The sequence below is a fragment of the Benincasa hispida genome, chromosome 2 (assembly GCF_027475165.1).
Source record: "Benincasa hispida cultivar pf3 chromosome 2, pf3_genome.v1.1, whole genome shotgun sequence".
Lineage (NCBI taxonomy): Eukaryota > Viridiplantae > Streptophyta > Magnoliopsida > Cucurbitales > Cucurbitaceae > Benincasa > Benincasa hispida.
In genome coordinates this window covers 19,971,508-20,043,596 of record NC_143479.1, presented here as the reverse complement: position 1 = coordinate 20,043,596, position 72,089 = coordinate 19,971,508, and the positions used below count along the sequence as shown (strand labels likewise).

Genomic DNA, 72,089 nt, shown 5'->3' with positions numbered 1-72,089 from the left:
ACACTGCAACACATGAACACTCGAACACTATGACCGCAACACAGCACGATCAACAGCAAACCCGAACTTAAAGATCTTCAAGATCATGAACCCAACGAACGACCTCCAAAACCTCGAACTAAGTCGATTTGAGTATGACACCACTACAATGGCTACCTTGGTATTCTCGGTGTGAGAATCCAGAAGTGTGGGCTCTGTGTGGACTTGTTAGGGGAAGAGACTAGAGGAATAACAATCGTGTAAATGAATGAGCAAGTGGGAGATGAAAAAAGTCTATCGTATAAACGAATGCCCAATCATTTAGAAGATGACAAGCTATCGTATAGCAAAAGCCCCGAAATAGTTTAGAAGACGACCAGCTGAGTGAACTATCGTGTAGTGTCACTCCATGATCGTTTAATCTTGCTTTACCTATCGTTTAGTGAATCTAATTCATTTGACAACGATTTTGTGAGTTTTTCCAACAATAGAAACTCTCGCAACCACTACTAAATTTAGAATAACATTTTTCCTTTTATCTCACGGTTACCATGAAACTATTTCCTTTTATCTCACGGTTACCATGAAACTACCAATAACCTTCCACTCAATTGATTATTAGAGAAAAAGAGATAATTATCCAATAATTAACATTATTATAAATATATATGATAACCAACTTACCATACTATATTTATAACCTATAGTTTTAATATTTCATCTCATGAAACATATAAACCATAGTTCTTTTTCTATTTCATATTACTTAATGTAAATCTCATTTACATTAATCCTCCACTTGATGTATCTCATACATCACACCGATCATATCATATATAATCGAATTTCCTCTTGTCAATTTGAACATTTCAAATCAACACCAAGAACTGATTCTCAATTTGAATCCGTTGAGCTACCAAGGGGATCTTATGGACCTATAGTTTGAAGCTCCAACTGTACATGAATAACTGACTAAATTCTTTAGTCACGGGATCTACCATCCATTAATTGTCAGGCACTCCACTAAAGATCGACAGCTGCACTCTTCTTACTATAGATATATTTTGTGTCCATATCAACCAATCAACAGTACGATAACCCTTCACAGATCGTTCGTAAGTATAGTTGGGCCAATAACCGTTATGCCCCTATAGTTACATCTAACTCCTTAAGTACCATTGATCCCTCTAATGAACATAAGTCATAGTCCCACTATGACCGAGTCCTCTCTTCCAAAGAGAAGTTATGACCACTATGTTTAAGACCCAGAATGAGCCATTAAGGGAGAAATTTATCTACTTACCCCTGCTTTGGGGAAGGAGTGAATTCCATCTTGTGTAAATGAGTTCCCAGCTCCCAAATCAGACAAATCCCCAAAAAGGTAAGCATACTGAGTTGTCAATTTGGCCACTTTCATCCATACTACTCAAAGGATTGCCCTCAAAGGTAGGAGTTCCCAAAACACTCAGGATTGAGGTCATGTCACCTATGATCGTTTAGGTGAGATGTAAGTCTCAAGTATCAACGGCATTAATAAAGAGACTAGTCATCTCGTGGTCTGATCTTATACAAACTCTTTGTATAGGACACCCCCGCTCGTATGCCTCCACATGAATGGTCAGGATCTACCATCTGTAGTAGTTCATAAAACTTGCAAACCTCTACAAAGCGATCTGTATCTGTAGTGTCACTAAGATCAAGTACCCTTCTTAACCCTTATACTACAGACATTTTTAGGTTATCGTTTAAATCATGATCCACTTGTATATCTCATATACAAGCTTAAGTTTATATACAATAACCTTGGAACTTTGTTTATTGGATATGAGTAAATGCTAAATAAAATAACTCTTATTTTATTCATAACAATGTGTACAATTTATAAACTATGAGACTCCAGGAGAATTAAGACACCAATCCCAACAATCTCTCACTTGTTCTAATGCCTCGGGAGACTAAACAATAAAATAGGGCATACTTTATACCCCAGTATCATCTCCCACTTGCCTTAGACAAGATGTCTCATGTTCCGCAGACCCAGACTCTCCAAGTGACCCTCAAACACGTTAGCCGTGAGAGCCTTTGTAAATGAATCAGCAACGTTGTGCTTCGATGCGATCTTCGTGACTATTACATCACCGCGATGCACAATCTCCTTCGAATTTGCCACAGCCCCGCTGTTATCACAATAAAGAGTGATCAGCAAATCCATCTTTGGAACAACTTCCAAATCTGTAAGGAATTTCCTCAGCCAAATAGCCTCCTTAGCTGCTTCACAAGCGGCTATGTATTCAAATTCCATAGTGGAGTCCACGATGCATCCTTGCTTGATGCTTCGCCACACTATAGCCCCTCCATTCAGAGTGAACACTGACCCCGATGTCGATTTACGAGAATCTCTATCAGTCTGAAATTCAGAGTTTGTGTATCCTGTAAGGATCAAATCCTTATCTTCATACATGAGCATGTAGTCCCTCGTTCTTCAAAGATACTTGAGGATCGTCTTGACCGCTATCCAATGATCTAATCCTGGATAGGATTGATAATGACTGACAATCCTTACTGCATAGTAAATGTCGTGTCCGATACACAACATTGCATACATTAAGCTTCTTACAGCTGAAGCATAGGGAATCCATCTCTTCCTCAACCTCTTGAGGTGTCTTAGACCATTGATCCTTAGAAAAAACGATTCCATGCCTGAAGGGTAACAAACCCCTTTTGGAATCCTGCATTCTGTACATGATCAACATTTGATCAATGTATGATGCCTGAGATAAGGCTAACCTCTTGTTCTTACGATCCCGAATAATCTGGATCCCTAGAACATACTATGCCTCACCTAAATCTTTCATTTAGAACTGGGAAACTAGCCACTTCTTAATGTTAGGCAGAAACTCTATATCATTCCCAATGAGTAGGATATCATCCAGATACAGTACAAGGAAAGCTACTGAGCTATTGATGATCTTCTTGTAAACACAAGGCTCATCAACATACTGATCAAAGCCAAATGATTTGACCGTACTGTCAAATCTAATGTTCCATGATCTAGACGCTTGTTTCAACCCATAAATGGATCTATTAAGCTTGCAAACTCTTTGTTCTTGATCTAGAACTATGAACTCCTCTGGTTGAGCCATGTATATGGTCTCCTCAAGATTACCATTAAGAAAGGCATTCTTAACATCCATTTTTCATATCTCATAATCATAAAATGTGGTTATGGACAAGAGTATCCTAATAGACTTGAGCATGACAACAGGTGAGAAAGTTTCCTCATAGTCCACTCCCTCAACCTAGATATGACCCTTTGTCACGAGTCTAGCCTTAAAGGATTGCACCTTTCCATTTACACATCGCTTTTGCTTATAGATCCACTTACACCCTATAGGTTTTACCCCATCAGGCTGATCCACAAGCTCCCAGACGTTATTGAAGTATATAGACTCCATTTCCTGGTTCATGGCCTTAATCCATTCATCCTTGTCAACATCTTCCATTGCTTGCCTATAAGACAATGGATCCTCGACCCTATCATTAGAAATGACATTCTCAGCTTCAGTCAAACCCATGTAGCGATCCAGTGGGTTCATAACCTTTCTACTGCGTCGAGGCAATCTTAACTCTTGAGTTGGTTGACTAGATGTACCAACCTCAATAACTCATGTTGATCTATCAGTCTGTTCAACAACTCTTGTTGAACCCCCATTAGTCTCAATCTCACTTGAAATCTCACGTAAAACAAGCTTACTTCATGGTTTATGATCCCTAATGTGGTCTTCTTCCAAGAAGATAGCATTTGTAGAAACAAACACTTTGTTCTCACTCGGATCATAGAAGTATCTACCCCCCGTTTCCCTGGGGTAGCCTACAAAGAGGCAATCTTCCAAACACGGTTCCAACTTCTTCGGGTTAGTCACAAGCACGTGAGTCGGACACCCCCAAATCCTGAAGTGACGTGTGAAAGAGTTAAATAACATGCAGCAGAAGTATCAAGAATCTATAAGCATTCAAATTCACCAATTTTGGCAGAAACTAAAGCATGCTTTTCTAAAAAGGGTTTTAAGATAATGAACTCTCCAAGAAACCAAGTGTACAGCAGCAGTCTTCACTTGTTATCACCGTGAACCACCTCAAAGTCTTCCCTACTATGATCTTGGAGCTTTAGGTAGAGTTGTGGTACTCAAGAACAGCTTGAAGAAGTGAAGAACCGAGAAAAACTCATAGCAACCGAACAAAGAAGACGGTCTATTCTCACAGAAATTTTTCTCTCAAAAATTCTACATTCATCTTTTTTTTTCTCAAATGACTCCAATCTTCTTTATATCTAGTAGATGAACATGCAAAGAAGTGGAGTGCATGGCTTGCAGCTCATGCTTGGAGAATCAATGAAGAGAGGATAATGGCCTTTATGTGAGCATGAAGATGAAGGTAATGGAAAAAACTCATTTTCCATCTTGTACTACATGCAAAACGAATTTCCATTTTTCTTTTAAAACAAAAAATGATTTTAAAACCATTTTAATTGAAAATTGGTTTTCTTAAATTAATTTAATATCAAATATTAAATTAATTTTTGCATAATAATCATCTTCATGTATTTAAATCATATTTAAATATATATTTTCTTGTTTCGTTTAATTTGAACATTTCAAATTAATTTCTTAAGCTACCCTAAAGCTTATCCATTTACGTGCTAATAAGGGAACCTCCCAAACCAACAGATCATGGGCTCCAACGATTTGAGATTAATCGGCTAAACTAATTAGTCCAATCTAAACCTCATTCGTTAACTAATGGGACACTTCACTATAGCCCATAGTTGAACTCCCCTCACTGTAGATATATTATGTCCACTTAATAATCATAATCAGTAAGTTGATCCTTCACAGGTTGTTCGTAATCACAACTAGGTCAAAAATATCGTTTTACCCCTATGAATACATCTTTTTCCTTAAGTTTCTACTAATCCTCTAATGAACAATTCTGATTCATAATCTCTATGAATCATATCCTTTCTCTATCATGAGAAGGCAGGCCCCCGATTGTTCAAGACCTAAAGTCAGTACTTAAGAGAACAACCTATCTGCTAACCCTAAATAGGGTAGGAGTGAATTCCATCTTGCAAGGCTATGTCCCCAGCTATTCATCCGGTCTTATCCCCAAAATGGTAAGCTTATTGAGCAGTGTTGTTGGACTACTCTCACCGTTTGCAGATCAAAGAATAATCCTCAACAAACAAAGTTCATAGCTAGCTCAGGATTAAGATCGAGTTAACCTAGGTTATATAATAAATGAAATAGTCAGTTTTAACAGTAAACGGTCGTTATAAAGAAAAGTGATTATTTTCATGGTCTAGTCTATATGCAAACTCATTCCTAGGATGCCCTCACTCTCATGTCTCAACATGAACGATTTGTGGATCACATCGTTTATAGCACCTTACAACTTCTTGTAACAACTACAGAGTGGACCACATCCAATAGTGTTACCAGGATGAGATGTCCAATTTCATCCATATACTTATTAGACCATTTAGGCTATATACTGTCAACTTGATCCTGTTTATGTCACTACATAAAGTTACAACATTCAGACTATAGTCAATGATGCATTTATTGGATTTTCATATTAATGCAAAATCAACAAGTCATTATTATTGATAAAATAGAATGTTTAACACGAACTGCGAGTTCTAAGACATTCCCAACAATCTCCCACTTGGACTAAAACTCCAAGATCATGGACTTGTTACAAGATTTGTTTGAACGTCAGTTCTTACTTTTCGAGAACAAACGAATGGATGACAAAACCAGTAGTGTCAGTTCCCAAGTTAAACTCCAGGAAGAGGAAGCAAATGTTGCTAACCCTATTGAGGTTCATAGAAGAGAAATGTTCTCTGACATGAAACTATGAAATTATTTAGGTTCTGATACAGATTCCACTACTCTTCAAAAAAGGAGGATGTCTATAGACAGTAAATCTGATTTATTGGTCTTACATACGTGTTTGGTAGAGAATGAGGATTCTGCCTGCATCCTAGATTCGGGTGCTACCAACCATGTCAGTTCCTCTTACCAAGGATTCAGTTCTTGACAAACGTTGCCAGAGGGAGAGATGACTCTTTGAGTCGGTACTGGTAAAGTTGTTTCAGCTGTTGTTGTAGGCAGGCTGAAGTTATTTTGGACAAGAAACGTTATCTATTACTGGATAATGTTTTCGTAGTTCCTCATATCAAGAGGAACTTAATCTCAGTTTCTTGTTGAAGGAAATTAAACATGAGGATTTCCATAAGCAGTGGAATGATCGTTCTAAATTTCAATCGTATATGAACAACAACAATTATAGTACACAAATGGAAACTTACAGGCTATGCATACAACAAAATTACAGCATGCTTTTCCTAAGATCAAGGGATAGAACTCTACAAACCTTTCAAGACTCATCTTCAAGATCCCTCGATCACAAACGCTCGATCAAACAGAAACATAGCAATCACGAATGCTCGAACACTTCAACCGCTACACTACACGAACACAACGATCTCCAAGATCATGAACACCACGAACTACCTCCACTATGGCTACCTTGGTATTCTTGGTGAGAGAATCCAGAAGCGTAGGCTATGTATGGACTTGGTTGAAGGACAAGACTGGAGGAGGAACAATCGTGTAAACGACTGAGCAAGTGGGAGATGATAAGGTCTATCGTATAGATGATGCCCAATCGTTTAGAAGAAGCTCCGTGACCATTTAGCAAAAGTTGCACGATCGTTTAGCTAATCGGCCAGCTGAGTGACTATCGTATAGAAACACTCCATGATCGTCTAGTCTCTCTTCAGCTGTCGTTTAGTAAATCTAATTTTACTTGACAGTCACCGTGAGAACTTTACGAGAATAGAAATCTCAATTCAACAACTTTTGAAAATCTTTTTAAATTTAGGAAAACATTTTTCCTTTTATCTCACGGTTACCATGAAACCACCAATAACCTTCCACTCAATCAGTTATTAAAGAAAAAGAGATAATTATCCTATAATTAATATAATTATAAATATACATGATAACCAACTTACCATAGTATATTTATAACCTATAGTTTAAATATTTCATCTCATGAAACATATAAACCATAGCTCTTTTTCTATTTCATGGCACTTAATGTAAATCTCATTTACATTAGTCCTCCATTCAATGTATCTCATACATCACACCGATCATATTATATATAATCGAATTACCTCTTATCAATTTGAACATTTCAAATCAACATCAAGAACTGATCCTCAACTTGAATCCATTGAGCTACCAATGGGACCTTATGGACCTGTAGCTCGAAACTTCAACGGTACGCGAATAACTGAAAAAACTCTTTAGTCATGGGATCCACCATCCGTTAACTGCCATGCACTCCACTAAAGACCGACAGCTGAACTCTCCTTACTACAGATATATTATATGTCCATAACTCTTCACAAATCACTCATAAGTACAGCTGGGCTAATAATCGTTATGCCACTGTAGTTACATCTAACTCCTTAAGTACCATTGATCCCTCTAATGAACATAAGTCATAGTCCTACTATGACTAAGTCCTCTCTTCCAAAGAGAAGTTGCAGCCACTAAGTTCAAACCCCAAAATCAGTGCTTAAGGGAGCAATCTATCTATTTACCCCTACTTCGAGGAATGAGTGAATTTCATCTTGTGTAACTGAGTTCTCAGCTTCCAAATCAGACAAGTCCCCAAAAAGATAGGCATGTTGAGTTGGCAATCTGGTCACTCTCACCCATACTAATCAAAAGACCGCCTCAAAGCCAGGAGTTCTCAAATCACTCAGGATTGAGGTCATATCACCTATGGTCGTTTAGGTGAGATGTAAGTCTTCAGTATCAACGACGTTATATACAGAAACTAGTCATCTCGTGGCCTAGTCTTATACAAACTCTTTGTATAAGACACCCCTGCTCGCATGTCTTTACATGAATGGTTAAGATCTACCATCTGTAGTAGTTCACAACACTTGCAAACCTCTACAAAGCGGGTCGTATCCGTAGTGTCACCAGGATCAGGAATCCCTCCTTAATCCTTATACTACAAACCTATTTCGGTTATCACTTAAGGCATGATCCACTTGTATATCTCATATACATGCTTAAATTTACATACGATAACCATGAAGCATTGTTTATTAGATAAGAGTAAATTCCAGATAAAATAAATCTTATTTTATTCATAACAATGTGTATATATTACAAACTACGAGACTCTGGAGAATTAAGGCACCAATCCTAACACTTGTCTCATTGAACAAGGTTATATCGTCTCTTTTTCTGAGAATAAAGTGTTTATTTTCAAGAATGGAATGGGGATTGGTTTTGGTTCGATGGAAAGTAACCTATATATACTAAGGTCCTTAGTCATAAAATCCTTGTTTAATATTGAAATGTTCAGTACGGCAACAACAGCTAAAAGACCAAAGATTTCTTCTAAAGAAAACACCCATCTTTGGCATCTAAAGTTAATTCATATCAACCTCAATAGGATTGAGCAGTTGGTGAAATGTGGCCTTCTAAAGAGTTTAGAAAAAAACTCCTTGTCGGTGTGTGAATTAAGCATCGAAGGCAAGATGACCAAACGACCTTTTATTGGAAAAGGTTACAGAGCCAAGGAAACCTTGGAGCTTGTAGATTCTGATCTCTGCGGTCCGATGAGTGTTAGGGCTCAAGGTAGGCATGAATATTTCATCTCTTTCATAAATGATTATTTAAGGTACGAGTATCTATACCTAATGCAATGTAAGTTTGAAGCCCTTGACAAGTTCAAGGAGTATAAAGCTGAAGTTGAAAACTTATTAGGTAAAAAGATAAAAACATTACGATCTGATCGTGGTGGAGAGTATATGGACCTCCAATTCCAGAACTATATGATAGAACATGGGATTGCATCCTAACTCTCAGCCCCAGGTACACCTTAGCAAAATGGTGTATCGGAAAGGAGAAACAGAACCTTGTTGGACATGGTTCGGTCTATGATGAGTTATGCTCATCTTCTAGACTCATTTTGGGGTTTTGCAGTGGAGATTGCTTGCTACATTCTAAACAACGTTCCCTCAAAAAGTGTTTCTAAAACACCTTTTGAGTTATGGAGAGGCTGTAAAGGTAGTTTACGCCACTTCAGGATTTGGGGATGTCCGACACATGTGCTTGTGACTAACCCGAAGAAGTTAGAACCGCGTTCGAAAGTTTGCCTCTTTGTAGGCTACCCCAAGTAAACGAGGGGTGGATACTTCTATGATCCGAGTGAGAACAAAGTGTTTATTTCAACAAATGCTATCTTCTTGGAAGAAGACCACATAAGAGATCATAAGCAACAAAGTAAGGTTATTTTACGTGAGATTTCTAGTAAGACTGAGACTACTAAGGGTTCAACAAGAGTTGTTGAACAGGCCAACAGATCAACAAGAGTTGTTGAGGTCGGTGCATCTAGTCAACCAGCTCAAGAGTTGAGACTGCCTCGACATATTGGGAGGGTTATGAACCTACCGGATCGCTACATGGGTTTATCTAAAGCCCAGAACATCATTTCTAATGATGGAGTCAAGGATCCATTGTCTTTTAAGAAAGCAATGAAGGATGTTGACAAGGATGAATGGATTAAATCCATGAACCAGGAAATGGAGTCTATGTACTTCAATAACGTCTGGGAGCTTGTGGATCCACCTGATGGGATAAGACCTATAGGGTGTAACTGGATCTATAAACAAAAGAGAGGTGTAGATGGAAAGATGCAAACCTTTAAGGCTAGACTCGTGGCAAAGGGTTATACCTAGGTCGAGGGGGAGTTGACTATGAGGAAACTTTCTCACCTGTTGTCATGCTTAAGTCTATTAGGATACTCATGTCCATAGCCACATTTTATGATTATGAGATTTGGCAAATGGACGTCAAGACTACCTTTCTTAATGTTAATCTTGAGAAGACCATCTACATGGCTCAACCAGAGGGGTTCGTAGTTCCAGATCAAGAGCAAAAAGTTTGCAAGCTATGTTCATTTATGGGCTGAAACAAGCGTCTAAATCATGAAACATTAGATTTGATACTGCGGTCAAGTTGTTTGGCTTTGATCAGAACATTGATGAGCCTTGTGTTTACATGAAGATCATCAACATCTTAGTATCTTTCATGCTACTGTATGTGGACGATATCCTACTCATTGGGAATGATGTAGGGTATCTTACTGATATTAAGAAATGGCTAGTTGCCCAGTTTCAAATGAAAGATTTGGGTGAGGCACAGTATGTTCTAGGGATCCAGATCATTTGGGATTGTAAGAATAAGAGGTTAACCTTGTCTCAAGCATCATAGATCGATCAAATGTTGATTAGGTACATGATGCAGGATTCCAAGAGGGGTTTATTACCCTTCAGGCATTGAATCATTTTTTCTAAGGATCAATGTCCGAAGACACCTCACAAGGTTGAAAAGATGAGACAGATTCCCTATGCTTCAGCTGTTGGTAGCTTAATGTATGCAATGTTGTGTACCAGACCCGACATTTACTACACAGTAGGGATTGTCAGCCGGTACCAGTCTAATCCAGGATTTGATCACTGGACGGTGGTCAAGACAATCCTCGAGTATCTTCGAAGAACGAGGGACTACATGCTCGTGTATGGAGATAAGGATCTAATCCTTATAGGATACACAGGCTCTAACTTTCAGACCGATAGAGATTCTCGTAAGTCGACATCGGGGTCAGTGTTCACTCTGAATGAAGGGGTTGTATTATGGCGAAGCATCAAGCAAGGATGCATCGCGAACTCCACTATGGAAACTAAATACGTAGTCGCTTGTGAAGCAGCTAAGAAGGTTGTTTAGCTGAGAAAATTCCTTACAGATTTGGAAATTGTTCCAAATATGGATTTGCCAATCACTCTCTATTGTAATAACAGTAGGGCTGTGGAAAATTCGAAGGAACCTTGGAGTCATCGCCGGGGCTAGCATATAGAGCGAAAATACCATTTGATCAGGGAGATTGTGCATCGCGGTGATGTTATTGTCAAGAAGATCGCGTCGGAGCACAACGTTGTTGATTCCTTTACAAAGGCTCTCACGGCTAAAGTGTTCGAGGGTCACCTGGAGAGTTTGGGTCTGTGAGACATGTGGCATCTTTTCTAGGCCAAGTGGGAAATGATACTGGGGTATGCCCTAGTTTATTGTATATTGTGCATGTATTTATCTTGTATTGTACATTAGTCTCGGGTATGCCCTAGTTTATTGTATATAGTACATGTATTTATCTTATATTGTACATTAGTCTCCCGACGCATTAGAACAAGTGGGAGATTTTTGGGATTGGTGTCCTAATTCTCCCAAAGTCTCATTATTTATAAATTTATACACATTGTTATGAATAAAATAAAAGTTATTTTATCTGGCATTTGCTCATATTCAATAAACAAAGCTCCACGGTTATCGTATGTAAACTTAAGCATGTATATGAGATATACAAGTGGATCGTGCCTTAAGTGATAACCTAAATAGGTCTGTAGTATAAGGATTAAGGAGGGATGCCTGATCTTGGTGACTCTACGGATACGACCCGCTTTGTAGAGGTTTGCAAGTGTTGTGAACTACTACAGATGGTAGATCCTGACCACTCATATGGAGACATGCGAGTGGGGGTGTCCTACATAAAGAGTTTGTATAAGACCGGACCACGAAATGATTCATCTCTATATATAACGTCGTTGATACTGGAGACTTACATCTCACCTAAACGACCATAGTGTTGGGTTTTATGTTCTAAAACTTGTGGTTTGTAAAACAGTAGAACTTATTCTGAAAATTCAATAAGTTATTTTTTCGAAATCCAATAAACTTAAAGTCTCTTGACTATTACATGAGCACTTGAACTTTATGAATAAGGTTAGGTGACTTATTCTGGTAACACTATTGGATGCAGCCTACTCTGTAGTTGTTACAAAAAGTTGTAAAGTCGTCGTACAAACGAAGTGATCCTAATTCGTTCATGTTGGGACATAAAAAGTGGGGATTTGTACAAGATCGGACCACGAAACTAGTCTCTCTTACTTTATAACACTGTTTACTGTTTAAGACTGACTATTTCAAAGCGATGACCTAGGTAATTTGACCTTAATCCTGAGCTAACTATGAACTCCTGTTTGTACATGATTATCCTTTGATCTGCATACGGTGATAGTAGACCAACGTCTCTACTCAATAAGCCTCCCATTTTGGGGATAAGACCAGATGAATAGTTGAGGATATAAGGTGTAAGATGGAATTCACTTCTACCCGATTAGGGCTAGTAGAGAGGTTGTTCCCTTTAAGTGTTGATTCTGGGTATTGAACAAGAGGCCTCACCCTCTCATTGGCCCGAGAGGGATTCAATTTATTGATTGGATCAAAAATCAATCGTTCATTAGGGGATCAGTGGGACTTAAGGAACAAGAGGTAATTTTGGAGGTAAAACAGAGATTTGACCCAGCCGATATTACGAACAACTTATGAATGGTTAACTTACTAATCATGGTTATATCTCGTGGACATAATATATCTACAGTGAGGCGAGTTCAGCTATGGGATTTAGTGGAATCACCCATTAGTTAACGAATGGGAGTTAGTTCGTTCTAATGAGTTTAGTCGATTAATCTCGGAACGTTGGAGCCCATGATCTGTAGGTCCGCGAAGTTCTCCTACTAGCTCGTAAATGGATTAGCTTTAGAATAGTATGATAAGTTAATTTAAAATGTTCAAATTAGAATTAAACGGAATTGGAGAAATAATATTTAAATATGATTAAAATATTGGAGATGGAATTGTGTAAAATTAATTTAATATTTGATATTAAATTAATTAGAATTGTTTAAATTGTTTAAATAATTATTTATTAATTTTATTAAAAAAAATTATTTATGAAATTAATGTTATAAAATTAATAATATTTTCAATTTTATTAAATAAACTGATTTATGAAATCAATTTATTAAAAATTGAAATAGAGAGAAAAACACAAAAAATGGAAAATAAGCATTTTCCATTACTTCTTCAAGTTGCTCACTAACAACCCACCATCTTCAAGCTTTAATTACTTCAAGCATGAGTTGCATCTCATGCAGCTAATCTCTTTGCATGATATCTGCAATATATTGAAAAGATTGGAGTAATTTTGAGGCAATGCATTCAATAGAATTTTAGTTGAAATTCATGTGAAGAAGGTGTTCTTCCTTTGGGTTTTTGCTGTGAGTTTGTCTCCAAATTCCCTTTATTCTAGCTTATTTTGAGTTCCACTACTCAATCTAGAGCACCAAGAGGATAGTAGGGAAGAACTTGGGGTGGTTTACAACAAGATTTAGAGGAGATTTGCAGCTAGAATTCAAGCTTTGAGGAAGTTCTACAAAGGTATGTCATGAAACCCATTTATTTCTGCTGAATCATGCTTTCTTTTCTGCCAAAATTAATGAATTAGAGTTCTTATGGATTCTGGTCACTTCCATTACGCGATTGTACGTTCCAACAATTGGTATCAGAGCATCATATAAGCATTCAATTCGGTTTAATTTTGGTTTGGTGGGTGTTTTATATGTTATATGAAACTGCTGCACTAATACGGTTTTTCAATTTTGGCATTTGATTTCTCATTTAAATTTGTAATTAGCTCTTGTTTGATGAGCTTATATGTGTTCTCAAGAGTCTTTAATTTTTTTAGATTCATTAGAGTTGCAGATTCCATATTATCAGCCTCTATTCATGTTGTCGTTGAGCTTCAGTAGCTAAACGATCATTTAGCTTCGTGCGTTAGACGATGTGAAGAAAAGTTAAACGATCGTGTAGCTTCGGGCATTAATCGTTGAAGAAAAGCTAAACGATCGTGTAGCTTCGGGCATTGATCATTGAAGAAAAGCTAGGTGATCATTTAGCTTCGAACTAAGCGATCGTGTAGTTCCGCTTGAGAACTAAACGATGTGTGGAAGTTCTATGCAATAGCACTAAGCGATCGTATAGTTCTGCATGGCAACTAAGCGATGCATTAAAGGCGTTAGACAATGGCAATAAATGATCGTGCAGTTCAAGCGGGAGCTAAATGATGCAGTGAAGAGCTATGAGATAGCACTACATGATCGTTTACCTCTATGCAGTAGCTAAGCGATGCATCGAGGAGCTATGCGATAGCACTAAACAATCACTTACCTTTGTATGCGCTAAACGATCAAGTCGAGGTGTTAAACGATGGCGCTAAGCGATCGTATAGTATTTGTCCGTACTAAACGATGGAGGTGCATGATAGTGTTGGACATTAAACGATCGTGTAACATCCTCTAGTACTAGACGATGACACTATGTGATAGAAGGCAGACACTATACGATCGTTTACCTTGGTCAGGGACCATGTGTTGGTGCTAAACGATCAAGCAAACACTAAACGATCAGGCAAATGCATGATGATGGTCGGTAATGCTAAATGATCAACCTTAGCGAGATATTGAGCATGGAAGAAGAGAAACCGGTTCGACTGGTTCTCTTGGGGTCTGGTCTAGTTCAGCCTCAAATATTTTTTGGTTGGTTCAATTCAAGCTATTTGAATTCATTTTGGAGTAGTTTGAGCGGTTTAGAAGTTGTTTTGTAAATAATTAGGTTTTTGTTTGCTTGTTTATGCCAAAACTAAAACCATATCAGTTAGTGTTTAATTATTTATGCATATGATGTATGTTATAATTAAATAAATCTTGTATGTGCATACAGTATGCCATGTAGATTTAAAATCCCACCGTAGGAAGCATGTTACATACATTGAAAGTATGTTATAAAATGTTATAATATATAGTATGCATGTTAGGGTTTCTTTTATTTAATATAATAGTTATATTAGATATTGAATGTCTTTGTTGTTTGTTGTGGATGTTTAGCATGTCTAAAATTTTGCAAGTTGTTATAAAATTGGGTTAGACATTTAAAATTCATAACAAAGAACAGTTGCATGCTCACTTAGGTTAACCACTTGTTTTAATAGTTAAAATAGGTCATTAAACTTATAAAACTAGGGTTACAAACTCAACCGATATATAATCCTGTCGAAAGCTGGGGGTACTTAAGTTGACGGTCTACGGAACACCTCCTACCTGGGGATTATGGCCAAATTATTGAGTGTTGGAAACCGGTTTTATGAGTATACGTGAGCAGTATGAAGTAATAAAAACTGTTTGTCACCTAGACATCGTAGGTTTAAAATCCATTTATAAATGCTATACTTGGATAAACCACCTAGACTTAGGGTTTTTTTTATTAGCCGAAACGAACCTAAGTATAAATTTACCCAAACATTTAGAACACCTCAGTGGGAGATTAAAAGTTATTAGCTCTCACGTCCTCAAGAGTTCACACAGTGAGATCCATGTTTGGCTTCGTGTCGATTTTACCTCGACTACTTCATTCGAAAAGTGTTTGCATGGGTCAATAACAAGGTGAATGAGGGAAGCGTTCATAGTAAGTGGGTGAAGAAAATGTGTCAACATTGTCCTACGGTCTCCTCCATTAGTTTGAACTGTGAGACTCCTATGTTGCGCCTGCTGTTGTTTTTAGATGGCACTAGCTAGTCATTAATCGCAGAGATCCCCTCGAAGGTTGTAACATAGGATTCGGAACAACCCAGACTTCAGTAAAATGAATAAGGTCTTATAGTTCCGTCTTGGATATTGTCTTTTATTTCGAGGACATACTCATACCATTCTGTAAGATCTGAAAATGGTGGGACTACACTTACAAGACTTACTAAGTGTTAATAAAGATCTTGACCGAAAATGATAACTAAATGACTATCGGAATATGAGTTATTCTAGAGATAGTGTTTAGTCAAGAACTGTCTTGCTTCTGTGAAGGAATTCTTGACTGCCCCTTGATAGCAATTGTTCTAAATCATTTAAGTATCGTTGCAAAAATAATGATTATGGGTACAATATCACTTTGCTAAAACTTGATTGGATTTAAAATCAATTCACTTATAGAATTTGTTTATAATTTCATAATGACGAGTTCATTTATACAATTGTTGGCATCGGACAAACTGATCGGTGATAACTATGTGACATGGAAATCAAATTTGAACACGATATTTATGATAGACGATTTTCGATTTGTCTTAACAGAGGAATGTCCTCCCATTCCTAGCTCTAATTCCAACCGAACTGTTTAAGAAGCGTTTGATAGATGGATCAGGGCAAATGATAAAGCCCATACTTATATTATTGCCAGCTTATCTGACATTTTGGCGAAAAAACACGAGAATATGAGTACCACTAAAGAGATTATGGAATCTCTTAGAGGGATTTTTGGACAACCGTCCTTCACCCTGACGCATGATGCTATCAAGTACGTTTATAACAACTGCATGAAAGAGGGGACCTCAATTCGTGAACATGTCCTGGACATGATGGTCCACTTTAATATGGCAGAAGTAAACGGTGTTGTGATGGACGAGAGAAGTCAAGTTGGTTTTCTTCTAGAATATCATTCAAAGAGTTTTCTGTAATTCTGTACAAATGCATTGATGAATAAAATTGAATACAACTTGACTACTCTATTGTATAAGCTGCAGGCTTTCCAGACTATATTGAGAACTAAGGATCTGAAATCAGAAGTAAATGTTACTTCTGCTGAGAAGAGAGGATCGTCCTTCAAGCCTGATGTTGTCTCCTCTTCGCAGAGTAAGAGTATTCCTGCAAAGAAAGACAAAGGGAAAGGGAAGAAGAAGCCTGTTGGTAAGAAAAGCAAGAAAACTGCTGCAGAAAAAGGGAAATGTTTCTACTGCAACAAAGAAGAGCACTGGAAGAGAAATTGCCCTAAATATCTTGCAGAGAAGAAAGCAAAGAAAGCTAAATAGACAACTTAGTTCCTAAAGATCGCTTATTCAACTAGACCAGTAGGAGTAGTTGCTGATGAGGAAGATATTACCTACTTTTGTAATCATGTAATGAACATATTGTACATATTTTAGTTTTGAATGAAATGTTCATTTTTCAGAAAATATGTTTATTCTACCTTATTGAAACTTCGGTTAATAATAAAATTGTTAAAAGTCATTTGCAAATATTCAGATATTTAAAACGCCTAAGATCAAAGTATAATAAGTTTAAAAGATTTTTAGATCTGGCTGTTTATAAAAGTTGTTAAGACAGGTCAGACCCGTCCTAATCAAAGAGTTGAGAGTACCTCAATGTAGTGGGAGGAAAGTGTGCTTCCTCGTCATTATTGAGAATTAGATGCAATCCTCATATAGTTTAGTAAGAAGCCTAATGTACACTAATATGTTTACAATGATTCTCTCGGCTAAAGTGTTTGAGAATCACATAGTAAGACTAGAAATACCAGATTAAATAACCTAGGGCAAGTAGGAGAAATATCGAGTATGGGATACCGAATGGTAAACCATGAGTATGAGATGCCCTCGTTTATTGTATTTCTCTATAAAACTTGGAAACTCAGTCTTATATATCGGATATATAAGTTACCACTGGAGTTTTAGTTCAAGTGGGAGTTTGTTGGGTTCTATGTCCTAAAACTCGTGGTTTGTAAATAGTAGAACTTATTCTAAAAATTCAATAAGTTGTTATTGAATATATTGTTTTTTCGAAATCCAATAAACCTAAAGTCTCTTGACTATTACATGAGACCTGAACTTTATGTGGAGACATACAAGTGGATCAGGTTCGAGTAAATAGTCAAAACGATCTATAGTATATGAATAAGGTTGGGTGCCTTGTTCTGGTAACACTATTGGATGTGGCCTACTCTGTAGTTGTTACAAAGAGTTGTAAAGTGCTACAAATGAAGTGATCCTAATTCGTTTATGTTGGGACATGAGAAGTGAGGGTGTCCTTATGTAAAAAGGTTTGTACAAGATTGGACCACAAAACCGGTCACTCTTACTTTATAACGTTTTTTACTATTTAAGACTGACTATTTCAAAGCGATGACCTAGGTAACTTGACCTTAATCCTGAGCAAACTATGAACTTCTATTTGTTCGAGATTATCCTTTGATCTGCAAATGGTGAGAATAGACCAACGTCTTTGCTCAATAAACCTCCCATTTTGGGGATAAGACCAGATGAATAGCTAGGGACATAGGGTGCAAAACGGAATTCACTCCTACCCGATTAGGGTTGGTAGAGAGGTTGTTCCCTTTAAGGCTGATTCTTGGTCTTGAACAAGAGACCTCACCCTTTCATTGGCCCGAGAGCGATTTGATTTGTTGAGATTGGCCAGATTTCTAACTCAACATGCCTACCTTTTGAGGACTTGTCTGATTTGGGAGTTACACAAGATGAAATTCACTCCTTCCCCGAAGTAGAGGTAAGTAGATAGATTGCTCCCTTAAGGGCTGATTTCGGGGTTTGAACATACTGGCCACAACTTCTCTTTGGAAAAGAGGACTCAATCATAGTAGGACTATGACTTATGTCCATTAGAGAGATCAGTGGTATTTAAGGAGTTAGATGTAACTACAGGGGTATAATGGTTATTGGTTTAGCTGTACTTACGAGCGATCTGTGAAGGGCTATCGCGTGGTTGATTGGTTGATATGGACACATAATATATCTATAGTAAAGAGAGTTCAGCTGTCAGTCTTTAGTAGAGTGCCTGGCAGTTAACGGATGGTGGATCCCGTGACAAAAGAGTTTAGTCAGTTATTCACGTACCGTTGCAGCTTCGAGCTACAAATCCATAAGGTCCCCTTGGTAGCCCAATGGATTCAAGTTGATGATCAGTTCTTGGTGTTGATTTGAAATGTTCAAATTGACAAGAAGTAATTCGATTATATATGATATAATCGGTGTGATGTATGAGATACATTGAGTGGAAGATTAATGTAAATGAGATTTACATTAAGTATCATGAAATAGAAAAAGAGCTATGGTTTATATGTTTCATGAGATGAAATATTAAAACTATAGGTTATAAATATAGTATGGTAAGTTGGTTATCATGTATATTTATAATTGTATTAGTTATTAGATAATTGTCTCTTTTTCTCTAATAGCAAATTGAGTGGGAGGTTATTGGTAGTTTCATGGTAACTATGAGATAAAAGAAAAAATGTTTTCCTAAATTTAGTGGTTGAATTGTGAGTTTCTATTCTCGGAAAGTTCTCATTTAGGGTACTTGGAAACTATTTTACTAAAACTAAAATTGGTGTTAAAATGTGGTATTGCATAGACTCATTAAGTTTGTTCGTTTTTCATAACCATAATTATGGCTACAGCCACATTAGCTTTATTAAGCGCCAACAAACTGACTGGAAAAAACTACGTTAGTTGGAAGCACACGATCACAACCATTTTAATCATTGATGAATTACGGTTCATCCTTATAGAGGAATGTCCTCCTATTCCACCTTAAAATGCAACTCGAAACGTTCGGGAGGCCTATGAGCATTGGACACGAGCAAACGAAAAGGCCCGAGCTTACATCTTGGCTAGTCTTAACGACGTTTTGGCCAAGAAACATGAGCCTATGGTCTCAACGCATGAGATCATAGAGTCACTGCGGGGGATGTTTCGACAACCGTCTGGATAGCTCAAGCACGAAGCTCTCAAATGCATCATTAACTCCAAAATAGAGGAAGGCACCTCTATTCGTGAACATGTGCAAAATATGATGGTCCACTTCAATGTAGCGGAGATGAATTGGTCACAGATCGATGAAGGCAGCCAGGTTAGCATAATCCTGCATTCATTGCGGGATAGCTTCCTGCACTTTGCTAGTAATACATACTGAACAAAGTGAACTATACCCTTACAACACTCTTCAACGAGTTGCAGACATTCCAATCTTTACTGAAAAGTAAGGAGAAGAAGGTAGGTGAGGAAAATGTTGCTTCATCTTCAAAGAAGTTCCATAAGGATTCGACCTCAGGAATAAAGTCTGCACCTTCTACTTCTAACACTTTCAAGTGGAAAAAGAATAAGGTTGGTAAGAGGAAGGGGAAGGTCCTTTTAACCCACAGCCTGTGTGCGAATCTTCCCTTGAGGGTAAGATGACTAAACAACCTTTTACTGGAAAAGGTTTTAGAGCCAAAGAGCCTCTTGAGTTAGTATATTCTAACCTTTGTGGTCCTATGAATGTGCGAGCCCGAGGTGGCTATGAGTATTTTATCAGTTTTACTAATGATTACTCCAGGTACGGGTATGTTTATCTTTTGCAACGGAAGTCTGAATCCTTTGAAAAGTTCAAAGAGTTCAAGATTGAAGTTGAAAACGCATTGGATAGACGAATTAGAACACTTCGATCAAATCGAGGTGGAGAGTTTTTGGACTCCGCATGCCAAGACTATTTGATGGAACATGGAATCGTTTCCCAACCCTCAGTGCCAGATACACCTCAGCAGAATGGTGTAGCAGAGAGGAGAAATAAAACCTTGTTAGACATGGTTCGTTCGATGATGAGTTACGCTTCCATACCGGACTCGTTTTAGGGTTTCAACTATGAAGAGACTTTCTCGCCTGTTGCCATATTAAAGTCGATCTGCATCCTCATGTCCATTGCAGCTTATTATATTATGAGATTTGGAAAATGGACGTCAAGACGGCCTATCTAAATGGCAATATGGAGGAGACCATTTATATGGTGCAGCTCGAGGGATTCATAGCCCAAGGTCAAAAGCAAAACATTTGCAAACTGAATCGGTCCACTTATGGACTAAAACAGGCGTCTCGATCTTGGAACATATGATTTAATGCTGCAATCAAGTCGTATGGCTTTGACCAAAACGTTGATGAACCTTGTGCCTACAAAAAGATCATTAACGCTTCAGTAGTCTTCTTAGTGTTGTATGTAGAAGATATCCTACTCATTGGAAATGATGTAGGTCTACTAACTGTAATTAAGAATTGGCTAGGGACCCAATTCCAAATGAAATATTTAGGAGAGGCTCAGATTGTTTTAGAGATCCAGATTTTTCGGAATCATAAGAAAAAAGTGTTAACACTGTCTCAAGCATCGTACATTGACAAGATATTGCTCAAGTACTCGATGCAGGACTCCAAGAGGGGCCTAGTACCGTTCAGGGATGGAGTCACTTTGTCTAAGAAAATGTGTCCTAAGATGCTTCAAGAGGTTGGGGAGATGAGACGGGTCCCATATGCTTCTGTCGTTGGCAGTTTGATATACGCAATGCTCTGTACTCATCCAGACATCTGCTACACTGTGGGCATAGTCAATAGGTATCAGTCTAACCCAAGCCAGGGTCACTGGACCATAGTGAAGAACACCCTCAAGTATCTTCGAAGAACGAGGGACTACATGCTCATGTATGGTTCTAGGGATTTAATCCTTACAGGATACACGGATTCTGACTTTCAGACTGATAAGGACTCTCGTAAGTCCACATCAGGGTCAGTCTTCACTCTTAACGAAGGAGCTGTAGTCTGGCGAAGCACTAAGCAGGGGTGCATCGCCGACTTCACTATGGAGGCAGAGTACGTAGTGGCTTGCGAAGCTACTAAGGAGGCCGTCTGGCTCAGGAAGTTGTTCCAGATATGTCTAGAGCCATTACCCTCTATTATGATAATAGTGGGGTAGTGGCGAACTCCAAGGAGCCAAGGAGTCACCGGCACGGTAAACACATAAAGTGGAAGTATCATCTGATCCACAAGATAGTTCATCGAGAGGACGTGATTGTCACGCAGATCGCTTCGGAGCACAATGTTGCTGGCCTGTTTACGAAGGTTCTCACGACTACAGTGTTTAAGGGTCACCTACGAAGTATGGGTCTACAGGATCGCCCGCGGCTGAACTAGGGCAAGTGGGAGATTTTATTGTACTAGACTTTTATGCCCTAGTTTATTGTTTTGTACTAAGTTTTTTGTACACCCTACTTCACTTTAAGACAAGATGGAGATTATTAGGGTTGATGCCCTAAAGTTTCATGTCCTGTAGTTTGTAAACTATACATACAAACACCTATGATTGTTAATATATGATATTTACTTCACCTCTTGTTGTTTTGCTCATTTACTTGTTTTATTTGCTTTACCACAAACCAAAAAACATAAAATCCCTGGTTATCTATATGTGACTCAAGCATGTATATGGTGACATACGAGTGGATCATGTCTTGAGTGATAACCAAAATGGTCTGTAGTATATGGATATAGGAGGGAAACATTATCCTGGTAATGCTACGGACGCGGCCCGCTTTGTGGAATGGTTACAAGAGTGGTGACTTGCCACAGATGATCTGATCCTGATCATTCGTATTGGGGACATGCGAGCAAGGGCGTCCTATACAAAGAGTTTGTATAAGATCTAACCACGAAGTGCTAATGTCTCGTTATATAACACCGTTCATGACAGAGACTTCACTTCACTAGGATGACCATAGGTAATATGACCTCAATCCTGAGTGAGTAGGGAACTCCTGCCATTGAAGGTGGTCCTTTGATTTGTATGGATGCGAGCATGTCACCGATTCAAACCTACCATTTTGAGGATACGTCTGATTTAGGAGCTGGGAACTCAACTACACAAGATGGAATTCACTTTTTCCGTGAGGCAAGGGTAAGTCAATAGATGGCTCTCTTAAAGGCTGATTTCGGGGCTTGAACGAAGTGGCGCCACTCTCTTGGCCTGAGAGGTGTTCACACATAGTTGGACTATGTTGTATTGTTCATTAGAGCAATCAGTGGTACTTAAGGAGTCACATGTAACTATAGGGGCAAAATGATAAATTGGCCCAACTGTACTTACGAGCATCTGTGAAGGGTCATTGTACTCATGATTAGTTATATCCAATGGACACAGAAATATATCTGTAGTAAGAAGAGTTCAGTTGTTGGTCTTTAGTGAAATCACTGACAGTTAATGGATGGTGAATCTCATGGCTAAAGGGTTTAGTCAGCCATTGACGTACCGTTGGAGCTTCGAGCCACAGGTCCATTAGGTCACCTGGGTAGCTTGGATAACGTTAAGAACCAGTGTTTGGGTTAATTTGAAATGTTCAAATTGACAAAAAGAAGTTCAATTATATATGATATAATTGGACTGGTTAATTATATATGATATAATTGGCTAAATGTATGAGATACATTATTTTGGAGGAAATTAGATATAAATATGATTTATATCAAGTAAAGGAAAAATACTATAGTAGATATATGATATCAAACTATAGGATATAAATATGATATGATTATATTTATTAAATAAAATAATTAATTAATTATTTAATAATTAACCAATTAATTCACGTATGAACATGGGGAACGTGGAGCCGCGAGGGTTAAGGTAACCGGCGGGTTGAAGTATGAAAAGGGTTTTCATTTTGAGAATCAATTTTTTTTCATGCCATTTCGATATCCTGTGCCCCAAAAGAAACCGTGAAAGATCGATCGTCGAGAGCCTATACGATAGATTCTCTTTCGTCTAAATGATCGTCTAGTTCACGCGTTCCCTAAACGATCATATACCACTTTCCTAAACGATCGTCCAATTTTTCCTAGACAATCATGTAGTTTTACTATACGATAAGCGTCCCTGCTATACGATAGAAGAGTTCTTCTCGTGCGTGCTTGTCGTCTACACGGTACCCTTTCCTCCGTCCTCTACCAAACTCACCAGAGCCCACACTTTGGGTTTTTGACGCCGAGGATACCTGGGCTTCCCTGGTGGTGGCGTTGTCCCCGAATCCTTGTTTGTGTACATTCAGATCGTGCAGTAACAGTTGACAGACTCGCCAGATGCTGGTAGATCGATGGAGTTTTTCCGCTATTGTGGGTTCACATAAGCGAAGATCGTCTTCCTCTGGTATGAACCCTTTCTCTACGTTTTATCGTATTCTGAGCATGCTGTTATTGAGTTTAATATGCATAACTGTTAGTATAGAATGTATATCGTTTAGGTTTCGGTCACTGTGGAATTGAAGCGATCTAAGCCCGCTCATAGAACTCTCGTTTTGAGATCCTTCATAATGGACTTTTAAGCGAGTTAGAGAAAAGTTCTTTACCGTTATACGAATCTTACCTTGAGAGCAAGATGACTAAAAGACCTTTTATTGGAAAATGTTATCGAGCCAAAGAGCCTCTAGAGTTAGTGCATTCTGACCTTTGTAGTCTATGAATGTGCAAGCCAAGGGAGGATATGAGTACTTCATCAGTTTTACTGATGATTACTCTCGATATAGGTATGTTTATTTGATACAACGAAAGTCTGAATCCTTTGAAAAGTTTAGGGAGTTCAAGGCTGAAGTTGAAAACGCATTGGATAGATGGATTAAAACACTTTTATTGGATCAGGGTGGAAAGTTTTTGGATTCGGGGTTCCAGAACTATTTGATAGAACATGGAATCGTTTCCCAACTCTCAGCGCCAGGTACACCTTAGCAGAATGGTGTAGCGGAGAGGAGAAACAGAACCTTGTTGGATATGGTTCGGTCGATGATGAGTTACGCTTCCTTACCAGACTTCTTTTAGGGTTTTGCAGTGGAGACTGCAATGTATATCCTTAATTGTGTTCCTTCCAAGAATGTTGCGAAAACACCTTTGAAGTTGTGGAACAGATGTAAAGCTAGTTTGTGTCACTTTCGCATATGGGTTGCCCAGTGCATGTGCTTGAGGCTAATCCAAAGAAATTGGAACCAAGGTCGAGGTTGTGCCTCTTTGTAGGCTACCCCAATAGTACACAAGGGGGTTACTTTTATGATCCCACGAAAAACAGAGTGTTTGTGTCGACGAACGCTGCCTTCCTAGAGAAGGATCATGTCAAGGAGCACAGTCCACGTAGTAACATCGTATTGCGTGAACTTTCCAACGAAACTGCTGAAACTTCAACAAGAGCTATTGAAGGGTTTGCTCCATCAGCAAGAGTTGTTGATGGTAGTTCATCTGGTAGGTCAGCTTCACCTCAAGAGTTGAGGGAACCTCGACGTAGTGGGATGGTTGCGAACCCACTTGTTCGCTATATGGGTTTCATGGAAATCCATGGATCTCGAGATGAAGTCGATGTACTTCAACTCAATATGGGATCTTGTAGAACAACCTGATGAGGTAAAACCTATAGGTTGTAAATGGATCTACAAGAGAAAACGGGGTGCCGATGGGAAGGTGTCGATGGAAACCCAGGTGGAAGGAGTCGACTATGAGGAGACTTTCTCCCCGATTGTCGTATTGAAGTCTATCTGCATCCTCCTGTCTATTGTCGCATTTTATGACTATGAGATATGGAAAATGGACGTCAAAACTGTCTTTCTGAATGGTAATCTTGATGAGACCATTTATATGGTGCAGTCCGAGGGATTCGTAGCCCAAGGTCAAGAGTAAAAGGTTTGCAAACTGAATCGGTCCATTTATGGACTGAAACAGACGTCTCGATCTTGGAACATTCGATTTGATACTGCGATCAAATCATACGGCTTTGATAAAAACGTTGATGAGCCTTGTGTCTACAAGAAAATCATCAACAGTTCAGTAGTTTTTCTAATGTTGTATGTAGACGATATCCTACTCATTGGGAATGATGTAGGACTACTGACTACAGTTAATAACTAGCTATCGACCCAATTCCAAATGAAAGATTTGGGAGAGGCTCAGTTTGTTCTTGGTATTCAGATCTTTCTAATCGAAAGAACAGAGTGCTAACGTTGTCTCAGGCATCGTACATTGACAAGATGTTGCTCAAGTACTCAATGCAGAACTCCAAAAGGGGCCTACTACCTTTCAAGCATGGAGTTACATTGTCTAAGGAAATGTGTCCTAAGACGCCTCAAGAGGTTAAGGAGATGAGACAGGTCCCATATGCATCTGCCGTTGGTAGTTTGATGTATGCGATGCTCTATACGAGACCAGACATCTGCTATGTTGTGGAGATAGTTAGTAGGTATCAGTCTAATCCAGGACAGGGTCACTGGACTGCAGTCAAGAACATCCTCAAGTATCTTCAGAGAACGAGGGACTACATGCTCATGTATGGAACTAAGAATTTGATACTTCCTGGATACACGGACTCTGACTTTCAGACTGATAAGGATTCTCGGAAATCCACTTCAGGGTCATTGTTCACTCTTAATGGAGAAGCAGTAGTGTGGCAAAGCACTAAGTAGGTGTACATCGCTGACTCCACGATGGAGGCCAAATATGTAGCAGCTTGTGAAGCTGCTAAGGAGGTCATTTGGCTAAGATTCCTGACTGATTTGGAAGTTGTTCCAAACATGTCTAGGCCCATCACTCTCTATTATATAATAGTGATGCTATGGAAAACTCCAGGGAGCTCAAGAGTCACAAGCGTGACAAATATATAAAGAGGAAGTATCATCTCATCCGCAAGATAGTGCATCGATGGGACATAATAGTCACGAAAATCGCTTCAGAGCACAACGTTGAAAGGCTCTCATGGCCACAGTTTTTGTACTAGGCCTTAGTGCCCTAGTTTATTGTTTTGTACACCCCACTCTCTTTAGGACAAGTGGGAGATTGTTGAGGATGATGCCCTAAACTCTCGTTGGGTTCTATAGTTTGTAAACACTGTATTGAACAAACGTTTGTGATGTAATAATATATGATACTTTCTTCATTATTGTCTATGAAACATGGGATGTTTTAATTTCTTTACCACAAACCAATAAACTTAGATCCCTGGTTGTCGTTGTAACTTAAGCATGTATTTGGATACATACAGGTAGATCATGCCTTAAGTAATAACCAAAATGGTCTGTAGTATATGGATATAGGAGGGAAAACTTATCCTTGTGACACTACGAATGCGGCCCGCTTTATAGAAGAGTTACAAGTGTTGTGACTTGCTATAGATGATCTGATCCTGATCATTCATGTGGAAACATGCAAGTGAGATGTCCTATACAAAAGAGTTCGTATCAGTTTGTATAAGACCGGACCACGAAGAGTTTGTATAAGACCTGACCACGAAGTGCTAATGTCTCGTTATATAACACCGTTCATGACAAAGACTTCACTTCACTAGGATGACCATAGGTAACATGACCTTAATCCTGAGTGAGTTGGGAACTCCTGCCTTTGAGGGCGGTCCTTTGATTTGCATCAGTGCGAGTGGCTAGATCATTGAATCAAACCTACCACTTTGAAGATTCGTCTTATTGAAGAGCTGGGAACTCAGCTACACTAGATGGAATTCACCCATTCCCCAAAGCAGGAATAAGTAGATAGATTGCTTCCTTAAGGGCTAATTCCAGGGCTTGAACGATGTGATGCCACATACCTTCTCATGGCCCGAGAGATGTCCACACATAGTAGGACTATGTTGTATTGTTCATTAGAGGGATCAGTGGTACTTAAGAAGTTAGATATAACTATAGGGGCAGAACGGTAAATTTGTCCATCTATACTTATGAGCATTTGTGAAGAGTTATCGTACTGTTGATTGGTTATATCCGTTGGACACAGAAATATATATGTGGTGAGAAGAGTGCAGCTGTCAGTCATTAGTGGAGTGCCTAGCAATTAACAGATGGTGGATCTCGTGGCTAAAGAGTTTAGTCAGCTATTCGCGTACTATTGGAGCTTCAAGCAACAGGTTCATAAGGCCTCCCTAGTAGCTCAATTGATTCAAGTTGAGAATTAGTTTTTGGGTCAGTTTGAAGTGTTCAAATTAGCAAGAGGGAGTTTGATTATATATGATATGATTAAACTAGTCGATTATATATGATATAGTTGATATGATGTATGAGATACATTAATTGATTTTTTTTTCTTCTTTGGCTAAATGTACCGTTTTAGCCTTTTCCTTATCACTCATGCGGTGAACCAGTAGATCCAAGCACAAATGGCGTTAGTACCAATGGTCGATGACACCGCGTATTAGATGTAAAAACACATGACGGTGCATTGAGGTATTGTCGATGAAGCTAAAAAGCATAGGAGAGAGAGAGAGAGAGAAAGAGATCGAAAGAATGGAGGCAACCGGTAGCAATAACCCAGACCATGGCAGAACAAGCAACGTTTGACGGTTAAACGAGACGGCGGACTAGAGAGAACTCCGGCGGACGACTAGGTGAACGGACGAAGATGGGTTCGACTGTGGTCTGTGTGTGGTCGGCGTTGAGAGCCTTCACGAAGAAGGAGAAGATGAAAACTTAGGAAGAAAAAATCTACACACACTTACCAAATATGTTAATACTAAAAACCTTTTTCTTTCTCCTTATAGAAAAACATAAATAAAACTCTTAAATCCAAATCCTATTTAGATTTCACTCATACATATATGCATAAATTCATATTGCTTCCCAAAATTTCAATTTCTCAAACTTCCACCAAAATAAATTCAAACTCCAAAACAAATTATCCAACTTTCCTTAAATTAAATTCAAATTTTCAAATCTTTACAAATATCACTTAAACTAATTATCTTATCTCATAAATTGATTTTAGCCTCAAATTATTAAAATAACACACAAATAATTCGAGATAGTTAACTTAAAATTACGTAAAATTTCAGGATGTCACAATCTTGCTTCCGAGAACTACCTTAGTTAACATAACTGCACTATTCTTGTGAGTGTGGACTTTCTTCATATTCAATCTCTTCTCTTCATTGCATCTCATAACCAATGATATCTAATATTAATGTGTTTAGTACGAGTATGATACATTGGATTCTTGCTCAAATCCATAACACTCTGTCTATCACAAAATAAAACGTACCCACCTTGCTTCAAACCCAACTCTTGAAGGAACCTTTTAAGTTATAACATCTCCTTGCTTGATTCCACTACTGCAATATACTCTTGCCTCAGTTGTGGACAATGCTACGCATTTTTGTAGCTTGGAATGCCATGAGATGGCTCTCCCTAAAAATATAAATACATAACCTAAGGTAGACTTTTTGTTATCAAGATCATCTGCCATGTTTGCATCAGTATAGCCTTCAAGCATGGATTTGTCACCTCCATAACATAAACTCAATTTGGAGGTGTCCTACAAGTATCTGAAGATCTACTTCACTGCTTCTCAGTGAGCCTTACCTAAGTTGATAGAGAATGACTCATTAGACTGACTGCATATGTAATATCATGTCAAATACACACTATAGCATACATCAAAGAACCAACAGTAAAAGAGTAAGGAATGGATGGCATAACTTCTTTCTCTTTCTCTATTGTCGGGCAAGCTCTCTTACTTAGCTTAAATGAGTTGCTAGTGGTGTACTAGCAGGCTTAGCATGCTTCATATTGAACCTTTCCAACAATTGTTCAATATACTTCTCCTGGGATAACTATAATTTCAAAGCTTTCCTATCGCGAGTAATCTCCATATCTAAGATTTGCTTTGCAAGACCCAAATCTTTCATGTCAAATGACTTGGACAAGTCTTTCTTAAAATTTTGAATCATACCTATATCTTGTCCAACTATCAACATATCATCTACATATGAAAGAAAAATGATGAAGTTGATTGTAGGGAACTTTCTAAAATATACACAAGAATCGGCTGTAGTTCGTTTATAATCATTGTTTATCATAAACAAATCAAATTTCTTGTACCACTGCCTTGGTGCCTGTCTAAGCCCATAAAGACTCTTCTTCAACTTGCAAACAAGTTTATCTTTACATTTTTCTTCAAATCCTTCATGTTGCTCCATGTAGATCAAGTTTCTCTATCTCAAGATCAATACTTGTTGCTAATCCCAACACTGTTCTGATATATGTTATTTTGATCACTGGAGAGAAGATCTCATCAAAGTCACTGTCTTTTTTCTGGTTGTATCCCTTAACCACTAATCTGGCTTTGTATCTCACTATCTTCTCACCATCTTTCTTGTACTTGAAAAGCCATCCATTTTTCAATATTTTCTTGCCCTTTGGAGGCTTCATTAGCTCATAAGTTCCATTCTTTTCCAGGGAATTTATCTCCTCCTTTATTGCATCGAGCCATTGATCTTTTTCATCATGAGACAAAACCTCTTGATAGTTCTCTGGCTCTCCATTTTCACTAACTAGAATGAAGTCTGAGCTTGGATACCTTGTTGAAGGTTTACGCACTCTTGTGGGCTTTCGAACCTGAGTATCCTCCAATTGGGGAATAGATTGCTCCCCCTACTCATTAACTTCTCCATGAATCACTTCCTCATGTGCATCTTCTTCATGAATTTTTTCATCAGATGAAGACTTATCAAGATCATCATCATCAACATGATCTGGTATATTACCATCAGGTTGTATCTCATTAACACCATCATGTACATCATCAACATTCTCATTTGTCAGCTAAACAATAGAAAGAGTAGAAGTTGAATCATTAGTAGTATCAAAACACAACTTTCAAGTAGAAGTGTATCTTGTACTAAGAAGATTTGCATCTTTCTCGTGCTCAAAGAATACTACATCTCTGCTTTGCATTACCTTTTCCTTTTCTGAATCGTATAGCCTATAACTATACTCTTAATCCCGATATCCAACAAAGACACATGGATTGGTCTTCGAATCAAGCTTTGATCTATATTCCTTAATCTCGAACACTAGGCTTTTTGTCTTCAACATATACATACAAGTTCTTCGAGTAGCATCATCAATAAAAGTAACAAAATATTTATTGCCACTAAGTGAATCCACCTCAATAAGCCCACAAATATCAATATCTTAACCCCAATTTTTCTTGTCTTCTGGTGGACTTCCCAAAAAGAAAATTTTATGTTGCTTACCTGTCAAACAATGATCACAAGGATCAAGAGAAAATGTTTTATCAACAAGGATAAGAGATTTACCTATCAGCAATTTAATCTCCTTATCACTCATATGCTCTAGTCTTTGATGTCACAAATTTGGAGAATTCTTTTCTTCTACTACATTCAACTTAGAAGAACATATGCTCATGTTTGTTTTATACAAAGAGTAACATAACTCACCTTGAGAAACTATTATTGAACTCTTAGACAATTTCTACTTACCATCACAAAAGATAAGTTGAAATCCTTCTTGATCAAGGACATTTGCAGACAACAAGTTAAGGCGTAAATTAGGAATATGGCGCACATTCTTTAATGTAAGCATGCACCCAACACTTGTCTTCACACGAATATCACATAAGTTAACTATACTAGCAGAGCTTTCGTTTTCCATCTTCACACTACCAAAATCACAAGATTGATAGTTCATGAAATACTTTCTTTTGGGACCACAATGGTATGAAGCACGTGAATCTACCACTCACTCTATGTTTGAACTCTTTATATGACGACACTGTTGCACAAATCAAGGTGAACATTATCACTCTGAGAAATAATTGTTGTAGTATTTTTGCCATCTTCATTTTTTTGCGAATCTTGCTTCTTACTTTATTCATTTTTCCAACGATAGAAAAAAAATTTAATATGGTCAAGCTTGTTACAGTAGTGACATGTCCTAATCTCTTTCTTTCTAGACTTAGACCTCTCTTTTAAGTTACCATGGTTTTTAGGTTCCTTACTTTTGTTTCTTCCATGATTCTTAGCAACAAGAGCATGTGAATTATCAACTCTCATCTCTTTTCTTCTTATCTCTTCATTGAACATGTTGTGTTTGATAACATCCAAAGACAAAACACCTTCTGGAACAAAGTTACTAATGATCACAACCAAGGTTTTCCAACTATCCGACAAAGAACTCAACAAGAAAAAAGCCTGCAATTCATCATTAAATTCAATCTTCACAGTAGTCAACTTATTAATAATATCCCGAATATTTTGTTTTAGTCATTTTAAATGTATAAATTTGTTTCATATTTCCAATAAAGATTTAAAAAGAGTCTTTTTTTTATTATTAATTTGGAGCCAATTAACTTACACAAAAACAACTTTTGTTACAACAATGTGATTGACTAATTTTATTACAAACAAAACTTGAGCAACATATCTTGATGGAGATTGTTTCCTTAGATGTTGATATGTATAGTATTATATATTTGCTAGTATGTCTTCCTATCCCCAGTGATATGTCTAGCAACATGTCAAGGACATTATCTAGGACATTGTCATGTGATCGACAGCAAATTCTGTATAATATTTTTTTCCTTCTCTATCGGCAAGATTCTGTTGATTTCGTGGGTTGCTATTTTTTTCTTGCGGAGAAGATTTATTCTTTCTTTGAAGATCTTCTAAAAGCAAGCAATTCATATATTATGGTTTCATTCAATTTTAAGGTTAGCCTTCTTATTAGAAAAATGTGTAAGAATTTTGAACTTAGGAATTCTCTAAGCCTTAACCTTAATATACCGTGATTAAAAAGCTTTATCCTTTCCAATTGGGGGGGCTTGTTTCAGTTGTCAATGAGGCTTGATGCATTGTTATGAGTGTGGAGTTTTTTATATTGTCTTGAGGGGAGATCAGTCTGTTGGAAATGTCCTAAAACTCGCAGTTTGTGTTAAACATTCTATTTATCAATAATAATAAGTTGTTGATTTTGCATTCTATTATGAAAAACCAATAAACATATCCATGGCTAGTATGAATACTTTGACTTGATGTGCTGACATAAACAGGATCAAGTTAACAGTATATAGCCTAAATGGTCTAATAAGTATATGGATGAAATTGGATATCTCATCCTGGTAACACTATTCGATGCGGCCCACTTTGTAGTTGTTACAAAGAGTTCTAAAGTGCTACAAACGATGTGATCCACAGATCGTTCATGTTGAGACATGTGAGTAAGGGCATCCTATGCAATGAGTTTGCATATAGACTAGACCATAAAATAGTCACTTTTCTTTATAATGACCATTTACTGTTAAAACTGACTATTTCATTTATTAAGTAACCTAGGTTAACTCAATCTTAATCATGAGCTAGCTATGAACTCCTGTTTGTTCGGGATTATCCATTGATCTGCAAACGGTGAGAGTGGTCCAACAGCACTGCTCAATAAGCCTCCCATTTTGGGGATAGGACCGGATGAATAGCTGGGAACATAGCCCTGCAAGATGGAATTCACTCCTACCCAATTTAGGGTTAGCAGATAGGTTGTTCTCTTAAGTATTGATTCCAGGTCTTGAACAATCGGTGCTCCACCTTCTCATGATAGAGAAAGGACTTGATTCATAGGTATTATGAATCAAAATTGTTCATTAGAGGGTCAATAGGAACAAGATGTATTCACAGGGGTAAAACGGTTATCTTGACCCAGCTGTGATTACAAACAACCTGTGAATGATCGACTTACTGATAATGGTTATATCAAGTGGACATAATATATCTACAGTGAAGGAAGTTCAACTATGGGCTATAGTGGAGTGACTCATTAGTTAACGAATGGGGGATAATTCAGTCTAATGAGCTTAGCCAATTAATCTCGGATCGTTGGAGCCCATGATCTGTAAGTCTGCGAGGTCCCCTACTAGCTCGTAAATAGATAAGCTTTAGAGTAGCTTGATAAGTTAATTTGAAACGTTCAAATTAGAATTAAACGGAATAAAAGAATTTATATTTAAATATGATTTAAATATATGAAGGCGAATTTGTGTAAAAAATAATTTAATATTTGATATTAAATTAATTAGAATTATTTAAATGATTATTTATTAATTTTATTAGAAAATTAATTTTATAAAAATTAATAATATTTTTCAGTTTTAAAATCAAATTTGATTTATTGAAATCATTTGATAAAAATAGGAAAATTTGAAAATACACAAAATAGAAAAAACGGTTTTTCCATTACCATCTTCAACTTGCTCACACAAGTACCACTTACATTGGCTTCATTTACTCCAAGCATGAGCTGCATCTCATGCAATAACCTTTTTTACATGTTCACCTGCAATAAATAAAGAAGATTGGAGTGAATTTGAGGCATGCATTCAAAAAGATTTTAGAGAAAATTTCATGTTGAAGAAAGAGTTCTTCAAACAAACTGGTGCAGTGAGCTTCTCCCTTGTTTTCTGTTGGTTCAAGTTGTTCTTGTGTCCCACAACTCGTTCTAAAGCTCCAAGAGGATAGTGGGGAAGATCTTGAGGTGGTTCACGGTAAGTTTTGGAGAAGATAACTGTTAAGGAACAAGATCTTGAAGAGTTCTACAAAGGTATGACCACAAACCCTCTTATATTAGATGAGCATGCTTTAGTTTCTGCCAAAATTAATGAATTAGAATGCTTATTGATCTTTGTTACTTCTGATGCATGCTAATATACTCTTACACGGTCAAAACTTAGGAAAAGCTTGCTTTTGAAGGTGTGAATGTGAAGAGATGTCACCCTTAGGGAAAGCATAAGTATATTGTATTGAGGGGATCTCATATATAGCTCGTATAGGCATTTATGTAGAAATGAAGGGGAGCTCAAACTTATGGGAGCATAAGTTGAAATTAAAAAACAAGTTGTACATAAGTCACTAAAGAGGGAGTTTATTAAATAAGTACTTTGTCATAGTAGTTAAACTCTTTATATAGTGAAATTTCTATCCATCAAACACATAACCCCTCAAACGTAGGCGATATTGTATCAAACTAGGTTTTCAATATCTGTGTCTCACTAACTCTATTGTTATTATTTGATCTTAAGTTATTATGTTTTGTCAATAATCATGTTATAGAATCGTGTGTGACATCTATACTTTGTGTTAAATTCAGTTTATTTATTTTTCAAAGATATATATGGGTAAATTAAAATTTTAATAACTTTGACATTTTTGTCTCATGAATCCTTAAAATTTTAATTTTATTTCAAATAGTTTTGTAAATTAAAAAGTGTTGATATGCCAATGACCAAATTACAAAAATTTGAAAGTGCACTTAAGTTTAAGTACTTATCAAATGCTTTCAAAACTCCTTAACCATGAAATTGGAAGTTCATAGAAATAATATATAGTTTTTAAAGTTCATAGGTCAACTATATAAACAAACAAACTAATAGTTTGGCTAAATTTTTAAGGTAAATATTAATCTATACCCTTAAACTTTAGAGATTGTTTTACTTAATATCCTGAACTAATAATTGTATCAATTTAAACATTGAATTTTCGTAAGTGCTTCAATTTACACTTTCTACAATATTGTGTCAAACTTATAATTTGAGCCGATTAAACTCCTAAATTTTTATCAGTTAATCAATTTAACCTTACATTTCTACATTTGAAAATCATCAATGCATAGTTCTCAAACACATGTACATGTCTTCAAAAGTTGATTTTACAAAATGGATGATTAGATTAAATGATGGACAATACATAAAGGAACAACTAAAAGTCTAAATTAATCCATTCATGAAAGTTTGGGGGTTCCAAAATGTTGATAAACACACATCACATTTGTGGGACAATGTTCTATCACTAGCGATCCTTTGGTCTACAAAATCTGATCTATTTTGTAATTATGATGCATCTACTATTACATTAAACTAGAAGGCTTTCCTCTAGCATCCTTTATTGCTTCTTTTGTTCAAGCTTTGTTATTGCTCTCTGATTTACATATATTCTTATCCTTTTGAATGAATGCATCTATCTGGTCTTGGGGTATGATGAGAGTGCTAAGGTCATGTCAACTTACTTGAGATGGTTTGATGCATCTACGGATCTTAGTTTGGTGCATCTATGGATCTCACCTCTCTAGTTATTTGTTCAAAAAATAAAAGTTTTACACGTGATTTTTCCAAACGGAAAGTAATATATAGAAGTGTAAATGGATACACTTACAAAAATTTAGTGTTTAAATTGATATTATTAGTTCGGGATTTAAATTGATACAACCTAAAGTGTAGAAATATATATCGATATTTTTCACCCATTCTTAATTTAACCATTATTTCTCATTTTTCCCGAGTCTAATGAAATTTAACCCCAAGCTAAATGCAAGGGGTATTTAAAAGATTTATTAAAAGATTAAAGACTAAATTAGAAGATTTTAAAATACCAGAATTAAAATGGACGTAGGCCTAAGTCCACCTAAAAAGTATTAATTTCATAGTATTATTTTTGTTAGGTTTTTAAGACCAAAAAAAATAATAATAAATAAAAAAACTAAAACTAAAACCACGATCTCAAATATCTATCTCGAACCTACACTCTAATTTTTTTATTTTTTCTGTTAAAAAAATAAAACTATAATGGATTGCTTGATTTTATTGAACTAACCCACAAATATTTACATAGAAACTAAAAAAACCCGAGCGATCAATATTTTTTTTTCTTTTTTAGAGAAAAAAAAAAGGTCGAGAAAAATTGACCATATAATATCAAACAGCAAACATCTGCCTATGCTGATTGAAGTTGAAAGCTAATAATAATAAAGACCCAAAATTTATTTTCTAAGAAAATTGATTTTATTCTCAAAATTTCTTCTTTTGTTTGGCACTGCCGATGCCTCCAAAAAGGGACCCACTGCCATACTTTTCCTTTCCAATAGAAGCTTGACACGTGTCTCCATCTTCTTCAACCTCATCTTCTTCCCACTCCTCTGTTTGTAAAGATTGCTGGTAATATCGAAACGCCACAAATAGCATAAATGCTGCAACAATAAAACTACTTAATAATTATTTTCAAAAAAGTTAAAAAAAAAACATTTGTTATGAAATCAACTATCAAGTAGTAAACACTAAAAAAATTGGCATAGAGATTTACATAATTTATTAACAATATGTTAGTTACGTCCATGAACAGTGAAAGGACATTCTAACGAGTCGTCAATATAAACGTATCTTAATCGACATAAAGACATGTACTCTTAACAACATAGTTTAGTGGATAATGCATTAATTATGATGTGAAACGTCAATTTTCAACCCTAATAATGGTTGATGTAAAATAATAATAATTTCGAGTTGTTGAATTCGAAAGGAGTGAGAAATAATTACCAGCCCAAACACGAGCGACTACTGAGGACAAGTTCCATACAAGTACGAAGATTGCTACAGCTACTCCCTTCTTATGAGAACATGACTCCCATGCATCACGAAACCGTCGAACCCAAAATTTTGCTGCAATGGCCCAATTAAAATGTTAATTGCGTTGAGGAATTGTAATTGGGCCCAAGGTCCATCAAGGCCCAATGTTGCTGGGTGGGTGGGTTAAACTAGATCTTGTGACTTTTGGACCGGTCGGCCCAAATCTTGGAGCCCACCTTGATAGCGTGCCGTGGGCTTATGGATCCACAATAGAAGATGAGCTTTAATATATTATGTATTAATTAAAAAATATATATATTTTTAGTGAAGTTAAGTTTGTTTTGTAGATCAATAGTTTTTTTAGTGGGATAATCAAACATCTAACCATAACCATGAAATCAATAGGTATAAATTATATATTAGTATAATAAACCATTTATCAACCAAAATGAAAGTAAAAGTTCTTGCAACCATGTAAATAAAATAATAGTCTAAACGAGAAAATGGTTGTTTAAGGGGGGAAAAAAAAGTTGAAAGATATTTTTTTGGTTTCTAGGTTTTGGGTTTTGTTTTTATTTGGTCTCTACATTTCAAAATTATTACATATCTTATTCTTAAGTTTTGAGTTTGATTTCAATTTAGTCCCCAAGTTTCAAAATGTTACAATTTTATTTATGCAGTTTGTGTTTTGTTTCAATTTGCACTAGGTTTCGAGATTTATATTTTCAACTTCGATTTTTTTACTGAACCTTCATTTTCAATATGTGTTAATGTATATTAATTAATTTATAAGAGTTATAATTAATTATGTTTCACTATCTTTTCATCATTATTAAAATGAATTTTATAATTTGAGTTCATAATTATTGAAAATTAATTAATAGACATTAACGTCAAATAAGAATATTTAATAAAAATCGAAGTTAAAAACGTAAAACTTTGAAACTTAAGGATGAAATGAAATGAATCTTAAGGATAAAATTATAACATTTTGAAACATATGAACTAAATTAAAATCAAATTCAAAACTTAAAACAATAAACCTTTGAAATTTAATTATCAAATAAAAATTAAGTTCTAAAACCTAGAATAGAAAAGGGGTTTTTTTATCCAAAAGAAAAAGAAAAAGAAAAATGTTGAATAATTTGGGAAAGGAGAAGAGTGGGGCAGGGAGAAAGAAAAGTACGAAAAAGGTGTTGAAGAGTGACATTGGGAACATAACTCAACGGTATCGTGAAAGGGACAAAAGTGACATTTTAGTATACATAAATAAATGTACCGTAAGCAGCCAGGTGCGAGGAATACGAAGAGCAGACTTTAGGTACAGTAAATACTCCAAAAAATCCTACACACACAAATTTAATTCACATAAATTAAAACGCTAAAGGACTTTATTATATTAGTATACATAAATAAATAAATATGCTCTACCTTATTTATCAAGTTTCATTTGTTTAGTAAACTAAAATATCGTTAAAGTATGAATTTCATTACTAGAATTTAGTTGTTATAATTTATAATTAGAATTTAGTTCATCTAAGTTTAATACTCAAAATGAATTTCTAGTAGAGACTATTTACGAGGATTCTAATTCCTATTAAACCATGGAGAGTATTCATTAGATTTTATCAAATTAAGGATTAAATTTCAATTTTTTCCCAAAATGTAGAAAGTTTGTAATTTAACTTCAAGATATTATATTTTAGACTAAAAGAGGAAGAGCTCAAATTTTGTATGTTAGAAAAAGAAGTTAAACTACAAACTTAATCAACCTTCCACATTTTTAAGATTCATGAATCTAAAAATAAAATGGATATAATAAATAAATTAATTTTCAAAAAGAAAAAAAGAAAAAAGAAAATAGAAAATTAATGAATTGGAGGTTAAAAAGATGGAAGAAAGTTGAATTGTTTATATTGAGATGTGAAATGAAGGGAAATTAATGTAAAATATAATTCTCACCCCATTTGGCGACTTTCCAGACGGTTATGGAGCTGCCACATCTAGCCAAGGCAAATAGCAGTACAGCCAGCTGCATCATTGCAAATAAATCAACCATTATTTCTGTACCTTCTTCAATTTTTTTTCAATATATATATATTTCCCCCCTAAATTTTGGGTGTAATTTTTATTTAGTCCATGGATTTTCAAACGTCATATATTTGATTCTTAAGTTTTAAGTTTTATTTTAATTTAATCCATAAGTTTCAAAATGTTATAATTTTACCCTTGAGATTTGAGTTTTGTTTCGATTTGGTCCCTAAATTTCAAGATTTTACATTTTTAATCACGATTTTTCATTAAATATTCATTTTCCATCGTTGATGTCAATATTTATTAATTCTTTAAAAATAGTTATGAAGTGAAATTATTAATTTTAAAAATAGTGAAACTTAATTAATTATAATTCTTTTAGTAATTTTTAATTTATTAGCATAAATTAATACTAAAGATGGAAAAATAAGTATTTAGTGAATAATCAAAGTTAAAAGTGTGAATCTTTAAATATAGGGACCAAATTGAAGCAAAACCTAAATATCAAAGGTAAAATTGTAACATTTTGAAACTTATATACTAAATTGAAATCAAACTCAAAACAAAGACTAAGGCCCCGTTTGATAACCATTTTATTTTTTGTTTTTGTGTTTGAAAAATAAGCATATGAATACACTACTTTCATCTCAAAATTTCTTCCTTTATTATCTAATTTTCACAATGTTTAAAAAACCAAGTCAAATTTTGAAAACTGAAAAAAAAAATAACTTTTAAAACCTTGTTTTTATTTTTGAAATTTGACTAAGAATTCAACAATTGTATTTTAAGAAAAATGCAAATCATTATAAGAAATATGGATGAAATAAGCATAATTTTAAAAAACAAAAACAAAAAACCAAATGATTACCAGAAGGGACTAAATGTGTAACATTTTTAAACATAGGGACTAAATAGAAATTACATCCAAAATCTAAGGATCAGAAAGCTATTTTCCCTATACATACAACCCTAAATTTTAGATTTAATTTTTATATGGTCCCTTTCAAAAAGTAACACTTTTTAATCTTTAAATTTTGAATTTGGTTTCAATTTAGTCCCTAAATTTTAAGATGTTACAATTTTACTTTTGAGATCTGAGTTGTGTTTAATTGGGTTCTAAATTTCAAGATATATTTGAACATTTAACTTTTTTTTTCCTTTTCTAAATATTCACTCAATTATTAATGACAACGTCTATTATTGGTGTTATTATCTATTAATTAATTTAAAATTATTATGAAGTAAAATTTTAAATTTATTTTAATAGTGATAAAAAAAAATAGAGAAACATAATTAATTATAATGTTTAGTTTTTTAATTAATTAAAAGATATTAATATTAATACTAAAGAAAAAATCTTGAAATTAAAAAAAATGATAAAATGGTAATATTTTGAAAAACTAAATTGAAATCAAAACGGATGGTGTAAACCTGTGAACAAGATGGAAAAAACCAAACAAAAACATAGGGACAAAAATGTATTTTTACCTTACAATAATTAAATTTATTATTATAGACAAGAGCAAAATCCTACCTTCATTGTAGTTGCAGGATCTCCACAAAACAGAGCTCTGAGTTTTAATAAGAACTCATTGAAATAAGGGAGTACCAATTTAAGAACCCAAATTGCTTCTTCTTCTCCAATCACATGCCTTACATTGTCCATATCAATGGCTCCCCTGAAATTTTGTGATTCCCATTAACAAACAAACAAGTACAGACAAAAAACTCTCACATTCTTCTTCTTCTTCTTCTTCATCTTCTTCTTCTCTTAATTCACTCACAACTCACAACCGATTCTCATGAAAAAATTAATCAAATTACCTGCAAATAATGGATCTATACAAGAACGTGGCAGCAAGATAGAAGAGTCCCACATATGACACCACAGAAATAAAGCTGCAGAAAACAGAGTACTTTAGATTTCATTTTTTCATGGAAATTTGGGTTTGATTATGAATTTTTCAGAGCTACCCAGATGGGATTTTTTATGTTTCTCACCTGATGTTGATGTCCTCAGTATAGGAAGATGATATTATAATAAAAGATCCAATCCCAAAAACGAAAGCAGATCTCGATACTTCCTTCCACATTACTAAGTCCACTGACCAAAAAGTAAAAACAATTGGGTTGAGAAATCTTTAAGATCCAAGAGATGAAGAAAAAGAAGAAGAGGATCGTGAATTCAATGTACCTAAGTTTTGCAATTTGTTGCTTTTTTCTTGGAAGCAGTGATATTCGTTTGAAGCTGACAATTACAGAACAGAATGTTCAAGAACAAGAATTGCTTTAATGGAAGAATAATGGATTTTACTTACTGAAAGTGGGTTTAGTGGAAACTGGAACTGGTTTTTCGTAGATTTGGTGGAATTTCTTCACCTCATTCACGGCTTTTTTGGGTTCTGGTAAATTGATCTCCTTGATATCGAAGCTTTCCTTCTCAATTTCAATGTCTTCTTCTTCTTCTTCTTCTTCCTCCTCCTCTGTTTCCTCCTCTTCATTGGCTTCATTTTCATCTTGAACATCACTGTCATTGATCGAAACTTTTTGACTCGAAACGGTTGAAATATGGCAGACTCCAAATTCTTTACAAGATGTCTCAATCTCAACTTGGGGTTTCTCAATTTCCTTAACAGATCCATGGATTCCCTTCTCGACTTCATCCAAATCCTTATTTGATTCTGATTCTGGATTTTGAAGATGCTCTGAATTTTTCCCATTTCTTCCACCGACAACAACAATAGCTTTAGCATTTTCATCGACGATCGTTTTAATGGAATCTGATTTCACCTTCCTGAGTTGAATTGGGGTTTTTTCATTTCTCTCAACCAATTCAGATTTTGACTTCCTTAGCTGATTTGGGCTTCTCTCAATTTCTTCAGATCTCATCTTCCTGAGCTGAATTGGGCTCTTCCCTTTTCCAATCTGAATTGGGGATTTTTCAGATCCCTCCAAACCAATTCTCTTGGACATTGCTCTTGTTACAGCTCTACCTTCTTTATTACTTCCATTTTCTCCATTGAAAACCTTAATCCCACCTTTGACTTCATCCATCTTCATTCTGCTCTCCCAAACAGACCCTGAAACCACAGTACTACTACTAACCCCTGCTTTTCTTCTACCCAAATCCATCTTTCCTTTTATTCCCCAACCCCTTTTTTCTCTCTTTCTAGTAATTACAGATTGACATTGATGGATATGAAGCTTTAAGATGAAGAAATGGCGGTTGGTGGGGAGGACATTGGGATACCTTTGAAAAGCAGAGTAAAAGCAGAGTGAGAGAGAAAGAGGGGGAAGAAGATTGAGTTTCAATCCAAGAGAGAGATGGGTTCCTCTTTATCCTTTTTTTTTTTTTTTTTTCTGCTTTTTCTTTTCTGATTTATAAAGAAAAGAAAAAGAAAGGCAAGGGAGGAGGGGTTGTGGGGTTGAAATGATTAGGGTGTGTTTAGGATGATGGGTGTTGGGTATTTTTATTTTATTAAAAAGTAAGTGTGTAAGGATCTTCAAAAGCACTGTTTTCCAAAGCCATTACAGCTACTGCATGTTAAACTGTAGAAATGAACATGGGTTTGAAAGAGAGAGAGAGAGAGAGAGATGGAAACAATGGCTTTCTCTTCTGTTCTCTTCATTTTGTCTTCTGTAACAAATGGCAGATGAAAGTTTGGTGCTTTTTTAAGTAGTAGTCCCAAATTCCAGTGTCTTTTTTTTGCTTGCTTGCTTTAGAAACCTACTGGGAAAGGAAGGAGACTAGAATTTCTATGGTTATCGTTACCATGGAAACAAAATCAATTAGCAAAGAAGAAAGAATAAGAATTAATCGACACACTGATTTACGTAAGTAGTATATTATTAGTGAAAAATATCTAATAATACAAGGGCGAATGAAATTAGAGGATTTATTTAGGACACTTCTCTAAATCTTAAGCCCAAGAATGTAAATAATGCTTAAATGATTACGAATTAGGTTTTGAAAACAACCTACGAGCGAGGTCCCGTACTTGTCATTTGGAGCATCATAACATCTATGTATGACATCTTATTGTTGATTCTTATGGTGGTGGTTATAGCTGGAGAAAGAGAGGAATTTTGGCAGAGCATTGTTTGACAATTGTGGCTCTGTTACATCAAACAAGTTTCAGTTGTTAGTATTGTGTCTATTGTTACACATTTTACTCCCAATTTTGGAATTTAGGTATGATATTAACCTACAATAACATGGCAACGTTTGAATCTTAATTTTCATAGATTATTCTAATGAACTTTTACTAGTTTTGAAAAGTTTCATCATCATTTCAAAAAATAGAGATATTTTTTAGGGATAATTACAAATATAACAATTAAACGTAAAGTAGTAATAAATATAACACATTGCAAAATAATTTGCAAATATAACAAAATTAGCTCTCAAAACCATTACCAATAGAGTCTATCACTAATAAGAATCTTTCCACGATAGAGTCTATCATTGATAGATTTTACTTTATTTACAATTCTTTAAAAATGTTGTTATACACTTAATTATTAACTATAAAAGTGTCACCAATTACAATTACTTTTTTTTTTTTTGTAAATGTATTGTAATTAAAGTGTGAGGTGAAGAATCAAACATTTGACCTCGAAGTCGATAATAATGTTTATATTAGTCGAACCTTATTCTAATTACCTGACTAAGTCGTAAAAGTATTTTTTTTTTTTTTTTGTGATTTAAGGCTCCAATTTTTAAGAATATAGTAAGATACAAAATGTGAGTTAAAATCGTTGAATCTAATCATCAATGAGTGGGGATATTTTTCTTTAAAAAAAAAGGAACAAAAATAATTGAGATTGAAAAGAAAGCCCCAATAAATATAATAAACGCCGTAGTTTGAAAGGAAGAAATCAAAATTTCCAAGAAACGAGCAGCGTAGTACAGAAGAAAATGCCAAACGGTGAAAATTAATTTCACCAAAATCTACGTTTGTAATCCTATGCTCATTCTAGTTTATTCCTTTTTTTTAAGCAACAATTTCACGTAGACAAATAACAATTTGACGTAGAATAAACGGTGTAGTTTATTCTAGGTTATAGAAAATAAAAGGGACAAATAACAAAAACCACGTTTTAAATATGACCGTAGTTACAATTACATTCTTAAACTTTTACTTTTAAAAACTAAAACCTCAAACTTATATTAATGTTAAGATTAGGTTAAATTGGACCTTGATACAATTATATAAGTTTGAGGGTTGAATTTTATCTGGGTTCAATTTCTACAATTATTATAAGTTCGAGGGTCCAATTTTAACACTTGTAAAAGTCTAAGGGTCCAATTTTTACAATAGAAAATTTGATAGTGTAATTACAGCTAACACCATACTTTAAGGTTGGTTTTTACAATTTATCTTATTAAAAAACGAAAAATAAAAATAAAAAGATAAAATTGTTTACCAAAGGTATGAGAGGTTTCATGTAAGTACACATGTTGTAGTACTAGAATGTGGTTTCATTTATTAAAAAGATATATATATATATATAAAAATGGAATGTAGTTTCAAAATCCAGTTTTTGCTTTAAAAAATTTTAGACTAAAATGATAGGATATTATAGACTTTTTCACTTTCTTAATTAATAAATTAGAATAAATATATCATATTTTTAAACTATCCAGGTTAAAATATGGGGATGGTACATGTATTTTGGAATTTAATTTTTTTTTCATATATATTTAATAAATCTTAAATTTGATCTCTCAAAGTCAAATTTTATCAAAATTGATTCAGATCGAACAATAATTTTCATCGAATGTGGGATTTTTTTTTTCAAAATTTATGGTGAATAAATAGTAAAATATTTTGAAGAAATCAATAAACTAATAATAATGACTAAAATTATTAAAAATACAAGAATTATAATTCAACATTTAAAATTACAGTGATTGAAATTGAATAAATATCAAACCAAAATGATATTTTTTATATTTTTGACATTTTTAATTTTTTTAATTTGAACTTGGAAAGTATAAATTCTTATCCTAACCTTTCAATTTTATCGAATTTCAAATTTTCATTAGTGTTGCAATATTTACTTAGACTGGGATAAAGGCTACAATACAAAATGTAAGTTTCTTATGGAATTAATGAAACTCCAAGAAAAATTAGTGAGCAAATTTAGTCAAATTCATATTTGAACAGACATAAAAAAAATTACAATACATGTTTAACCTTACGTTTCTATAACGATGAAATTGAAAATTTAGATTTTATCCATTTTAGTCATGGTACTTTTACAATGTTCATTTTGATCCCTATAATTTTAATTTGGGTTCATTTTGGTCTCTCAACTTTCAAAATGTTCATTTGATCCTTATGCTTTAACTCGGGTTCATTTTCTTTCAAGAAATGACTATTTTGACCTCTTAAAATTGAAATATAAATGAGAATGATGAGACCAAAATGGTCACTTTTTTAGAGTACACGGATCAAAATGAACTAAAGTTAAGAGTACAAAGACCAAAATAAATTAGAGTTGAAAGTATATGATCCAAAATAGTATTTAAATCGAGATTTATTGTTAAAGTTTAAGGTTGTTTTCAAATATAGAAAAATAAGTCAACTTATTTATAAATAAAGTAACATGCTATTGTCTATCAATAATAGACAAATGATAGACCATCAATAATATTTTACTATATTTACAAATATTTCTAATAATTTTGTCACAAATAGTTTAATACACGACAAATTCAAGGATAAAAGAAGCAAACAAAGACCTAAATTTTCAGTACAAGCAAAAGACAATTTTGTTCAAAACTCTTGGACAAATTTTTATACTGGAGACTTAAACAAGACGTAAGCATATTCTAATAGAATTCAAATAAGATATTCATATCAAACACATTCGATAATTGACACCCTTTTCCCATTTAAAAAATAAAATTAAAAAAAAAACATCGATGAATAAAGTTAGAGCTACTGTATTAAATTGATGCGATTAATTAAATAGGGAGGGTTTAATTTATCTGGGAAGGGTGTCAGATAATGAATATATTACGTTTGTTAAATATCAAAATTAATTTGAAAGTTTGAAAGTTTAATTTTAATATTTATATAAATTTAAGGATTCAATTTTTATAATCGAAAGTTTGAAGATATATTTACATGATTTTTTTACCATTTTCTATTCTTAAATTTTAAAACATAATAGACTTAATTGAAACCTTTTAAAAAGTAGAATCACAATGCTAATGTGAAGCAAAGAAGAAGCACATACTGAAAAAGGAAACCTATGGTCGCATTATTTCTGCAGAGAATTTTTAGATTGAGGCTGTGTTTAAAAGTAATTTTAAAACCATCTAAAATCACTCTAAAACATATTTTTAGTCATTAAAAATTAATTTAATATTAAATTTTACATTTTTAAATGTAGTTTTTATACCATCAAATTTATTTTTGAATAATTAAAATATGTTTCATAGTGATTTTAACTAGAGATATCCACTGTTTCCATGAAGATTTCCCATTTAGGAGAAGAATGAGGGAAAGAGTGGGGAAAAAATTATTCACAAATTAAATGGGGACAGGGATGGGGAGCCGCCGCCCCGTTCTCTGTCCCTGCCCGTTAAGATTTATTATTATATTTAGTATTTATTATTTATTATAATAACTTGATGTTATGTTATTTATTTTTATTATATAAATATTATATTTAACTTTCAAGATTATTGTTTAATGGTCAAAATAATGAATATGTTTGAATTTGCGTTTTAAAAAAAGTATATGTTTGAATTCTAATAAATTTAGATTATATATGTGAATAATTAGATAGATAACTATTTTCTTCAACTTGAAAAATCTGAGCTTTAAATTCTAATTGCCCATGCGAAACTGATAATATAAAAGTTAATCATTTGATTAAAACTTTTCCATAATAATGATTTACGTTAATTAATTTTTATATATAAAAAAAATCAACGGAAAAAAATTCTCCACAAAGAACTCGATCCCCGCGAATTTTATGTGGAATCCAAGCCCCAATTCCCGTAAGGAATTTGACGGGAACAAGGAATGAAATGGGGAGTGAAGAAGCTGTCTCCAACCCCACCCCGCCCATGGACATCTTTAATTTTAACCATTTCAGAATCATTTTCATACATGCCTTAATAGCTCTATTGAAGACCAAAATACATGGAAATGAATTTGGTTAAATATCACTTTTAATCACTAAACTTTAATGAAACTAACAATTTAGTCACTACAACTTTCAAATACGTAACGGTTGAACGAGAAATTTTGGACCAATCACAAGTCACCACGTCGTTTGCTAAATTATCGACGAATTTTTAAATCATTGACTTTGGGTCCAATTAGAAGTTGGCACATGTCTCGAATTGTGACAAGTTTCGATGACGTCACGCGGATGAATCAGATGAGATTAAATTGGTCTAATTTGATATTACTATTTGGGCTTAAAGTCCAAACTACAAAAAAAGTTGAATTGGACCTAAATTCCAAATCAGGCCCAAAACCAATTAATTGGGCTCAAGGTCAGGCTCATGAACCAACCAAGCCCACAAAACCCACCCGAGAACTCTATAAATAGAGAAGTTCTCTTTATTTATAAGGGCAGACTCCTGACTTGAAGCTTCTATTTCAAGCTCTGAAGTTGCACCAAGACTCTTGAAGCTGCACTCCTATAAGGCAGAAGATTTTGAAGACACAAATACTCTTCCAAGACTTCTATTTCAAACTTACACTCCTATAAGGCAGAAGACCTTTGAAGACACAAATACTCTTCTAAGAAGACTTCTACTTCAAGCTTCCAAGACTTCTACTTCAAGAATGTTCGGTGCTCCAAGTCAAAGCATATTCATCCAACTGAGAGAGAATCGGATGATCAAATATTAGAGATCAAACCACATCGCATCAAATCAACTCCAACATCAACACCAACTCAAGAACTCCACGAAACACGTTTCTCCGGAAACCTCGTGCGAACAGTAACAATATAGTGCTCGAATTTTGAAAAGTAACAATTTAGTATACGTACTTTCCAATTTGTTACAATTTAGTTTTTATCATGAAAAATATTATCAAAACTTAATGGAATTTTGTACATATGTAGATCAACAATAAACTGAGCGAAAAACAATTTTTTTTTTATAAACTCTAAAGATTAAGTCATTATATATAACAAAGTTGACACTTAATTTTGAAGACCTTTTTCAAAATAAAGATAAAATTGTTATAAATTTTAAAGTACATTAAGTAAATAATTACTTATCCAAGAACTAAATCGTTACCATCTAAAATTTAAATACTTATTACTTCTACCAAAATTTTGGAAGGAATCCCAGGAGAGGCATAGGGGGGCAGCGAGGGGACAGAGGCCTTCACTTTTAGGGCTGAACATGTGCCTCCAAAAGGAAATCACTTCAATTATAATACCCTTCTAATTTCTACTTCTATCTACCACTCAAAATTTGTCCATTTCATCCCCCACCGACACACTCATAGCCCCTAATCTCAATTTTTTTTTTTTTTTTTAGCATGGGGCTACAACAAACACGAGAAAAGTTATCAACAAATTTATGGGGTAAGTGATCAATCTTAAATTTTGAGATTGATAATGCAAGTTCATGTCAATTGAGTTAGTTAATGAAATTTCAAGGATAGTTCACTCTATTTTATATATTGTTGTTAGGTAGATGAATCGGTAAGATTATTCTTTTGCGTACATTAGTTTTTCTAAGTGTCTTAGTTACTTATAATTCGTTGTCAAGTTATTTAGAGTTTTTTTTAATCCTTTTTAATTTAGTGGCTTTTTACTTTATTAGTTGCAACTACTTTTCATCCGTTAACTTTGAGGCACTTTCTTTACCATAGTATGGAGTATTTTATTGGTAGAATTGTATGTGATTTATTGGTTGGTACAAAGATAATCGGTAATTTTAATTCTAACGAGACTTTAATTGTAACTCTTATGGATGAATATGAAAGTTCTTTATCCATCTAAATTAAAGAGTAATTCTTAATTTTGAAAGTTCATCAAAATCTACTTTCTAAATTTAATTAACTTTTTTATACTTTATTTTTAGAGTTCAATAAAGATAGGAGCATTTAAACCTCCAAAAAAGACATAAGAAAAATTTTGACCAAGTAAGCTCAATATAACTTTTTGCTATACCTAAGTTATCTCCAGAGAGGAGAGACCTTAGAAAGATAAATTAGTGAAGTCTTGGAGGAGTTTATGAGAGAAGTAAAGTTTATTAAATAATAATGAAGAAGCAATAATGGAAGATCGAAGTGTGAGATCATATAAAATAAAATAATCAAAGAAAAAAACTCAAGTGCCGAAAGATTCTCATCAATATTTTTGAGATTGGAGCAAAGTTCAGAGGTGGATGCAATTGGCCAAACAGTCAACCATCAATTAAAATTTTCATACGTTTGAAGATGGGTTAATAGGTGCAGATTAGGTGTAACTAAAATTTCTCTCTTTTGGAATTGGATATAAATTGGGATCGTGATCTCAACCTCCCATAAAGTCTAAACTCTAATGAAAAATGTGCCCAACGGCTATTGTTTATAGTCAAAACATTCAGTGACGGAATAAAAAATAAATAAAAAGACACTTCCACACACTTGCTAGTAATATTAGTCGAAGTATGTTGGCATCCCAATTAATTGTCGAATCATAATTTGTGCATGATAAAATAAAATTCAAATGAATTAAGTATAGTATGTATTTTGGATGAGAAACATGAAATATATACTATGTATTAAAAAGAGAAATTTAAAGAGAAATTTGAATAACTCTACGTCTTGAGAAAATTATATTTGTATTATTTAAAAAATGATCCAAACCTACGACTTGAGTGCAACAAAAAATTGAAAAATTGAACCAAGTCAATTCACTTGTTCGGTTCGCTTTTTTTAGTATAAATATTGAACATCTTTGTTTGCATTTGGAGAAAAACAAAAAAATACTGGCTCAAATCTATCTTTGGTAGGAAAAAAATCAATAAAAAACCTACTCAAACTAAGGATATAAAAATATAGTCTTAAAAATAAACTCTAATCCTAAGACTCTTTTCGTATTTTAATTATTATGGGTATGTATGTATGTTATTTAGAAAAATGACAATAAAAGAAATAAAAATGACCAATTTTAAATATATAAATATAAGAAAAAGAACGAAATAGGTCCAATTTCAATATGCAAAAAAAAAAAAAAAAAAAAAAGGCCTAATTCAAAACAAAAGAGAGAGAAATAAGAAAATGCCCAAAACCAAACAATAAATCGAACTGAACAAAAAAAATAATTCATTGATTTTGTTCCTAATCGGATATCTGTTTGGTTACCTTTTTTATAAAATCGATCAATTCGATTTAGTTTTTAATTGACCCCAAAACTACAAAAGCCAAATCGACTTTTACCCCTACTACAACTTATTAAATAATAAGATTAGTATGTAATTATTTATGTAAATGTTGAGATATTAACCATGTAATGATTTTAAAAATCAAATAGACCTTTTATTTATTTGAGAATGAAGGAATCAACAAAAAGAACATAAAGCTTTGAAGTATCTTTGCCAATTTCGCCCATTCTAATTATAATCCCAATATATACCCTTAAGATTTAGAGATGGCTAAATTTTCAGAACATTTTAATCTGAACGAGCAAGAGATTAACTTATTTAGTAATATGGTAAATTATACAAATTAGGGAAAAATTAACATTAAACAGTAAATACTCATGAATCACTTTTTCTAAAAGTTGATGTTAATTTTTCCAAAAGTTATTTTCAAAATTAAATAATCGAAAATTAACAGAAACACACCCTTAACCATGACGGAATTCGAAATGAGAAACCGATTGGAAAATTTTAATCCACACTACCTGATTTCGCATTCGAAAGTATGGAAGAAAAACGGAATCAGTATCTTCTTAGGTCGGGGGGATAGCATTTCATTTTCTTGGGGGGAAAAATAAGAAATCTCTAAAGAATATGTTGAATCGAAGTTCAATAGAATGTTACCTCATGAAGATATTGAATCGAAATTTAATCGAAATCTCTAAAGAATATATTGAATCGAAATTTAATAGAGAGAGGAAGATATAAATTCGGGAGGTGGATAGGTAAAAGGAAACAGAGTTGAGAATGTTACCTCATGAAGATAAATTAAAACTTTTCATTCTGAAGCATGTCGTCTCACTCATCTTGGGAAAAACAAAAACAGTAAAAAGAAATCCTTCATGAGTTTATAAGCAACTGAAATGACCAACCACATAAAATAAAGTTAAATGCATTATTAAAAGGGCAATTGGGAAATCTTCTAATGTAACAATCCATTTTCCACCACCTTCCTTATAAACATATTCACAAAGACACAAGAAATTCCCAAACACATATAATTACTCCACCAACAGTATATTCATCCTATGAATAGTTCATATAACTTTCCTTGGAACTCATGGACACAATCGCAATCTATAGAACAGATCCTATTCAAGTATGTTCAAGTAAGGTCATAATAGTTCATATAACTTCCCAAGATAGAAGGGAAATAACATGCTAGATAGTTCAAGCCCCATAGCTGCCATAACAATAAAAGGTGGTTTATAACCTAAACTTTATCTATAATATCAAAATTCTACCCCATTGTATTCCAATCAAAAGAGTGAAAAGCTCATTTGCTATGTACTATGTCCCCTATCAAAACCATTTACAAAATCAGAGACTAGATAGATAGTCCTCCAAAAGGGAAAACATCAGAGAATTACTAGTTCTCGCTAGGGTTTAAGTGGCTGTTTGAATCAGGTTGTGAGAGGGAAATGTTCAATGGAACCAAGCTCGACGAATAAGGAATCGCTGAAGGATCAACATAGGGGTTTGGACCCAAACTGCTAACGTTACAGACTTCCACCACCTTACCTGTTTCGATGTGGTAGAAATAGATGGTTGAATACACCCTCATCAATAAAACCTCATCTTTAAATGCCAAGGGATCCATCCATGGATCCATACCTGCAATCTGTTTCTGTTGTATGTTCTTGTATAACTTGAAAAACATCTTTGGATTCTCTTCCTCAATCACTTGGAGCTGTTTTGAATGTTTGTGCGTCCATTTTGTCTCAAAATAGTCGTCCAGACGCCATACAATAATTCCATCTTCACAGATCATGATGAAATGCAGTAAGCCCTTAGATTCTCCAATGCAGGTTCCAGGGACGTTGATGAAAAATTCCAGGCCAGGAATTGGAGATGAAATCAACAGAGAGAGTTCTTTCTCTGTATCAAATGCAAGGATTTGATCCGTATCAGTAAGCCAATGTAAGAACCCTTTAGCATAAATGCCTTTGTTCTTGAGCAAATTGCCATTTGAATGGCAAATTTCATTTGCTTTCTTCCAGGTTCCTGTTTCTGAAGAGTATATTTCAAATGTGTAGTACATTTTCTCTTGCTCATTCTCCAACTGCTGAATTCTAACTATTTTGAAATTCGTTGAAGTGTTTACAGGGTCCAGTATGGGATCAAATACTAGAGCAAAGTTGCTGAACCTGTCCAACTGAGCCACTTCAAAACTCACCCACTTCTTAAACAAAGGATTGCAGACGTAGATTGTTGTAGGGTTTCGTTTAGGGAAGCAACTTCTACAACAAACCAAGCCATTACAGGATGCCAAAATAACAACATCCTCAGGCAGGAAACCAAAGACCATTTTCTGTACCTTAGATTCTGCATTTACTGGCATATAGCTGAATGTTTTTATATCGTCAAGGCAATTCTGGTATTTTTCCTGGAAGATGAAACCTGATAATGTCAATCCAGTCTTCTGTAACTGAGCCTGTACAAATAATCGGTCTGAAATAAGTTGATGCCACTCTTTAGAAACGAATCTCATGTCAAGAAGACTCTTCGTTGGCAACCGGGATAAAACATCAAAAGGAATATCTCCGGCATTCATGACCCTGAAATCACATTGACACTGAAAAAGAGTAATAGTAAGTCCGGTTTTGGATTGGCATGTGACGTTATTTGAATTCACACGAAGGCGTTAAATGAAGAATCAAATATTTGACGACCAATGGATCATTTTGTTCGTCAAATCAAATATCATCTACTAAAATGGAAATAGATAAGTAATGCTATCAGATAACATCAGATTTTACCATCATATAACCAATAAATCAATTAAAAACTACAAATTAATCGGTAACACAAATTGTAAGTTTCTGTCTCCTACGATCGTATAGTTAAGAAAACTGTTGTCAATAAATGCTCAGAACTGAAAAAATTATTTTCTATAAGACAATCAGAGAGTTAATGGAAAAACCGAAAGCAAAAGCCTATGGTGGATTGGATAAAGCTATGAAGAACATCAAATATAAACGCATAAACTGTAAACCACATGAAATTTGATTTTCGAAATATTGAGTTTATTTAAGCTACTCTTTCAGTAAGAAATCATCCGTTCCTGCTTTTCCCTCTGTTTTCTTTTCATTCTCCCTTTTCAAACAGTTTTCCTGAACAGCCAAAAATGTTCAAAATGCTCGCGATGTTCACACTTAAATACGTCCGCTAATCCAAGTGTTTCTCTCCGACGCCATGAACAAAGAAGCAAAGATTAACAATGAAGCAATCTACAACATTAACTAGAAGTTCAAAACATCCAAAGTCAAAGAGGAAGTCCAGTTATCGTCTGCTAAATGCACGAAACTTCTCAAATAAGTCGATTCTCATACGCTATTCATGGAGCACCAAAAGAAGAAACCGTGAGGAAGAAGAAACAAGTAGAAAGCACAAAGTAGTGAAATGAAGCCTTTCGGAGAGCGCTTTCACCTGAATGCAGAACAGAGTGCGAGGAATCGAGATAGATATTGCAGATAAGCGAAGAATATGAAACGAAAATGTGCAGCGACGGAGAGGGCCTCAGCTCTGCAACTCTGCCATTGGAATGAAAGCAACGCAAATGCTCTTGAGCAGTTGCATTCGGTGACGTGGCTGAAAAGGAAGAAGAAGAAGCGACCGGGGTTTTATTTGCTGCCATCAGCGTGAGTGCATTTTAATTTTGAATATAGGTCTATATCACCCCCTTTAATTTTATCTATTAAACTCTTACAATTTTGGTTACAAATATTACTTACAAATGTGATATCGACTAAATATATTGGTTGATTTTCTTATCTAAAATCATTCTGCATAATATTTCTTTCAATTTTCTTTTTCTTTATCTAAATTATTATGCATAATATTTCCTTTGAGACGTTTTCCTTTTTGGTGATTGTCGATATCATGAGATGATTATTTCGATCATTCCAATGTGCTATTTAAACCTAAGAAGTTCTCAAACTAGAGTTGTTGTACATATTATTTTGTGAGACGGTTTAGTGTGTTCAACCGATAACTTATTACATTAAATTTAAGATGAAGGTTCTGTACTTTGTTTGTGGCGGCGTGTTCTCTACTTGCTCTTACCGTGAACAATTCATAGCAACTAAGGTTGTTCAATCTTGGGGGAGCCTAAAACATTATTCATTGAGAAGGGAGTTCTCAAAACTTAGGGGAAGCCTAAGATCTCACATGAAGGAGTTCACAAACATAAGGAAATATATCATTGAGTGAAAGGGAGTGTCACGCACAAAGGGGGAGTCTGAGTGTTACAACACCAATATATACATATTTATGGGGAGTTTAAATTTGAATGAGAGGGAGTCACTTATAGGAGAGCCTAGGTGGAAGTGTTAAGTTGGGCTCTACGTATGTCACTGGAATTTTTGTTATTTACATATAAGTAGAAAGTTGTAATTGCTTAACTTTTATATATCGGTAGATTATCTTTCTTGGGCACTATGCTTCTCAGACGTAAGTGGTTCATCACCGAACTGGGTTAACAATCCTTGTTTATTTATTCTTGATTTATTCTTTGTTGTTTTGTTGTAGTCTCTCTCTTTGCTAGGACATTGATGTGTTTTATGTGAGGAACCACATTCCAAAATTCCAATTTATTATAAATGAATCAACTAAATTCACTATTAGTATTTTTTTTTTTAAAAAAAAAAAAAAAGTAAGTCTATGCATCAATTCTAATTGTTGTTGATTTTTTTTCATTTTTTTTAATAATCGATGAAGTGGAAGAATCGAACTTCTAATTTTGAGATTGATAGTACGAATTTTATGCAGATTGATTTGACATTTGAACAAGTCTTTATATATAAGAATTGATGTAGAAACCATTTTTAAATATAATCTTAGCAAAAAGTCTAAGCTTAATTGAAACAATTATAAATTTTGTACAATATTTTTAAAGAAATTTGAAAGAAAATGTAGATTAATACACTTATAAAAATTAAAATTTTAAAGAGAAATTCTTATAAATAAAAAAAATCTAAAAAACATTTACACAAATCCCCAATTTAGTGTAGGTAATTCTTATAAATAACAATTGCTATAAAATGTAAACAATTTTAAATATTTTTTATATTTAAAAAATCTTCAATTTTAAATTGATATAATTATTAATTTAGAATTTTAATAAACATCATTTCAAAATTTAGTGTGTGTAATATATATAGACATACATATCAACCAAAGGGATATAATTTGATTTTTGTTCCTTTAATTTTTTATGTTTTTTTTTTTTTTCCTTTTGATATTTTGAGGGATGGAATTTAATCTTCTTTTTATCGCAACAAAATTTGCTTATTACCGCATGGTGGAATGCTTGTTTTTCTCTATTTTACAAATATTGATTAATGATGGGCATAGTTCTTCTTTTTAAGGGAATTGGGATGAGAAATCCCAACCACGGACATCTTCGCTTATATATTTGAAATGTTGTGCTCATTCTCTCTTTTTTTAAAAAAAAAAAAAAAAAAAAAAAAAATTATACATATTTTTTAATAAAAAAAATGAAAATTTAGATTTCTAGTAGACATAAACCTCAAATTTACATTCAATAGATCAATTAATTTCAAATTGAAAAAAAAATTATTTAGAGACCTATTAAATACAAAATTAAAAGTTTAGAGATTTATTAGACATTTTTAAAATTCAACGATCAAAGAGTTACAAACATCAAAGTTCGATATCTAAATTTATAATTTAAATGGAAAAAATAATTTTATATTAATTTAAAAAATCCAAGCATATGTAAGATTTTCTTGGAAATAAAAGAATAACGATTTACTTTTTGCCGAAATTAGATAAATGACGCTGAATAATGGAAAATTAAAATGTTCCAATAGTTCGTCAAAATATTTTCTTTCTTTCTTTTTTTCTTTTTTCTTTTTTTTTTTTTTTTTGAAAGATCAAAATAAAATTTTACTAATAAGCTAAACTGAAATTTTAATTCTTCAACTTTAATAGAATTTCCAAACCAAATAGAGAAAAATATCACAGAGAATGTCACCCGCATTCGTGACCTTGAAATTCTGTAGATTGGAACGTTGATGTTAGAAATAGATTTAAAAACTATGAACAATATACTAATGGATTATGAGCATTCAGTACCATCTCATATGAAGGAAGAAATTACATTGACACCGAAATATCAGTACATATCCTCCTCTTAAACTCGGGGCATTACATGTCAACCAATTTTCATTTGGTTTGTCCACGAAAAGCTTGACTCAAAAGCTTAGATCACATATTGACCCAAAAGTTTGATACCCCAAGTTTAAAAGGGGACCTGAATGAATCGAGATTACAACCAAATGAGAGAGTTTTTGAGGATATGAAAAGTATGGTTAAGAAGGTTTAAAAGAATTGAAAATTACTACCTACCAACAATGTGCATCTTCCTTTTCAATGGCTTAATCATAAAAACTTCATAGTTAGGCGTGATTAGTTTGGAGCAGTTCATAGTTAGCCTCTTAAAAATTTTCCTAAGAAGTACGTGAGTAAAGACAAAATATGCTAAAAAAGCTCAGTCTTAGTTTATGAGAATAGTCTACGTGAGTGAAGATAAAGTATACTAAAAAGACTCCGTCTTAGTTTATGAGGATAGTCTTCATTCTTCGAATTAGCTTAAAATAAGCAAGGATTACTTTGTCGGGACTATCAGGTGTCAAATCTGAATTTCAAATATTGATTAAAATTATGAATCTGATAGATCAAGTACAATTTAGACTACATCAATTAAATTACAGTCTATATCATGCATATTTTTTAGAAGATAGTAAAAAATAATGGCAATTTATTTTTTTTAAAAAAAATGGTCACGTAGACATTTTTGTTGGATAACCGGTTGAGCTGCCCAAACCAATACCTATGGTATAAAGAAATAGAAGGTTAGATTGTTTAAAATAATTTTAAGATTGGCTCTAAAAACATATACACCCATATAATTCTTTATTTGTTATATTTTTCTCAATTTCACAATAAAAATTTATTTTACAAATATCGATTCAGGATGGGCATTGAGTTAAACTTTCTACTTACAAAAAAATACAACTATCAAATAACACAGAAGAAATTGAAAGTTTTGAATTGATTCATTTCGATATTTTTAAGAAAATGATAATTACAAAAATTACCCCTAAAATATGATACTGCATAACAATTATACTCTTAAACTTTCAATTTTAGAAATTGAGCTCTCAAACTTAAATGAGCAATAAAATTAGATCAAATTGGACCATCAAACTTACGTGATTTATAATTTATAACATTTATATAAGTTTTAGGGTTCAATTTTTAATATTTGTGGGTCCAATTTTTAAAATTATTGTAAGCTTGAGGGTTCAATTTTAATACTCGTAGAAGTTTAGGAGTCTAATTCTTACAGCTGGAAGTTTAAAAGTGTGATTGTAATTATGACAATACCTCAAGTGTAGTTTTTATAATTTATCCTTAAAAAAATTAAGATATGTAAAATTAAAAAAATTTAAAGATTTAGTGGATATTTTTAAAAACTCAATTATCAAAGAGATACAAACTTCAGAGCAAGGACTAGATTAATAATTTAACAGAAAAAAGATAAATTTATATTAATTTTAAGAAATGAAGCCAAAGTGAGTAAGTAAAGTTTTAATATTGTTAAAAGTTTGACCATAAAGTAAATATTCCAGATATATATGTCATTAACAAACTCTTAAATCAAAGAACAAGTTCTTTAAACAGAGAAGATTATTTTAATAGTTGACATCAAAATAAAGACGTTTTTAGTACTATTTCGCAAATGGATGATTGAAGTTCCGACCTCTAAAAAGAAAGCGCATGTCAATAATCGTTGAGCTAAACTCACTTTGACTACATCAAAATAAACATTTGTTAACAAGCTAAATTAAAATTTTAATTTCAAATTTAATGTATTTTTATTTTCCAAAGATATCAAATTACATTAAAGATAAAGGACCTCATAACCTGATATCAGGGCACAAATAAGATAGAGAAAAATAAGGACAAAAAAACCATCATTTAGTTGCTCACACAACCAAAAAGACGTCTCAAGTGATGAGCAAACATGAATCTCATAAATAGAACCTTAAGCCACTTAGAACAACAGGAGAAAAACACCAATGGAGACGGAAAAGTTATGACGCCCTTCAGTATGTTGGCAGGATGTAGAAAACGGTATGAAGAAATATAGGTCTAAGCTTAAAACTTTAAAATTAATTAAAATAGGGGGGAAAAAAAGTAAACATTGTAAGAAAAGACCTTTCTTACCCCAATAGAAATGTGCCAATATAGAAAGTAAATTTGGGGGAGTGGACCAAATGTGTCAATAAAATAAATGAATGATCAGCAACTAAGGAGTACACAAGCTTAACACAAAACTTTCTTTGAATGGTAAAGGTAAATATACATTTGGATGAAAATTTTCCCAAACAAAAGAATACCAGAGGATCTTCAAATTATAGAGCAACCTTGGAAATTTGACTTTCTTCTATCCCCTGTATTATTCTGCTACAATTATGTACACAAAAGAATTTGTTCAGTTTCGATACAAGCAGCCTGTTCAGCACATTGAACAACAGGATAAAGCGTGATCTGCCAGTGTTGCTGCAATGCACATAAGGATACCAATTAGTATGTGGTAACTGTATCGAGAGAACGAAGCGGGACGTTGATAGACGAAAGCACCATGGAACCGTATTAAGAATGTTACCTCGTGAAGCCAAATTAACTTGTCATTATGTGGTATGTGCTACACTCCTCTCTCAACATCAACAAGTAGATAATCTTCCACTAAAACTAATTTTCTTGTGTTGAATGTTTGTAGATCTGGAGGGCTTACTTGAAGGAACATGACAAGCTAACTTACTTCACTTGACATTGCCAATCTCGATCTGGGAGTGTGATAACTGTCTCGTACTCGTCCTCTTGTGCAAGTGCCCCGTCTTTGATTTTTCGCTTTCGGTTGCTTTCTTCATTTCAAGCTCAATCTGCTTGCAGTTTTCCTCGTGGGCTCGGTTAAACATTCTCACAAAGTTGCATAAGGTTGACATAACTGCAGTATGATTTGGGGGTAAAATGTTAGATCAACAACGACACTGTAAGGAGTTATCCAGACCGCTGCTGCTTGCTAATGCTGTTAACCATCTCCCGGTTAACATCTATTATATATATATTTTTAATTATAATGAACAAATACCTTGTTCAAAGGGGCAGCGAGCTGGATCTTCTCCAAAATAAAGAATCAAAGAATCTACATTTCTACCCTGCAAATTATCAAATTCCACATAAGCAATAACCTAATCCAACTAAAGGATCAAAGTATGAACAGATGCACTAAGAAGCAGCACCTACCACGCTAGAGTACAGTGAAGCCAAAGTTCTCACTTCAGCTTCAGCAAAACGAAGAAACTCTTTTAAAACCTGAACCACCAGAGAGGGAGAGGGAAATGAAGTCAAGAGAGCACTGGTAAAATTATCTAAAAAAATGATTTTAAAAAATTCACTGCAGAAGCTCCCAGCTCAAGGAATATAGACCTTTGGGTTTGGGCTTATGGTTCTTAATAAGTTGGATAGAGAATTTCTCATAAAAATTTATATTTTGTAGTATGTGGTTGTTTTTTTATTAGAGCAGACTACTAAGAGTACATTCAAATCTATGTCATGTAGGCCGAATTATTTTAGAAAATAGATGAAAAGGACAGTTTTTCCCATTAGAAAACTACTAACAGGGCTACGGTGATATAGTTTGATCAATCAAGATATATGCACAGCAAAGAAAGAACATCAAAGAAAACTAAAAAGATGAACAAAACTTAGCCAAAACCACCTACTAACGTTCAGGCCATGTTGCATAGTAGAGAAGACCAAGAAAAATGAGGCTTGAGATTGTTACTCTCATTGGAATGGATAAATTCTTCAAATAAACTCATTAAAGACCATATTCCCTAGATCCCAAGAAGAATAAGAGACGATGATAGTTTACAACTATGAATATTAGCTTCACAGTGGGGGAAAAAGTGCACACTAAATCAGTGAGCTTTAATACCATTCGGAAATTATTGGATATAGGGCCATCATTTTCAGATGTAGACAACTCTTGAACAACTTTCTCCAACCCTTTGCTAATTGCTTGCATCTCCTCCGCCAAAACCTTTAATTGTACCTGGACAGAAATCGAGCCTTTCTCAGTCCAGGAGGCAACCTCCGCACACATACACACACAAGTCCAAAACCAACTAAAAGAGAGAGTACCTTTGATGCAGGCTCCAAGCTTGCAAGATCTTTAGAAAAATCCAAAACTTCTGGCAGTTTGTCAGCAAGTATCTACACTCGTTAATAAATAATAAACTCAGAAAACTAGTTTTAGAGGACCACACTACGCCAGTTAAAAAAGATAGAGTGCCTAAACTTGAGATGAAGATAAAGAAAATGGGCCCAAAATACACTACTATATTTAATGTAAGCAAATTTTAGCACACAAGAGACCTAACTCTCTCCAATATCCATCTACTGGTTCTAAAGCAAGAACCAAGAAATTCAGCTTGAAATCAACATGGAACCACTTAAATTATTTCATTATCTTTGTAAGTTTATAACCAGCTATAAATTTTGACTACCAATGGTAAATTTGAAAATTTCAGGCATCACCGTAATTTTGAATTCCCATAACCATCTCTCAATTGATCTCACGCCCCTGTTCCTGATTTTAGTGGCCATCACTGTCCATTTTTTTATCATTTTAGAGAAGGTGTCAATGTCATCCAACCCACATGGTTTTCTTACCTATTTTTCTTTTTTCTTTTCCCCTCTCTCTCATTTCTGGCCACAAGTTATATTCCTACTTAAAAAGTGAGATACATAACAATAGCATATCGTTTTTTTGTGTGTATTTTGTTAGTGTGTCATAGCAACTTTTACAAAGACAAGAAAATGTGGTTAAAGAGTGAGATACACATTGTTAGTAGACAATATTTAAAATCCCATATTGTATTTTACGCCTCAACAGGTGATAGTCAATGCAAAGTCGTAAACTAACAAAATATAGATCATGCTCATAAGGAAATAGATAGAACAAGTTGCACCTTGCAAAGATAATGCATTAGAGTCATCTTGTTGTTTCGTGCACGAGTTTCTGTCAGTTTAAGAAGGCTATCCAGCCTAAATCCTATAGCAGAGCCTAAAAAGGAGCCAACAACCATGAGTAGATGAAGTCAATGAGACTATCACAAAAGAGATATTTCAGTTAGGATGAGCGTGATAATCTTTCCATGCACAGAGAGAGAGAAGAGGAAGAGAGGAAATTCAACCTAATAAAACGTACAGATTAAACATATTATTGTGAGCGAGGTTTATAGGAAGCAAAAGAAGAAAAGGAGTTCAGATTTAAAGACAAGGTTCTGCTGGAAGACAAAATTTTAAAACTTTTATGATTATAAAACAAGAAGTTTAAAATGTTTTGATAAATTCATGTATTTTCTTCATGACGATAAATGAATGGCTGCAATGGACTGACTTCAGAGAATATAGATGTAACATCAACTAACCTCTTGCTGTTCCCTGGTTTAAAGCATTTCCTAGAGATAGTATTGTCTGCATGATTCTCTTCAACTTCACTGAACTTTTTATCTGTAATAAGAGTATTAAAAGATATAAGAATTCCAAATCCATGTCATAGAATCACGGGCTGTGGATCGGCCACATAGGAGCTCCGAATTGCAGAGCAGGAATTACCTCTTCTGCAGCAGAATTAACAAAATTCAAGCTTTTTTTGAGGTCCACGACCTGCATGACAATTAAAGAGGGATGCTTAATGATTATGCCAAAGTAATGATATAACTAAATTCACCAAAACTAATCAGCTTAAACTTTTGGCTTGAGTGGTGATTTAACATGCTATTGGAGTAGGAGGTTCTGTTTTCTAACCCCTTTAATGTTATTTCCTCAATTAATATTGATTTCCACTAAGACCTTCTACAATATTCAAGCCTACAAAGGAGATAAGTGTTGAAGTGTTGATGTAATTAAATTTACTGTAACCCATCAGCTTAAGATTTTGAAGTAACTAGTTATTTAACCGATTATCTCCATGTATATTCGTATGTAAGTGTGGCTGTGGTGGGTAAGGCAATAGACCTGAGAGCTAAACTGTATCTTGAATGAGAAGACTCGAAGTTTAGATTCAACACGAGGTACTTGCATCAACCCTAAGAAGAACTGTGAGAGGGGAAAAAAAACCCTTTGTCAGTTCTAAAATCAAAACCTAAACTGTTTTTATTTAAAAAAAAAATAAGAAAAAGAAAAGAAGAATGAAAGAAGAATGTAACTTTCCAAATTGGTAAGCGATGCAGTTTGAACTAAAATGAGAGACCGTGGATGAGAATAGAAAGATGGAAATGCAATACAAGTTTTCAAGCATCACTATATGAAAATTTGAACCAAATAAATCTACTACAATGATATGAGAGTGACAATAAGGTTAACAACAAAGCAACTGAAGCCAAAAGGTCCAATTGAACTCAATAATCAACTAATTTCCAACTAACTGATTAAGTCGTGAATTAATTTAATCAAATTGAACAGTAAAATTTCCAACTAATTTGCAGGGAAAACATTTCAAAGCCAGCTTTAATATTTCAGGATATCTTTACTTAAAAGTTTACAGATCACCATGTTAATAATAAACTAGGGCTTATATAATAATTAAATATTTTCTTTGTTCTTTTCAGGATATCTTGAAGTACATAAATAGATTCTCATCTTTGAGAAAAACCTCATCCTTGTCAATGCTTTTGTACTACTGTCATTGGAGAATTAAGAAATTGCCTCAAGACAATTCAGTATTATGTCCTTATCTTCTGAGCAGTAAAAAAAATTACATTAAATGTGGTTAAAAAGCAATTTTATATGCTTCATGTATCAGTTATATAAACATGTGTTACACATGTCATCCATGATTGGGCAGCAATCAAAACCTCGCTAAAGAAATGCTGAAAAAGTTTCCTTAAGAACCTGTTCACATTTTCCAAGCTTCTCTTTTTCTCCGGTGTACCCCTGCACATGAACAAGCCAGCATTAGTTATCCATAATTTGCTTTACCACTTGAGTTTATCCCAAACTTAGAAGTACTTAAATTATTAGCATTAAAAAGGCCTACAGTGCCTTCACCAAGAGAGGAGGCAAGGCCTTTCAAGTTTACAAGGATTATCAATTTTGATAATTTACCAACCTTAAGTAAATCCATTTCCTCCTTAGTCGGACAAAACTTAATAAGATTCTCGACCTGATCGATATCCAGAGCTGAATCTTCAAGGTCAAGCACAGAACTCTGCCACCATTACCCAAGAAGGCATGCTATTTAAAGTTAATAAGAATAAATTACCAACAAACTTGAGCATGCATTACACACAAAATATTGACAATACTAATTAGCTGCATTCTTTTAAAATGCAAATTATTTTTTATTGAAGAATGCAAAGAAATAAATCCTCTTCCACTACAAACGTCAAACATTAGAAAAAGAGCTACACTACAATTGAAACTAATAAAAGAAACAACATAATGCATAGAATTAACATCCCTATCATGTTACCAAACAAACATCTTGACCCTATATCTATTGTTCTTATTACACTCAAGAAGTTTTCATTTTGTTTCATCAACGCTAACATGAAACTAGACAACAATATAAGACAAATCTTAAAATCTAATCAAATTGAGACTGCAAGAACAATGCTTAACGACAATGGACAACAATGGAGAGACAAGCCTCCATGGCTTTGCCGTGAATCATTCCTTTAGTACCATGATAAGTAGCAATGATGATTAGATAATTGAAGCATATTTTTATCTCAACTTCATTGAAAGACATACAAAGATAAACCATCTTACCATTAAATCATGCAAAGGCACCTTGACCTTTGAAAGCATGATTTCACAATTGTAAGCTCGCCTGTGATCAATCTGTGCAAATAGCAGGTAATCGAACATAGCATTAAGGAATCCCCAAAAAAGTTGATATTAATTATAACTAGGAGAAGAAGCAGAAAGCAATGATAACCATGCTAACATTTGCATTTTACAGCAATATCTTGTCAGCAGCAAACTACTGATTATGAAAAGCAACCAAGATGACCATTTCAAAAAATATATATTTTTAGGGGGAAAAATGGGAAATAATTAATCAGACAGCAGATGAAATCCACTCACCAGATTCATCCCTCAAATGATGCGTTGTCAAATAATTTCATAATATCCTTCATAATGTTTATATAGCGCCCTTCAAATGGTTTGTTATATAATTTCATAATGTCCTTCAAATGATGTGATGTCATTCAGTCACCAGATTCATCCCTCTATTATAATAGTTTTTTATAGCAATAATTCATAACCTACGGGGAACGACATGATAACAACTAATAAAACTATTGTATCAAAAGTATCACAAGAATGCTGATGGTTCTAAAGTAGAGGATGCCCAGAATCAACTGCTAGATGAATTTAATTCATAACCTACCGAAAATGACATGATAACAACTAACAAAACTATTGTATCAAAAGTATAACAAGAATGGTAATGGTTCTAAACTAGATGATGCCCAGAATCAACTGCTAGATGAATTTAATTACCAGTTGTACTTTCTCAGGTTTATTGCCAACTGAACCACGTCCACTCGACTTCTTGTGCTGATCAGAAGCAGGAACTGCCGCTGAAAAAAGACTTTCAAGCTCTGACATGTCAATCTCCGGTGCCCTACAAAAAATATTAACTTGATTGGTCCAGAAGCATCGTTTGACTTGTTTCAAGACTTGACTAGAATTGAGGGTTGGAATACCTGGCAGCTTCACCAGTTTTTTGAGCTTCAGCCCATAAGCTTCCTTGTACTGCTTTAGATAACTTTAACCAATGCAATGGCTTCAGTTTCTTGGTTATATGTGTTCTTGAACTTATCGTACGTGACAAACTCCGTCCCTTTATACCTGATGGAGGACCACTTGGTGGCACAGGAGAGGAAGACCTAGACAAACCATTTCCAAGAAGAGAACCAGGACACAGTTCACCTGATTTTGAAGTCCCTCTTCCAGAAAGGGTAGGAGGAGGGGGAGCAGAAGGAACAGGTGAAGAGGAGCCTTTGGTGGAAGCAGGCGGTGGTGGAGGAGGGGGAACAGATGGAGATGTTGAAGTACTTCCTACCTGTCTAGACGGAAGAGGTGGCGGCGGTGGAGGAACAGGCAAAGACGTTGAAGTACTTCCAACCTGTCTAGACGGAAGAGGTGGCGGCGGTGGAGGAACAGGCAAAGACGTTGAAGTACTTCCAACCTGCCTGGATGTCATAGGAATAGGTGGTGGTGGTGGTGGTGGTGGTGGTGGTGGTGGTGGTGGAGGAACAAATGTTGTAGTACTTTCAACCTGTTTCGACGTCATAGGAAGAGGAGGTGGTGGTGGAGGCATTGGAGAGGAAATTTTAGCATTTGTAACGACCATTGGAGGAGGAGGAGGAGGTGATGGAGGTGAAGGGATTGGAAATGAAATTTTATGATTTACAGTGGATGTGGGAGGAGGAGGAGGTGGTGGTGGTTGAGGCACGGAGGATGTAATTGTAGGATGGGAAGCTACTGTCGATGACAAAGAAGGGGGTGTTGTCGGAGAAGCTTTAACTCTAACTGGTATGGTATCCTTCAAAGGAGGTGTTGAAGGAGGTGGTGGAGGAGGTGGTGGAGAAGACTGTATTGAGGGACTAATTGCAGAGGCTACAGACAGGGGGGGGCTGGTGGTTGATAACTGATTTTGATCCTTTGAATAGATTTTTATTTCCTCAGTGAATGAAGCTTTATCTGGTCTTAGAATTGAAAAGTGATTAGACGGAGCTGGTGATGCAGTTGAAGTAGGAGGAGGAGGTAGAACATTTGTAGCAGAAATATCCGTGGAAAGTTGGGGAAGAGAAGGAAGTGGTGGTATGGTTGTTTCTCTATATAAATTTTTAGTCTGAGGAGATTCAGGTGCAAGAGAAACATCCAATGTTGAGTTCGGAAAAGATGAAGATGCAGTTTTCAGATGAGAAACATCTATTTCTCCTTCAGAATCAATAAATGAGTGGCTTCCAACCGAAGCACTGTATGAGGTCCTATCGCTTCCCTCTGAATTTGGAGAATCTTGCAAAATGTCATAGGTGAGTGGAAAAGACTCTAGAGATTGAGGCACACGTTGGAATACTGAATCAGATTCATTGTTCTGTTCAATTTTAGCAGCATCTGGAGAAAATTTAGATGTTGGACTAGATTCTTCCTTCTCTAAGATTTTACTTTTGTTCTCCAATGTGAACTTCTGCGGAAGTTTTCTGGGACTTGTACACTGAAGTAAAGGACTAACTTGCGTACTCCAAAGAGAATAATTGTCTGACTTCTCGTTGGCTATATTTAAGGCATTCATCTGATGAAGCACATTAAGGGCAACATCTGCTTTGGGATCTAACCAATCCACGTGACTGAAGATCTCTTGCACTTTAGCAAATGCTTCCACGGGGAGACCTTCCTCCTCAATGCAAAGTATATCGTTTGCAACAGTACTAATTCCAGCATCCATCTCAGAGAAAAGAATCTACATTCAATTGATGAGCAAAGAAAATAAGCAAGAAAAGCAGGACAAGATAATCATGCCAGGGAAAACAAGCATACCTCTGCTCGAAAATCTTTTGGAAATTTATCTTTAGCATTCCACAACGTGTCGATTTCTTCACGGTTGAGAATTAAAATATTAGAGCGAATAAAAGCAGTATTAAACATTGCTCTGAACATCATCTCTTCAAATTCCATGTCGTCATGCAAGGTGATGCACTCAAGAACAACATCACCTTGAATATGGCAATTAACATCAATCTTAACCAGTTCTGATTCTGCCTGCAACAGGGTACAAGATAAAGTCATGGATCTTAAGTGTTTTTATAAAAAGAATCAACTCCCAATCAGTAAGCTTTATTTTTTACTAGGCCAAGAGGGCAACAGCATAGGAAAAGTTGAGGAAATGAATTTCTCTTTCCAGATGAAATCATAATTTCCAGACCTTATGGTCTAATTTGACTCCCTAAAAAGCTCATTTACCATGAATCATGGAGCACCCCAACGTTAAATCTCCTACTGGATAAAGGGTGTCTCACGCTGAGCAACCAAAACCATTTAATACAAGTAGAATTTTAAGTTTCAAAAGAGATTAAAAAAAAAATCTGGTTACTTATGATCATTGCACTTCAACATATTGTTTATTATCATGAGTAGTTGTTATCATGTTACACTTCAGAATTAGGTTTCAAATCCCCACACATGGTGTTGCTGCCCATCCCTATCTCCAGACTACAGTCCCCGAAAGCCAAAGTTTACTTCTTGACCAGCTTTGATGCTATGAGAAGAAAATAATTTACTCATTTGTTTAGAATATTACATAATGTGTGGGGAATTCAAATATATGACCACTTAGAAAAGTAGAGATACTTTAACTGCTAAGCTAGGCTCATATTGGCCAAAGAAAGCAATATATTAAGAATCTTAACCCTTTATCATTTGAAAAAATAATGCTTCTGGAAACAATCATATGAGGTATGTTTTCAATCAACTTGTGATTCTGAAAAATACAGATTAAGGAATCACGTTACCTGTTTGAAAGTACGGACATTTTTGCTTTTTTTTGGAGTTGAATAAAGAACTTTAGGAGTTCGATCACTGACAAGCAGAGGATCTTGTCCATATATTCGAAATATAGGACGACAACCACCCTCTCCATCAAAATTTGGAATAAATCTCAAAATGATACAATCCAAAGTGAGAGCTCTGTCCATAGGTGGCCATTCTAAGGCTACATTCCTCCTTGCGACGTATTGCAGATACCTTAATTGAGAAGGAACTGGATTCATAGGAGACAAAAAATGCAAAAGCTCACGAGGTGCCTGCCTATAAACCATGTCCAATGTCCTTTGTTCCCCACTATATTGTTTCCTATAAATCAAGAGAGACGAAAGCATAAAAGCTAAAACTGGCCAACCACCACGTTCACAGTGCATTAGCAAAACATTATTCTGCCCAAGGGAAAGCCAACTCTCACATGATCTTAGAAAATGGTGAATCACTTCCATCGTTAGAACTGGGCAACCCTCATACTGCTGAGGGTAGTCCATTATGGTCATATCATACTTAGATAAGATATCACCCATCTTACTTTGTATCTCTAATCTCCTAAAATTAAATACCAAGAACGATGCGTCTGCTAAATGTTCTCGGAGTTGAGCAACTATTCCACCTAAGTAAACTTCATAATTCTCTTCCTTCCAAGTATCCGTGGTAAAGCAGCAATCAAAAACTGTAATAGAAAACACAGATGCATGTCAACCAGTACATAGTAACAATTCTCAAATTAGAATCTAATATGAAAGTGCCCTTGGAGATAAAACTCGTTCAGAAGTTCAATTTCAAGTTCTCTGGAAAAGGAAAAAAATGGGTAAAGTTAAGAGGATAGAACCAGGATCCTTGCGTGCTTATATATCAAACAAGACATTCTGAATCAAAATCAGGCAACATTCTAAACTTTAAAGAACCCACCTAGAAATGATTCTAAATTAATCAATTACTCATCCAGTGCTGGAGTGACACGTTTCCTGCAAGTACAAGCTTAAAGCCTTCTCTTCCATCTAGCTTATTTAACTTGATTGCATGAGAAATGAAGACTGTGAGATACGGAATCTCCAAACAACATTCTACTTCTATTCCGTTCCCCCATATGTACTAAACTTCCCTTCTCACATCCGAATTTACACCACAAAACAAAAGATAAGCTGATGCGGCATAAACCCCATCGTTGCGCATCAAGACAAACAATCGAAAAGGGGAGGCGAATGAATCAAACCAAAAATAACAGAAGGAAGACAGAAATACGGTACCATAAACTCTTTCACAGATCTCGAGAAGGCCATCAGGAGGCTTCCGGAAGAACAATTTGCGCAGCAACGCCATATCACCGGCTAACTAATCCTCCAAATTGCAGCCCCAAATTCATAAAACATAAAACGAAAATTGGGAACGACTGATTCCGTTTCTTGTCAGTTCCTTTGTTGAAGCTCGAAGGTTTCAGCTGGTATATCCGTCTTCGCTTCGTGTTGAGGGTCAATATGCAGTCGCAGGGGTTTTCCCTTTCCCGGCAGATGGCTTCGTTTTCCTTGTGTTTGTTAGTAGTTTCAGTTTTCCGTACTTCTGCCATAGCTGATACCTTCGAGATGGATGACGTGGATACCACCCTTGGCCGACGTGTATAATTCGCATTATTTTTCTTTTTTTTTTCCACTGTCCTATTAACAAATTTCCCTTTCGTACCGCCCAGCATTTTATGTAATAAATACATGTTCGTTCTCCTTCGAATGGCCGCATTGATAATTATGAGTGAAGGTAAAGAATTCGTCAATTACTTTTAAAAGATAAAATTTATATATAATTTAAAAAAAAAAAAAAAAAAAACATAAATTACTTCAGGATTTTCCCATGAAATTTCAATGACATTTAATATCTCACTTTTAAACCCATATATTATTATCTAGAGATTTTTAAAACTCATCTAACATGACTGGTAAAATTTTAATGTCGGATAAATTAATAGTAAAAATATAATCTAATTAATTAATAAATTAATATCAAGTATTCATTACATTTTAGAGAATTTCTTAAAGTAGAAAAATAACAAAAATTATACACAAAGAGTAAAATTCAATCATTTTAGCAATCTTTTTTTTTATTTATTTCTATAAATAGTTTGACATTTTTTTTATCTGTGAATTTTTTAAATTTTAATTAATTATTAAATATAAATATGTTATTTAGACTTAATAAATTTCAATTACTATCTTAACCATTAATATTTATGTTAGCGTAACTATTTAATATAAATCATTGTTAGTTATTAATATTCTAATTAACTTATTTATTAATTTATAGTAGTTAATTTTAATTGTCTTGATTAAAAACTATTTATTTATTTTTATCTTATTAATTACATAATTAATTAACATAATAATAAATTAATCAATGTTAAATTTAATTGTTCTCTTACATTTAATCAAATAATTATTTACTTGTAGTTTCTATGTACAAGTTATTAAATTGAACACAGATATTTAACTTATAGGCTTAATTATCTTGCACGTCCAAACACGTACATCACATTTAAAATTTAGACATTCAAATTTCATGTTTAAAATCTATACTGGTGAAACAATATCTATAATCCAAACGCCCCTAAACGTTATAAAAAAATAATTAAGAACTCTTCTTAAAAATGTCTATAGATTAAAATATTTAATTTTAGAAAATTATAGGATTAGTTGTTAAAGTCTCTCCATATAACCTTTTGATTTTTTATTTTTGTTTTTCTTTAAATAAAATCATACATGTTTGGTTATTGTTTTTTCTTTTCTATTCTTTAAAAACAAAAAACATGTATGACGCTCTTCAGTCAAATTCACTATCTCAAATTTTCCAAACTTTGATTATCTTTCACTTTATATGGTTCGACGTATAATTTAAGTGTATGTGTTAAAAGAAATATTAAGGTGAAGTTTCTTGAAAAATTCTAAAAATATAATTAGAAAATTGTTCATCTATTTTCCTTTTTAATAATGCATTGGGGATTAAAAAAAAATGTTATTGGAAATAACAGGGATAGGGTCAAGAATTATTCCTGAAAATTATGATGTTTGCATTTTATCCACCTCTTCGTTAGTGTTTATTTATCTATTTTCTCAATTCTCTTAGTCTTCACATATTCATCGTCACTGACAATTATTGGATTAGCTTATTATCAAGTTGAGGCTAGGGTTGGCAATGGGACCGGGGCGGGGCGGGGCGGGGATGGTCCCCCGTCCTCGACTCCGTGGGGGAAATTTTCCCTCATCCCCGCCATTTGAAGGTGGAGATGGGGGCAGGGATTCCCTTTAGGGGAAACAGGTCCCCGCGGGCCCATTCTCCGTTTCCCGTGTGGAATCTCTTATTAGATCCCGCGGGAATTTTCCATATTTTTCTTTTAATTATTTAAGTTTGGACTTGACTTTTGGGCTTAAATTTATAATTTATATATTCAATATTGGGCTTACAACACTATAGTATACATTATAAACATACATATAAATAAGTTATTTTATATATTATAAATATATATTCATAAAATATGAAAAATATCAATATATGAAATCGGGGTCGGGGTCGGGGTCGGGGTGAGGATACCATCCCCGTCCTCGCCCCGTCCCCGGATGGGGCCCCGAAAAAAATTTCCGGTTTGACCCCATTCCCGATCAAACCGGGGATTCCCCGCCCCGATTGGGGCGGGGACCTGACCCTGCGAGGAATTTTGCCAACCCTAGTTGAGGCTAAGAAGCTTATGGAAAACCTAGATGACCTTGTAAAATATTTTTATTGTTAGTATACGAAAAATTCCTATAGTTAGGTAAACTTGGATGATAAATGTATAGGTTGATGCTATTGAGAAGTTGAGACCTGCAAAAAAAAAAAAAAAAAATTACGTCGACCATTTAAAGCACGTCATGAAAAAACATGATTTACGATCAATCTCTGTCAATTTCATAGTGGCAAATGTTAAACTTTTGTGAATATAGACATTTCAATAAAAACACATTCCAATCTCGCTTCTTCCTTATTTTTCCTTTCTCTTTCTCATTTTGTTTGTTCTATTTTTCTTTTGACCTCCTTCTTCTTTTTACCTTTTGTTTTATCCTTTGTTTCTTTTCTCTTTTGTCATCATTTTTGTTCTATTCGACGGAGGCACAAAACCAACTGAAATTGATTGGTTGATCGTGTGGATGATTGGTCGATGCCAAGA

General features: G+C 34.5%; 3 protein-coding genes across 6 annotated transcripts; all 3 read right to left on the bottom strand.

The window, feature by feature from the left end:
* Positions 1-36,023: 36,023 nt before the first annotated feature.
* LOC120071930 (Reticulon family protein) lies at positions 36,024-42,296 on the bottom strand. Of its 2 annotated transcripts, none has more exons than XM_039024368.2 (9): positions 41,163-42,296; positions 41,039-41,092; positions 40,846-40,948; positions 40,669-40,743; positions 40,379-40,523; positions 38,773-38,842; positions 38,090-38,155; positions 36,781-36,903; positions 36,024-36,434 (listed from the first exon to the last, which is right to left on the bottom strand). In XM_039024368.2, the coding sequence occupies exons 1-9, from the start codon at positions 41,974-41,976 to the stop codon at positions 36,256-36,258; spliced, it is 1,629 nt and encodes a 542-aa protein (XP_038880296.2). In that variant the 5' UTR covers positions 41,977-42,296; the 3' UTR covers positions 36,024-36,255. The 2 variants fall into 2 exon arrangements, with proteins under 2 accessions (XP_038880296.2, XP_038880295.2); XM_039024367.2 differs by having other exon boundaries at positions 36,024-36,448; positions 41,163-42,285.
* A 9,312-nt stretch (positions 42,297-51,608) lies between these two features.
* On the bottom strand, positions 51,609-53,876 carry LOC120072000 (F-box protein At5g49610-like). The gene is made up of 3 exons (XM_090310990.1): positions 53,601-53,876; positions 53,279-53,352; positions 51,609-52,797 (listed from the first exon to the last, which is right to left on the bottom strand). Exons 1-3 carry the CDS (start codon positions 53,874-53,876, stop codon positions 51,609-51,611), a joined length of 1,539 nt encoding a protein of 512 aa, XP_090167116.1.
* Positions 53,877-58,537: 4,661 nt separating this feature from the next.
* Positions 58,538-69,645, bottom strand: LOC120070991 (formin-like protein 18). 3 transcript variants are annotated; one of them, XM_039022964.2, is made up of 18 exons: positions 69,148-69,645; positions 67,870-68,570; positions 66,899-67,120; positions 65,059-66,821; positions 64,853-64,976; positions 64,115-64,186; positions 63,453-63,551; positions 63,236-63,277; positions 62,360-62,440; positions 61,958-62,008; positions 61,771-61,852; positions 61,309-61,403; positions 60,479-60,550; positions 60,273-60,389; positions 59,579-59,647; positions 59,424-59,490; positions 58,938-59,279; positions 58,538-58,831 (listed from the first exon to the last, which is right to left on the bottom strand). In XM_039022964.2, exons 1-17 carry the CDS (start codon positions 69,218-69,220, stop codon positions 59,095-59,097), a joined length of 3,915 nt encoding a protein of 1,304 aa, XP_038878892.2. In that variant the 5' UTR covers positions 69,221-69,645; the 3' UTR covers positions 58,538-58,831; positions 58,938-59,094. The 3 variants fall into 3 exon arrangements, with proteins under 3 accessions (XP_038878892.2, XP_038878893.2, XP_090166847.1); XM_039022965.2 differs by lacking the exon at positions 67,870-68,570 and having other exon boundaries at positions 69,148-69,568; XM_090310721.1 differs by lacking the exon at positions 62,360-62,440 and having other exon boundaries at positions 69,148-69,554.
* Between the last annotated feature and the right edge of the window lie 2,444 nt (positions 69,646-72,089).

What these genes read in the sequence shown, in the direction of transcription:
- LOC120071930 (XM_039024367.2), bottom strand. Translation starts at nt 41,976, where the DNA reads ATGGATTTGGGTAGAAGAAAAGCAGGGGTTAGTAGTAGTACTGTGGTT. An exon ending in TTCCACTAAACCCACTTTCA is followed by an intron (nt 41,093 to 41,162) that starts GTAAGTAAAATC and finishes TGTAATTGTCAG; the next exon opens with CTTCAAACGAATATCACTGC. An exon ending in CTCGCACCTGGCTGCTTACG is followed by an intron (nt 36,904 to 38,089) that starts GTACATTTATTT and finishes GGGCCATTGCAG; the next exon opens with CAAAATTTTGGGTTCGACGG.
- LOC120070991 (XM_039022964.2), bottom strand. Translation starts at nt 69,220, where the DNA reads ATGGCGTTGCTGCGCAAATTGTTCTTCCGGAAGCCTCCTGATGGCCTT. An exon ending in CAAAAGATTTTCGAGCAGAG is followed by an intron (nt 66,822 to 66,898) that starts GTATGCTTGTTT and finishes AATTGAATGTAG; the next exon opens with ATTCTTTTCTCTGAGATGGA. An exon ending in AGGAAATGGATTTACTTAAG is followed by an intron (nt 63,278 to 63,452) that starts GTTGGTAAATTA and finishes GTTCATGTGCAG; the next exon opens with GGGTACACCGGAGAAAAAGA.
- LOC120072000 (XM_090310990.1), bottom strand. Translation starts at nt 53,876, where the DNA reads ATGGCAGCAAATAAAACCCCGGTCGCTTCTTCTTCTTCCTTTTCAGCC. An exon ending in CTTGTTTCTTCTTCCTCACG is followed by an intron (nt 53,353 to 53,600) that starts GTTTCTTCTTTT and finishes TTGGCTGTTCAG; the next exon opens with GAAAACTGTTTGAAAAGGGA. An exon ending in GATGATTTCTTACTGAAAGA is followed by an intron (nt 52,798 to 53,278) that starts GTAGCTTAAATA and finishes ATGTGATTTCAG; the next exon opens with GGTCATGAATGCCGGAGATA.